This window comes from Miniopterus natalensis, chromosome 1 (genome assembly GCF_054644295.1).
Source record: "Miniopterus natalensis isolate mMinNat1 chromosome 1, mMinNat1.hap1, whole genome shotgun sequence".
NCBI classification, from domain to species: domain Eukaryota; kingdom Metazoa; phylum Chordata; class Mammalia; order Chiroptera; family Miniopteridae; genus Miniopterus; species Miniopterus natalensis.
In genome coordinates, this window is record NC_142081.1 from 163,507,651 (window position 1) to 163,579,452 (window position 71,802).

General features: G+C 37.0%; 2 protein-coding genes across 2 annotated transcripts in view; both read left to right on the plus strand.

Annotated features, from left to right (window-relative positions):
* Nucleotides 1-14,746: 14,746 nt before the first annotated feature.
* TMPRSS11E (transmembrane serine protease 11E) lies at nt 14,747-52,206 on the plus strand. Its single transcript, XM_016213202.2, has 10 exons — nt 14,747-14,799; nt 29,262-29,386; nt 33,178-33,299; nt 34,843-34,910; nt 37,351-37,514; nt 39,873-39,911; nt 41,320-41,497; nt 42,412-42,671; nt 43,260-43,402; nt 50,264-52,206. Exons 1-10 carry the CDS (start codon nt 14,792-14,794, stop codon nt 50,423-50,425), a joined length of 1,269 nt encoding a protein of 422 aa, XP_016068688.1. The 5' UTR covers nt 14,747-14,791; the 3' UTR covers nt 50,426-52,206.
* Nucleotides 52,207-64,918: 12,712 nt separating this feature from the next.
* The window catches only part of LOC107537218 (transmembrane protease serine 11B-like), a 13,021-nt gene continuing 6,137 nt past the window's right edge, over nt 64,919-71,802 (plus strand). The window contains exons 1-4 of the mRNA XM_087827379.1: nt 64,919-64,941; nt 68,712-68,830; nt 70,503-70,618; nt 70,709-70,776. Coding sequence (XP_087683505.1) covers nt 64,919-64,941; nt 68,712-68,830; nt 70,503-70,618; nt 70,709-70,776 — 326 coding nt within the window. The remainder of the gene's footprint in view (nt 64,942-68,711; nt 68,831-70,502; nt 70,619-70,708; nt 70,777-71,802) is intronic.

Genomic DNA, 71,802 nt, shown 5'->3' on the forward strand with positions numbered 1-71,802 from the left:
TTTTTTTAGAACATTACAGCTAGCCAAAGGATAACTGGTTAACATGACCTATCAAATGTAAAACCCCCTAAAATGGGGCCTTCTCAAAACCTGCATTTTTTGACTGTAGCCAGAGTTTCCTTGGGAGCCCTGACTTTCTGACCCATCTGAATAATAATGCACGAGTGTCTCCGGAAAACAGTCATAACAAAAATCTCTTGCCTGGAGCTTAGCGAGGAGGAATTTGCATAGCATCCTACATGACATCCCAAAATTCTTCTAGTATCAGGTTATAGCAAACTTCCCCCCCATTAAAGGTGGAAAAGAAGGCAATACCATGTAAAACGTTCAATGGATTGACAAGAAAGGGCTGCTATCTTGGTTGAATTTAGATAACATTGTTTTGCTCACATAGTTGGTATCTTACTATAGTGTTCATTCGATGGAGGCGTAGTTTTGCCTTCAGAAAGGATACTGATCTTGGGACCATGTCCTTAATGGATTCACTGTTAAAGAACTTCATGCATTTGATATCACAAGAATTGCACAATAAACTCTGGGGATGTTGGAAAGGTACAGGTACACAATGGGGCATTCAAAATGATGCTGTGGAACTGCAAGTATTGACATGGACAGGTGTTCATGATATAGCATTAAGTAGACAAAAAGACTAAACTGTACGGTGTAAGGATAGCTTTGGCAGTAAGTAACACAGCATCCAACTCAAAATGAATTAAAAAATAATAGAGTTATTTTTATAATTCTAATTGTTAGATTTATCCAATTAATCTAGTTCAGAGGTAGAGCAGGCTTCAGGATTGGTTGATTCAGTGACCCAATGATGCTATCAAGAAATCAGTTTGTTTCTCTGTTTTCTTACTCCAAGTATCTGCTTCATTCTACAGCTGGTTCCCAAAATAATTGTAAGGATAGATTCCAGGTGCAATTGGGTACAACTTCTTGCTTCTTCATTCACATTAAGATAGAGAAGGAGAGAATGACTATCACTAGCTGTCAAGATCGAAAAGGAACATTTTTGGAAGTCTCTAGCAACCATCTCTTCATTTATCATGGGCTAGAATTGCATCATGTGCCAATTAATAAACTCATTTGTCAAAGAAAATGTGATCCTTTTTAAAAAAATGAAATTTATTGGGGGACATTGGTTAATAAGATTACATAGGTTTTAGGCATAATTCCTGTGATACATGCCCTGTATATTGGATTGTGTGCCCACCATCTAAAGTCAAATCATCTTCTATCCTCATATATTTGGCATCCTTTGCTCTTTACTTCCCCCACCCCCCTTCCCTTTGGTAACTATCATTCTGTTGTCTGTGTCTATGAGTTTCAGTTTTTTATCCCACATATGAGTGAGATCATATGCTTCTTAGCTTTTTTTCTGACTTATTTCGCTTAGCATTATATTCTCAAGGTCCATACATGTTGTTTCAAATGGCAATATTTCATATTTTCTTAATGGCTGAGTAGTACTTCATTGAGTACATGCACCACATCTTTTTTATCCAATCATCTATCGAAGGAAATTTGGTTGTTTTCATGTCTCGGTGACCATTAATAATGCTGCTAGTCAATGAAGAGTAGAGTGGAATGCATTTGGAAAGTAAAACACTATTTAAAAAATATCTATCATCTATCTATCATCTATCTATCATCTATCATCTATCTATCATCTATCATCTATCTATCATCTATCTATCTATCATCATCATCATCTATATCTATCATCTATCTATCTATTATCTATCTATTATCTATCTATCATCTATCTATCTATCTATCTATCTATCTATCTATCTATCTATCTATCTATCTATCTATCATCTATCTATCTATCATCTATCTATCTATCTATCTATCTATCATCTATCTATCTATCTATCTATCTATCATCTATCTATCTATCTATCATCTATCTATCATCTATCTATCATCTATCTATCATCTATCACCTATCTATCATCATCTATCATCTATCTATCATCTATCTATCTATCTATCTATCTATCTATCTATCTATCTATCCATCTATCTATCATCTATCTAACATCTATCTATCTATGATCTATCATCAGTCATCATCATCTATCTATCATCTCTGTCATCTGTCTAATTTCTATCTCTGAGTAGACTAGAAAATTATCCTACAACATGATAGTAGCTGGGCACTGAAATTACATTTCTTATAGATTTTTAAAAATTATCAATCTATCTGTATCTATGAATAGTCTAGAAAAGTAATGCTATAAAAGGATGGTATCTAGACAATGAAATTACATTTCTTTTACATTTTCTTCTTTTTGCTCACCTTTATGTAATATTACTTTATAAATAAGCATGCATTGCTTCTGTCTCTTTAACCTTTCAGTTGTCATATTTCAAATAAAACCCCAAGTAAAGGGAATAGCATAATGAACCTGCAAGTACTCACCATCTAGCTTCAACAATTATCAACTTGGGACACATCTTGTTTTATGCATTGTTTCATATCAGAAAATTGATTTTAGTTAAAAAGAAGTGAAGAACCAGTCACCTACTTAACATTTTCTCTAATCCATACAACTCACCTTTATGCAAATTAGTGAAATTCAGTTAAGGACAGCCCAATATTGCTCTTGTCCATTGCCCAAGATACCTTTCAAATTATGCCCAATTATTTCTTTCAAAGTTTGGTTTGTTCATCTTCTTACCCTACCTATGTTTCTCAAAAATTTGTACTGCAGTATCCCTAGCACGGGGGGAAAACACAGGACTCTGGGAATTTGGGCATACAAAATGAAGTGGCTCACCAAAAGCAGTTATTTTGAAATCTCATTTTTATTATTAAAATCTGTGTAAATTTGCATTTACTCTCTCTATCTCTGTTTAATAGAAATAGAATGTTTAAATTACTCACCATTGAATAAATTCGATGCTGTGGGATGATGGTCCATGTTGGTCTTATGGCTTTCTGTCCTCTGAGGCAGCCTGACAAATACCCCTGTGAACACAAGGTCCCCAGTTTGAGAGGCACAGCCTAAGCTTTTCTCCCCATTTTTAAGACCCTGCTTCTGCCCCTTGACTTTGTTTCCTTGACTCTGAAATTCCAGTCTCTTTAAGGACTTTGGCTTCCATTAGATCTTTTGCATTTTCCACCGTGGACCAACTCAGTTAGTGTGCCCTACCCTAGGAACTATTCTTCAGTTGCCATTCCTACTGACTCTTGTCCAGGCCTGGCCCATTATTCTGCAGGAGGATCTTGGACCCACAAATCCACAAGTGTGAAGATACTTATTCATTTAATAGGCCTTTATTGAGAGCTAACTACGTGTCTGGCACTTAGGTCTTGGGAATACTGTGGGCGCAATCCCTGTCTCTAAGCAGTCTACATTGCCATGAGGGACACAAATGTACATACAATTACAAAATGGGCTAATAAGTGCCACATTAGGTGAAGTACTATGTTCTGTGAAGAACAGAGCAGGGCCCCTCAGTGGCTTAGGGACATCTTCCAAGAAAGTGATGCACTATAGAGGACAGAGAAGGATGGGCTCTCTTGGTGGTAATTTTGTATTTGAATAAAAGTTTACTTTTCTTTAGCCATGCAGAATAATTTCTTAGAAGTTAAAGGGATTATAAAAAATGGCATGCAGTATGGGAACTTTTTTCCAGGGTTTCTTATATGTTGATCTATCAAGAAGTGTCTAGCAAAAAGCGTTTGAATATTTAGAGTTGTGGATTAAAAAAACCCTGTATTTCTTTCAGATTGAACTTTTTGTGTGTGCACATCTTACAAATGTATTGTGTATTTTATTGAAGCCCAATACTTTTGCTCAGGCTTCTTCCTCTTCCTGGAATTAACTTTCTCTGTTATCCTGGTGCAGTCTTAGTCATTTGTGTGTCCATGGCATTATGTGAAGTCCCTGACAAGGGGAATCAATTGCTCCATTTTCTCTTCCCTTACCCTTTGTTACTTTACCACACATGGAGCATTCATAACAGCCTCCCCTGCTCTGCCTTCTTGCTCACAGAGAGCAATTAATCATTCCACTTTATAATCATGGAGTTCTGTATACAGGGGTGGGCAAAAGTAGGTTTATCATTGTGAATATGTATTATTTATTTATTCATTTATTATTTATTTATATTTTGTTTATTATATTCCACATATAAATGAGATCATGTGGTACTTGTCTTTCTCTGACTGGCTTATTTCACTTAGCATAATACTCTCCAGTTCCATCCATGTTGTGCCAAAGGGTATCCTTCTTTTTTATAGCTGCATAGTATTCCATGGTGTAAATGTACCACAGCTTTTATCTACTCATCTGTTGATAGGCACTTGGGCTGTTTCCAGATCTTAGCTATTGCAAATTGCACTGCTATGAACATAGGAGTGCATAAGTTCATTCTGATTGGTGTTTCTGGCTTCTTAGGATATACTCCTAGAAGTGGGTACACTGAGTCAAAAGGCAGCTCAAACAGGGTGCTCAGGGTCAGTCACAAACTGCATCTGACATTGGCCTGTACTAGAGACCCTACAAAAAGACTGAGAATCCTAGCAGATTTACCTAACACTTAGCCAAAATGAGGAGACCAAAAAACAAGCCTCAAATGAAAGAACAAGAGAAGTCTCCAGGAAAAGAGCCAAATGAAACAGATAAGCAATCTCTCAGATATAGAGTTCAGAATACTGATTGTAAGGATGCTCAACAGCATGAAAAAAGATGTGGAAAATATGAAAAATGACCAATCAGAAATGAAGAATGACAGCAGAAATAAAGAATACATTAAAAGGAAAAAACAACAGATTAGAGAAAGCTGAGGATCAGGTCAGCAAATTAGAAGACAGGGTAGAAAAAAATCACTCAGTCAGACACCCCAAAACAAAAAAAAATTAAAAAACAGGAGGACAGTTTAACGGAGCTGTGGGACAGCACAAAATGTAACAATATTCATATTATAGGAGTGCCAGAGGAGGTCGAAAGTAAGCAGGTGTTAGAGAAACTGTTTGAAGAAATAATGGCAGGAAACTTCCCTAACCTGGCCAAGGAAAAAGGCACACAAGTTGAGGAGGCACAGAGTCCCAAGCAAGAAGAATCCAAAGAGACACACACCCAGATACATCATAATTCAAATGCCAAGAATCTGAGACAAAGAGAGAATCTTAAAGGAAGCTAGAGAAAAGCAACCTGTTACCTACAAAGGAGCTCCCATAAGGTTGTCAGCTGACTTCTCATCAGAAACTCTACAGGCCAGAAGGGAATGGCATGGAGTATTCAAGGTAATGAAAAGCAAGAACCTGAAACCAAGACTACTCTATCTAGCAAGATTATCAATCAAGCTGGATGGTGAAATAAAGAGCTTCCCAGAGAAAAAAAGGTTAAAAGACTTTATCACAACAAAACCAGCATTACAGATGAATTTAATTGACATTTACAGAACATTCTGCCCCAAAGCTGCAGAATATACATTCTTCTGAAGTACACATGGGACATTCTTAAAGACAGACTACATGTTAGGACAAAAAACAAGGCTCTACAAGTTCAAGAAGGCTGAAATCCTATCAAGCATCTTCTCAGATCATGATGGCATGAAATTAGAAACCAACTACAATAAAAATACTAAAAGACATTTAAACACGTGGAGGCAGAAAAGCGTGTTTTTAAGTAATGAATGGGTTACCAAACAGATTAAGAAAGAAATAAAAATCTTCCTGGAAACAAATGAAAATGAACACACAACAATTTCAAACTATGGGACACAATGAAAGCTGTCCTGAGAGGGAAGTTCATAGCACTACAAGCCTACCTCAAAAAAGAAAAAAGAAAAACTTCCAATAGATTCTTTAACCCTACAACTTAAAAACTTAGAAAGAGAAAACAATAAAAGCCCAGAGTAAGTAGAAGGACAGAAATTAATGACATTAAAACTAAAAAAAAAAAAAAAAATACAAAAGATCAATGAAACCAAGAGCTGGTTCTTTGAAAAGATAAACAAGATTGATGAACCTTTAGCCAGACTCATCAAGAAACAGAGAGAGGACCCAAGTAAACAAAATCAGAGATGAAAGGGGTGAAATAACAACTGACCCAACAGAAATACAAAGGATTGTAAGAAAATACTATGAACAACTATATGCCACCACGCTGGATAACCTGGATGAAATGGATAAATTCCTAGAAAAATACTACCTGCCAAAACTCAATCAGGAGAGTCAGAAAGTCTAAACAGGCCGATAACTGCCAATGAAGTTGAAACCGTAATCAAAGGGCTCCCAGCACACAAAAGCCCTGGCCCGGATGGCTTCAGAGGGGAGTTTCACCAAACATTCAGAGGAGAACTAGCGCCTATTCTCCTCAAACTATTTCAAAAAATTCAAGAGGAAGAAAAACTTCCAAACTCTTTTTATGAGGCCTGCTTTAGGCTAATTCCAAAACCAGATAAAGACACTGCAAAGAAACAGAATTACAGGCCAATATCCCTGATGAACATAGATGCTAAAATCCTCAACAAAATATTAGCTAATTGGATCCAGCAATATATTAAAAGGATCGTACACCATGACCAAGTGGGATTCATTCCAGGGATACAAGGCTGGTACAATATTTGCAAATCAATAAATGTGATACATCACATAAACAAACTGAAAGACAAAAATCACATGATCATATCACACAAGGAGAAAACATAAAAGACATCCAAATTGGAAACGAGGAAACAAAATGGTCATTATTTGCAGATGACATAATATTGTTCATAGAGAATCCTAAAAACTCCACCAAAAAACTACTAGATTTAATAAATGAATTCAGCAAAGTGGCAGGATACAAAATTAACACCCAGAAATTGATGGCATTTTTATACACCAATAATGAACTCTCAGAAACAGAAACTAAAAAAATAATCCCATTTACCATCACAACTAAAAAAATAAGATACCTAGGAATAAACTTAACAAAAGATGTAAAAGACTTTTACTTGGAAAACTATAGGACACTGAAAAAAGAAATAGAGGAAGATGTAAACAAATGGAAAAATATACCATGTACATGGATTGGAAGAATGAACATCATTAAAATGTCCATATTACCCAAAGCAACCTATAAATTCAATGCAATCCCCATTAAAATACCAACAGCATATTTCACAGATCTAGAAAAAACACTTTTATATGGAACCAAAAAACACCTTGAATATCCACGCAAACCTGAGAAAGAAGAACAAAGTTGGAGGGATCACAATACCAGATATCAAGTTATACTGCAAAGCCACTGTAATCAAAACAGCCTGGTACTGGCATAAGAACAGGCATATAGATCAGTGGAACAGAACAGAGAACCCAGAAATTGACCCACGCCATTATGGTCAATTAATATTTGACAAAGGAGGCAAGAACATACAATGGAGTAAAGATAGTCTCTTCAATAAGTGGTGTTGGGAAACTTGGACAAATACATGCAAAAAAATGAAACTGGACCACCAACTTACACCATACACAAAAATAAACTCAAAATGGATAGAAGACTTAAATGTAAGACATGAAACCATAAAAATTCTAGAAGTAAACGTAGGCAGCAACATCTCAGACATCTCTCATAGCAATATATTTGCCAATACATCTCCTAGGGCAAGAGAAACAAAAGAGAAAATAAACAAAGGGGACTTTATCAAAATAAAAATCTTCTGCAAAGCAAAAGAAACCATCAACAAAATGAAAAGGGAGCCCACTGTATGGGAGAACATATTTGCCAATGACACATCTGATAAAGGGTTAATATCCAAAATATATAAGGAACTCATACAACTTAACAAAAGGAAGAAAATCCAATTAAAAGTGGGCAAAGGACCTAAATAGACACTTCTCCAAAGAAGACATGCAAATGGCCAAGAGACATATGAAAAAATGCTCAATGTCGCTCATCATCAGAGATGGAAATTAAACCACAATGAAGTATCACTTCACACCTGTCAGAATGGCTCCATCAACAAGTTAACAAACTACAAGTGCTAGCGAGGGTGTGGAGAAAAGGGTACGCTAGAACACTGCAGGTGGGAATGCAGACTGGGGCAGCCACTGTGGAAAGCAGTATGGGGGTTCCTCAAAAGATTAAAAATTAAGCTGCCATTTGACCCAGTGATTCCACTTCTTGGAATATATCCTAAGGAACCCGAAACACCAATCACAAAGAATTTATGCACCTTTATGTTCATAGCAGTGCAATTTACAATAGCTAATATCTGGAAACAGCCCAAGTGCCCATCAGTAGATGAGTGGATAAAAAAGCTGTGGGACATTCACACCATGGAATTCTATGCAGCTGTAAAGAGGAAGGACCTTCTAGCCTTTGGCACAGCATGGAGGGAACTAGAGAGTATTATGCTAAGTGAAATAAGCCAGTCAGAGAAAAACAAGTACCACATGACCTCACTTACATGTGAAATATAATAAACAAAATAAACTGATGAACAAGTGGATCCAGAGACATAGAAGCATAGGACAAACTGAGGGATCTCAGAGGGAAGGCAGGGAGGGGGGTGTGGATGGGAAGAGATTAATTGAAGAACATATACATTTATAAGTGTAACCCATGGACACAGACATTAGTATGGGGAAAGCCTGGGGGTGGGGCAGATAGTGCTCCCTACCAAGAACACTGTGAGGTGAAATAACTTGCTCTCCTAATAGCAACCATCACCTAGCTCCCAGAATACATAAAGAGAAAACTAGGGAAAGGAGTGATGAAAATAAGTCAGCAAACTCCTGGAGAGAATAGTTTTCATAGGATAAGGTTACTCCTCTTCCCAAGGAAAACAGAGAGATTATTATTTTCTCCTCCTGAAGCCAAATGATGAAAGCCTATTGGAAAGATCATGTATAGAGTATGTGTGTGTGTGTGTCTGCAAGAAGGAAGACTGGTCTCTCCTTCCTTAGCTGGATGGATGGAAGCTACTTAACACACAGGTCCATTTGGAGCTGCTTTGGGAGAGCAGTGTGATGTGAGTCTTCTTGGAGAAGTTAAGCTTTTGCCACCTGAAGTTTGGGAGCCACTTGTAAACCAAAGATAGCTGCTCACTTCTAGTCTTTGGGTTTTTGGAGAAGAGGAGCTCACTGGAGTAGCTCAGACTAACAGGTTAAGAAAGGGCTGTAGAGTTTGTTCTGGAGAGGAAATATCCCCCTCTACCCCATTCTGGTGTTTTGAGCTCTTGGAGGGTTCAGAAGATGCTTGCAGTGGTTACCATGTCTATACACAGAGTAGCATGGTGCAAAGGAAAGGGGCAGGATGGCTGCCAAGTGAGGGAAAACTCCAGCTGAAGAAGGAGTGAGAGGAGCAACTGGTGTCACAACCCAAAGTGGACATGGTTGCTTTCCCTGAGGGATTCCTCAGTGATTGCCGGGCTAGCGTAAAGCTGAACACTATCCAAAGAAAACCAAGCACTTCACCAGCATAGAGCTCTCACTAGCAGAATCTATTAGCAGTAGACAAAAATTGAATCAAACCAGGGAAAGATCTGTGACACTTTCTAACACCTACACATGGCTGATTACGTAAGATTTCTACTACCCTAACCTCCCGTCTCTGATTCCAAAAGTAGAGGTGCTAAGCAGTGAGGAAGGAGGAGCCTCCCAACTTCTCTATTCCAAGCAGCCAGTTTAAGCTTGCATTGAGGGGAAAAGATCTTATTTATATCAGATGCACAGTTGAAGTTTTAAACTAGACCAAAGTTCTAATAACTGAAATTAGTAGAAAATGATGCCCTGTGCCAAGGTTTCATTAAGGAATATGAAAAGGAGATTCAATACATCATGGTTGGAAGCCTTGATTGGAACCTAAATAAAACTATTTTGCATTTGTGTTCCTGATGTGATATATTACACAAGAAACCAGGCAATGAAAACATAATACAAACCACACTGGATCTACTCAGTCAAAGTGCACTAATCTAAAATCATAATTGCATGGGATTTTATTTTATTTAAGTGTAAAATTCATCCAGCTCCTCAGTTCTGATAAAGTTTTGATTCTTGCAACTGCCCCTTTGGTTTTAGAAAGTAAATTGATCTTCCCTCAATCAGTAACATATATATAGGGTGTCCCCCCAAAATGTATACACATTTTGAATACCATTATTAATTCCAATGGGTTAAATCGGAAAAGAAAGAAATATCAACTAAGCTATCAGCTGTTAAAGTGTATATAGATTTTTGGGGGATACCCTGTATAATACTAACTCTCCAGGTCTTTGTCAGGGATATGAACTCAGACTATCTCCTGTTCTGTTCTTATAAAGGTCTTCTGAGAAAAGAGTATTTAAGAAAGTTCATCTAAAGAACAGGGTACCTCTAGTTTAGGTACTTTGAGTTCAGTTTTTAGATCAAGCTAGATCAGTGGAAGTATACATGAATGACCACATAAATACACCTTCTATAAACATCTGTCACCAATTTCAAAGTTATATTCCTAGGCTTCTTTAAACTTGTTATAAGAAAGTTATATAAAACTCTCTTTTAATTTTTGATAAAAATATTGCTGATATTATTCAATGCATTGCTCAATGTAACCTTATATGAAAAATTTCTTCAACAATTTAGTGTCAGAAATATTTTTCTCTTGATGTGTTTCTTTCCTTTCAATAATAAAAAATTTTCTTAATTTCCTTTATTATCCTTGCTGCCAGAAAGTACAAAGCCAAATTTGCAGCTCTATCAGAGCTAGTGTAAGCAATATGTAGAACATATTTGCATTTATACCTTTTCTTGAATTTGATTCCTATTTTATCAATTTATTGTATATTTTTGGGGAATCTACTTGTAGAGATAGTATAGATAAATAAATTTACTTCATATCCCAGGAAGAGTCTGTTCAGAAGACTGTAAGTTGATCCCCCAACATGAAATTGATTAATCTTAAAAATGATTTCGAAAGACTAATTGCAAAAACTGTTTTAAAATAAAATGGGCTCAAAAATGTTATCACTTACTCGTTTAACAATATGAACCAGTCTGTATTGTATATCCCAAAAAATTATACAATAAAAATAGTGTTTTAACATAGTTATTATCTGTTAGTTGTAAAAACTTTATCTCTGGTTTTTAGTATATATATCATTATGTGTTATAAAGCTTAACAGAACCTGCCATAGAAGCCCAGAAAAATTATCTCCAGCATTCTGAACAGTTATAGAAGATGCAGAACATCTTATAGAGGAGTAGAGAAAAGATCATATTTTGGCCAATAAAATGAGACAGAATGAAAGTTAGGGACAAAAGAGTAACAGCTTGTTCTTCAGCAGTACTTTTTGCTGAGGTAGAAGGAAAGATTAATTAGATTGATGTTCTTTGTTTTCTCAGCTTAACCAAACAAAAAAATGTGCATGGGGCCCTTCAAAACAATACATGACAGGAAATGGGTCCACAAATGCCAATAGCTGTGTTTATCTAACTAGTTCATTTACTAGTTTAATGACATTGGGCAGCCCATCATGTATGACTCAGTTGACCAATAAAAGAATTGTTCTAGCAATACAAAGATAACCTAGGTATAACTTTGAGTGCCTCCATAAATTAATCAAATTACCATGCATGTGCACCCATGTATAATATCAGGCATAAAGAACTTGGTTCAAGCTAGGGGATATTTAAACAATGATAAAAATCATCCATGACTAGCCATACTGGCACTGTACTTCTTTAGCACATTCATGCTTACAGCCATCACACGCCTCATCGTATGACACTGACACGTATAGGAAGGACTGCGGTCATGTTGCTGTTTTACTAGCTCTGCAATGTAACGTATCTGCTGTGGGTCTCAAGCCCACAAATATATTCCTTCTGACTTTGTTTTCACATTGCACAGGACACGGAAGACAGACTGTACTGATCTCAGACACAAAGATGGGGACAAATCTGAATACATTTCCTTCACACCATAATTTAGGCCAAAAGGATTGCAGAATAAAATTTATGATTCCAGAAAAACAGTAACAGAAAATAAATATTTGAATGAAAGACAAACTTTTGCTGTAAGAGCCTTTTTTTCTCTTAGAGATCAATTAACTTAAAAACGACTGTGCCTTTGTACCCTACAACTCTAAGAAAAGCCTACAGAGAAAAGCCTAAGTACATGAAATGCTCCATTTGACAGATAATTTAGAGTCTAATGTTTCATTCCTCCTTCTTTCCCTGTTATTCGTCAAATATCTACCAAGGTGCAAGCAATACAATGAAATTTGATGACACACAGTTTATGCTCGAGTAGCCCGATTGAAGAACATTAACATAGGAAGAATGTTCTTATGGTTATCTTCTGATACCTTTAGGCTGATATACACTTATCTTCTATTTATATAGCCTTGATGTCTGGTTTTCTGATTTTCTATAAATTCTATATATTCATAGGGTTTTAAAAAAATTCATCTTTAGGTATACATAATCCTAAGTATATAGGAAGGACAATAGGACCATATAAAGAGATTTATTTGAGTTTGGAATCTGGATTTTGGCTTAAAAAAAGTCATAAGATTCTGTTAAAATGGCTCTGACAAGTCTTGGTCAACAGTTACCCTGAGGAAAAATTTTTTTTTTTGAAAGAAAGAGTATAACCAATATTCTCATAAAATATGAGTATAAAGTAGAATATAGTATTATTAAACCAGTTTTAACATTTCATTAGTGAGGATTTCACTTTTTAAAGGCTGTATAATAAGAACAGTTTAATCTCATAACAAAGTTTTTACTTCATTATTGTTGCCTTTTTATTTTTGGCTAAATTGTTCTTTAAAGTGAGTAAACAAAAAACTGATACTATGTATTAAATAACTTCAAGTTCACATAATGTTATTTTACAGCATTAAGTGAACTATTGTACAGAAACAAAGGGTAGATGCAATGCTCTCTAATCCAGAGTACATTGTGTCCCAATTATAGAGGTGTTTTTGGGGTTACCGCTAGAGAGTGATTCAATTCTTGGCAGCCTGAGCCCACACTTCACTGTGGATCCCAACTCCTGTATCTGTTCAGATGAGCCATTGGCCAAATGAGTGTGTAGGAACATTAAACAGTATCTATTTGCTTTCTTTATGGTGATTTTTAAGACTGGTCACACATACCTCCTTACACCTTCCTCCCCTCCTTCCTTTTCACAGATATTTTTGAGAGCTATCTGTGTTAGGAACAGGATTACTGTCATTTAAGAATTCATAGTCTAGTGGAGTTGAGATACAAGTAAATCAAAAATTCTAATATAATACAGTAAGTGTTATGATACTGATACCATTGTACTTAACCTAGTTATTAATAACAGGAAAGGAATAAAGGAAAGGCCAGGTATTATAGGCATGGCATTGGGGCAGCTTTGCCAGGAAGCCACAGCTTTACACTCCCCAGGGAGCCATCAGTCCATTCCCGCAGGTCTCGGGGGAAGGGGCTGGACAGGAGGGAGGGCGGACATGCCCAGCAGAGGCGGGAGCGCTGGTGAAGGTGCCTGCTGTCAGCCACACTGAGCAAAGGGGGCATGGGCCAGAATGGGCACGGCCACCGCAGGGGCAGGAAGCTTTGGGATACTTAGTCTCCTAAATAAAGGAATTCTTTCTCTTGGTTCTCTTGGGACTCTTGGGACTCTTGTTGCAGGGGGTACATTCTCTTGACTTCCCTGCATCTGCCACGTTGTCCGCAGCCCCGCGGACGCCACACAGTTTGGACTAATGAACTTCAAGCAGCCGGACGCTGAGCTGGCCGCGGCTGCACCATGGAGCGGAAGCTGGACACTGGCTTTGCTTTAGCTCTACTGAATCCCCGTCTACACTTCTTCCAGGGTTAAGGGAAATGGGACTTTGGAAACCCAGACATGGAATTCCACACAGATAAAAATCACTCATCCTCCCGTGCGAGTCTCAGAAAATTCTTTTTCTTGAGAGATTGTAAGGACTCCACCCCCCCACTCAGTGGGGAAAGGGAAACCCTAAATCCCCTGATAATAATGCCATGAAAGCTCAGAAGAGAAACACCTAATCTAGTTTATGGGGATTAGGGAAGGCAATTTAAAGATTATACCAGACGCAAATACGGAGTTTTGCATGCACGTGTGAACACATTTTTAGAATGCATTATTCACTTTTCAGACTAAGACAGTGTGATTCAGCGTTGGCTGATATGCCTGTCTCCAGCATAATGAAAGAAACATACTGTCTCAGTTGGAAGTTAATATTTCTAAACAACTTGACTTTTCTAGAAGAATGATGCTACATAATTTTAAGATATTAATGCTTTTTAAGTCTCTACTATATTTTCAACAGCTGATTATAGTCAATACCAAAGGGAAACTTTCATTATATGCATGGTAGAGTGGAAGGCATATCACATTAGCTAAAAAAAAAAGCGAGCATTCGTCCTGGTTTGGCGGTTCATAAACCGTGTGATTTTGACCAAGTCAATTAAACCTCAGCTCCTTCATTGGAAACATGAAGAGGCTGAGCAAGATGATTTTAGAGTTTCGTTTTAGATTTACACATCTGACTTTTCTAAATATTACAATTGACATGAACACTTTTAAGTAAGTCTCAAGACAATAGTTTTTAAGCTTCCACTCTTAGAAAGGACTTAGAAATTATTTATGTTTTCCAGCTCCCTGTAAAATTTGACTTTGTCCTACTGGTTACACAAGCAGCTGCCATCACACCAGCCAAGACCCGTCAGACTGGTTCTGCTTAGATCACCGGCGGTCCCTTTCTTCGCCGTCCACCGGGAAGCTGCTGAGGGAGCCTGGATGCGCCGACTGCAGATCCGCGGACTCCTCCTTGCTCCTCAGCAATGCATCCGTGAGTTCCCTTTTTTCTTTTTGGTCTTAAGTTAACTTGTAGTTTAAAATGAGACATAAGGAACACCAAGGCATGTATAGATGTCTGATTTATTATGTGTTTAGCATAGAAAAATCCTTTTGATATTTAACATGAAATTACATCAAGAAATAGATTTCTATTCTTTCTGTATTAGTGTTTCCTGTTCTCTTATGTCCCACCCAAAAATGTTTTTCTATGTACTTTTAGAAGGGTTCAACAAAAGATAAATGTATATACTGTTTGCAAGCTGTCTTCTAGGGATTTTTGTTTGTTTTTTAAGAAGAACAGAACATGTTTTTAGCTTGGGCTTTGTCTTATCAGGAAAATACTCTTATTTTCAAAGGTATACATGATGAAAAATCTGAAATCATGCAGATCCAAATTACATTTATTTGTGTAAGTAAATAGTTTAACTTTTAAAAATTGAAGATGTTTCGAAAGAGTGAGAAATAATTTAAGAAGACAATATGACTAAAACTATTATAGCTGGATTTAAAAAATAAATCTAATGATGTACCTGGCCACAACCAGCTTCTCTAATAGATGAGTCAAAATTATTTTGAGGCTGTTTTCTTTCAAAGTCAGAAACTAAATGGTATTCAGGTTTCAGTGTAATAAGTTTATAGGGAAGAGAAGAATCTATTACATACAGGGGCAGGCAAAAGGAGGTTTACAGTTGTGAGTACACAGTTTATTCTTGAACAGTACTATTTATTAAAATTATTGTATTATTTTCCAGACAAACAACTATAAACCTACTTTTGCCCACCCCTATATATATATTGATGATGGGGAGGTATGCTAACTGTATTCATTAGCAACCACTGATAAGAATTAAAGGTTAGCAGACCAAATTTATAAACATTAATATTTATACACATTTAAATAGATGAAGGTCAAATGAGCAATATTCAAATTATACATCATGGACAACTTTAATTTTTACTTAGTAAGGTATGACTATCTCTCATGTGTGGTCCATGGACCTAGTGCATTAGATTCACTAGATGCTTATTAAAAATAGAAAAGTCCAGTTCTCGTGCCAGAAATTCTAATAAATCTCTGGTTAAGGCATGAAAAATTAATTTTTAGAAGATACACAAAGAAAGCTTCATCAAGAGTAAGTTTATAGGGAAGAGATTTGAGTAGAGAAGAATCTAAAGTTTGAGAAGAATTGATAAAATGTAAAGCCATAAAAAAGAAAGGAACTGGTAAGATATAAAGAAATTAAAGCAGAAATCAAATCAGTTATCTATTAAAGAGGTAGCCCTTTATTTTATTTAAATTGGTATAATTATATGTTAATGAGAGGTGCTCTCTCCCTAGTCACCTTTTCCTCCGGAGGAAAAGAGGACCCTTTTATGCAGCGTAGTGATGATTAAGGAGGCGAAGATAATTTAAGGAGGAATGTGAACTGAAGGGAGGATACTGACATTGGGTAGTTCGTGTTAAACAGGGAGCATGGTCATTTTCAGATTAAAAATATGTTTGTTTACAGGGAAAACCTTGATATAAAACTAATGCAGTAATATCTCCCCTGAAATTAGTCAATAGATAGCGATGCTGAAGGGCACTCTATTGAGAGGTTGGATGCAGGATTGCTATATGATCGTGCTCCTGAGCCTCACTTCTTCAGCTAAGGTCACTCCTGGTCCATATAACAACCTGTAGCAAGTTCTCATGGAGTATTCAGTTCTGAGCGGAAGAAAACTATCTGTTGAGCACCTATTATGTATTGTACACTTTGTAAAATGGTTTCTCATTTAATTTAGACAATACCTTGAAAAGTAGTTATTGTGATCACTGTTTTAAAAGATGAAATAACAGCAGCTCAGATTGTCCAGGGTCAGTTAAGTGTTGAGTCTAGAATCTGACTTTGGCCTTTCTGGCTCTCAAGTCTACACTTTTCTATTGTAACACATTGTCTACTAGGTGTGGGGACCTAAAAAAAAGTCTTTGGAAAGTTTGAAGTCTAACAGAGAAATGGAAAACATACACACATGCATATCCACACAGGGAGAAAAGGTATATGTATGTATACCCACACATGCCTATGTGATATATAGGCAAAGAAACAGATCATATACAGATTAATGTGAAATAATGTACATATATGATTAAGAAGGAAGGATGATGATATAATTTTACTTTTATTGACCTGTTTTTAAAAACATTTTATATTTTTATTATTTTTTAAAATTTTATTTTTGTTTAAAATATTACAGATGTCCCTTTTTCTCCCCAATGACCCATTCCACCCCATCCCATCCCTCCCCCCAGTGCCTCTCCCCACCATTGTCCATGTCCTTGGGTTGTGCATATAAATTCTTTGGTTACTCTCTCCCCCTCCCCCACCCGCCCTCCTCCATCCCTCTGACATTCATCAGTCTCATTTTAAAGAATTCATGGACTGCCCTTATTTAATTTTCTTAAAACTGTCTTTGTATTTAAACAAGATAAGAATATGACCTAACTTTCCCACCCTATCTCAAAGGTGATCAGTGACTGAGAGTATAGCACTTGAATTACAACATCACTATTTCATAAAAAGGATTGCAACATTTGCTATTGTGTAAAAATCAAGTTCATCTTAGTGCAGCATTTCATGGAAGGAATTCATTAGTCTGTAGTAACTGTAACTGTGTGATAGGCCTTTGTTGTTTTTTCATTGCTGGTCTGCTTTCCTCCAAAAATATGTCATTGCTACACTATAAAAGGGGAATAAACAGAGAAGCTCAAGAAGCAACAGCAACATCATGTGCATCAATATCAGCACCGAAGTTTATAAGGTGTGTGTATGATCCTGATGTTTTAGTGCTTGGGAATGAGGTGAGTTGGGCAGTTGTGAAGCAGGTCTTATAAGACGGTAGGTGCTGAAATGGGTACTCTGGCTGCATTTCTTAGCTTTGTCAGGGTTAGGATCTGGAAGAGCTGTACTAAAAACTTCTTGAAGCTCAGTTGTTTGAACACATTCTGATTGAAGATGGTGAGTAAAAATTGTGAAGAATGCTCTCATAGTTTTGAGCATAATTTAATAGGTTAAAAATGAGTGCATGAGAGATTAGGAAAGTTTTAAGAGATTGAGAAAGAAAAACGGGCTTCAGAGACACCAAGTCACGCCAAAACCTGCAAGTTCAATCTCCCAGGCACATGCATCACCTGTATGGTTGAGCAATTTCTGAAATATTTAGAATAGTAACTCTGAGGTGGTAGAACCAAGCTTCGGGGAATTCAAAGTACCGTGCAGTATCATTAAATGCTATCTTGCACCCTTTCATCTGGAGTTGTCAGATTATATCTTTTTTTTTGAAGCCACAAAAGCAGATATGGAAGAATTTAGCACTTTGTTTAAAGTCAAACTATGAGTCAGTGCAGAAGAAAATAATTGTTATCATTTGTTTCACATGCACTACTTTTCTAAAACATCAGGCACATTTAAACTTTATGAAAACATATGGTTATGTTATTATACTCATTTTACATATGAGAAAACTGAGGCTCACAGGTAACATTATTTGTCCAGAGGCAATAAATGGCAGAACTGGGAATTAAGCCAGGTCTATCTGACTCCAAACCTATGCTCTTATTACAGTGCTATACAATCTTTATAGTGTCTCCTTTATCTACTCAGGTGGTTCTACTACTATGCTGATTTAACTGTTGAGTGTTTAAAGACATAAAAGTTAAATTTGCAAGGAACAACTTTATTATTCAATGAATAATCTTCTAAATAGACCTCTGAGGCTGGTAGACAGGAAGACTTGCTGTCTGTGTTCTATAAAGTAAGGGATAAAACATTCAAAAATTAGGTAATTTTCATGTGGCCACAGGAACAAGTGAGTCAATCAATATTAGAGATAAAATCTGCCCTCCCAGTTCACCTGTGTACTGAGTACAATATTGTCAAGTGGAAAAGTTAAATTAACACAGGTTCTACATGACCCAAGAAATATTGTTATTGTTATTGCTATTCCCGCTTGGATTTGTATAGAAATATGTGGCCTTTTAAACACTAGGTATTGCAAATTAAAGCTTGTCAGGTCACACTTAGTAAAATTCAGAGAGGGTACATATAGCAGGAATACATATATTCATATATATATGTATATATAATACATATATGCTCTTTATACATAAGTCATATATACATATAAAATTTGGTACCTATCAACAAACCTGTGAGGCAGGCAATGTTAACCTTACCATAATTTTACAGGTAGAGAAATCAAAGATTAGGAAGGCTGAGACTTCCGCAACTTTGAGTAAGTGGTTGATGGAGCTGGAGTTGGCACATTCATGATCTAACTCCAGGCCTGTACTTTTAACGCTTCCTGCTGCCTCCTCCATACCATGATGGCTGGAATCACAAGGGCTCCTTTCATTAAGCAGAGCTAACTTTCTTCGTTCTTAAAACAATTAGCTTAATCTCAGTGTCTCAATTTTCCTAATCAAGAGAATACCAAAGATTACAAGTAATACATCCAAAACAAACAATCTTTCAATCTATATAATACATCCAAGCCTTAATGAAGCACTTGGGCATATATTACTGAATCTGAAGCAAATATAGATTTGGGCTTCATAAGTAGAGTTCGAAATCCTTGCACTAAACTCTACTTCATGGCTGACCATTGGCCTAACTGACAGGTTCCTAGAGACAGGCAGGTGCAAAGATGAGTGGTTTTCCACATTTTCTTTACCGGTTGAATCCCTTTTACACATCAGGCCTAATGCAAAGCCCTGCCGTATGGAGCAGAGTTGCTAAGGGTGGAGTGGGACTAAAGCTTCGAGCCTCACCTGCTCTGTCTTCTCCTTAACTCCTCAGGGACACATAAAGCAACTTGAGGGAGTTTTCAACCCACTTTAAAACAAATTTGTTTCTCGTTATGAAGGAGGAATGATGACGAAGCCAACATTTGTTGAGCGTTTTTCATTTAACCCTTAGAAGAACCCTATCGTTAGGTCCTCTCGATAGGGTTAACTGTAGATCCCCCTATAGCTACCCCCATTGGCAGGTGGGGAAGCGTAGACTTGTGAAGGGGAGCTGGCTCAGAGCCACCCAGTTAGCGAGAGGCAGGGCCGGGACTAGACCCGAGCTGCTGGTGCTGAAGCCCAGGCCTCCCGTCACTGAGTGAGGAAATGGAAGGCATTTGTTTAGAGCTGTGGAACTTGTTATGATGAGCTCCTCAATGGAACCATGCTATCCTGATTTATTCGTATTAGATGTAGTACTTGTATTTCAAATATGCTGAAGTAAAAATATTTTTTGTTATCTTTTGTACAGACAGAAATTGCAAGAGAATTAGTAAATATTTTTCTTATTGTCCTCTTTTCCCAAAGATAATGGCATAAAGATAGCTATTTACCTGGTTGCAACTAGCCTTTTTTGCATATTGCGAATGTATTAAATTTAGCTAGGAGTAGCAGGTAAGGCGGCTTTAGTGTATGAAATGTAATTTTATTTCAGTTTCATGTAAAGCATGTCTGAAGGCAGGTGGGTGGGGCTGATAGCGAGGTTCACGAAGTCATCAGGATTCGAGGCTCCTACTGGCATAAACACATATCCTCCAAGTCATGTTCATGTTGCCTGAGCTCCAACTAGCACTTATACATTTTAGCTATGACATGTGCATCAAGATTCTAGCCATTGGAATACAGATTTCATTGGTCAGAACTTACTCAAATGGAGACTCCTATGGACAAGGGACATTATTCTATTTTCCAGGTGGACAGGTGCCCAACCAAAAATAAAACATTCTGTTATTAAGAAAAAAGAATGAATATTTGGGATAGGCACCTGTGAATCTCTAACACAGACATGTTAAGTTTGAATTATATGAAGCATATCATCATTCAAAACTTGTGATGAACAGTAGGCAGGTGGCTATGTGGGTCTGAAGTTTAGACAAGTTATTGACTTGGTAACCATCAGTATATACATATGGATATAAGGCCATGGACATTGATAACTAAAAATATTTGTGTGGGTTTTTTTTATAAAATAATATCTTATAATATTATGGTGTTTACTTGCACAGCAAATCCTACCTTATTCTAACATGAATCTGAGCATATATCACTATATTCATTAAAATGCCAGTAGAGTATAATTAAGCTAAGGTGAGCATATAATGATCAATTTCACAAATCTTGTGTTCTATCCAAAGCTAAGACTCAGTACTTCCTTATACACAGGTCAGTAATTGGGCAGGAAATCCATTATTCAAGAAATCTCACTTTTGGAAAAATAATATAAACATTAAAATAGTTCATACAGTTTCCAGTTGTCTCTCCTTACAAAGTTAATTAGATAGAATTATATGTAAACATTTCTAGATTATCTGGGGGATTCTTAGTATATGGCTTACAGTGTGTTTGTCAGGAAAACAGCAACCTGGAGGACATCACAGGGTCTTAGCATGTGTTCCAACTGGCGCATTCCAATTTTAAGGCCTTTCAGTGGCTTACATAAAATAGAATTTCATGTGTCTACAGATTTTAAAACTGGTTTAGGATTCAAGTAATAAAGATATTTTATCTCTTCCTCATATGTATGATTCTTGGATTATGTCAAATGACTTGCAGTCCCTTATTTTTATTATTATTCCTATTTATCTGGCATATACCCAATAGAAAAATAATGCATTTGATATTTATGTTAAAGTTTATTGTTTAACATAAGCTGAATTTTAATTATAATAATGTTTTTCTAGGTTATTAGGCATGGAACACTAACTTTGATAAAATTAGAGAGCACCTAGATCAACTAAAATCCTCATTATTTTTTAAAAATGAAGGCAATGAGAGCGCATTCAACATCATAGAAGCTGAGGAGTAGGAGATGCTGGAATTTGTGATGTTGAATGTGATCTCAGATTTCTCACCTGAGAAACTTAGGACTTAGATGAAAGGACTTAGTCCTTAAATGAAAACCCTTAGGACTAAGACACAGGCAACTGGTCTTCCAGTTCAGAGTCATTTCTACTATATTATGCCAACCCTTATAGGAGGTATCTAGACAAAGTAATGAGAGAGACTTGGTAGAAAGACATCTACCTTTGCAAAAAGTTAACGAAAGCCTGTGTTACATATTAGCAACCTAAAGTGTCTGTAGTTCAGGTTTCTCAATCATTTTCCTTCTGATAGGCCTGCCATAACATATGCACACATTCCCTATCAATTCTTATTTTTATTTCATATTTTTAAGTGTGCATAATTCCCTATGATGAGCTGTGATGGCATTCCTTTTCAACATTTCTGTGGGAAACTGCTGCTTTTAAAGTTGTTTACTCAGATCACGCAAATTTATTATCTTGAACTGGAAAGAGTTTGAGGAAAAGAAAACAAATATATTAGTGGAACCAAGGGTCAAATAGCTCAATTTATGTCTATAAACACATAGCTAATTACTTAAGAATACCTTTAAATTTTTTGTACCTCATCTATCTGTGATTGTAAATTTCTAGAGTTCAAAGTGTCAACTTAAATTTCCTATGCTGCACTATACCTGGCTGGGAACTTAATAAAGACCTTGATGATAACACAGTGGAGATCAGAGACATTCCTTACTGTTGAGTTGCCACTAATGCTTATAGTACACCTGTCTAACAAAGTCTGATGATATCAGATGCTATCTTCACAACTTCCTGTTAAAGTAGGTGGGAGGAAAGATTATCACTGCAGTTTTATGGTTGGTTAAATATAGAAATAGTTAAGCTACGGGTTTTGCCTAAGTTAAAAGTTAATGAGTGGTAGGGTTTTCTGTCATTCACAATATTTATTAAAAACTTCCTACTATACAAAGTAATACTATGTTTATTAAAAACATGCTGTAATTAACAATACTGTTTTAATGTCTATGATTTCAATCATCTTTTTTAAAAAAAAATATATATATATATATTATTGATTAGAGAGAGAGGAAGGGCGAGGGAGAGAGAGATAGAAACATCAATGATGAGAGGCCTCCTGCATGACCCGTGCTGGAGATCAAGGCTGCAACCCAGGAATGTGCCCTGACCAGGAATTGAACTGTGATTTCCTGGTTCATAGGTCGATGCTTAACTGCTGAGCCACACTGGCCAGGCCAATCATCTTTAGATACTTTGTAATGTGAAAATGCCATGTGGAGCCATTTCAATAATAATTAAGGAAGTGCTGTCAGATAAAAATTATAGAACTTGGTATCTGAATGATTTCATACTGTTCTGCTCCATATCATATTACTTTTACTGAATAGTAATTGATGCCATTTGTTACTATTGAGGGGCATTCTAAGAGTATTATAAAACAAATTTTGTTTCTATGCTAAGAATATCTTAGAGAATATAGCTCATTACATTTTATACTATTCTTTTTATGGGGAACTAAAAGAATCGTATTACTTCTGAACAATTGCTCAGTTTTTATCTTATGGGTGACGTGAACACTGTACCTGACCAAGGTTTGCTTGTTGGCTCTTTTTGTTCAGTTGTGTTTTCAGATGGCTCCTAGAAAGCTATAAATTTTGTGGCCCAACTTAAGGAAATGTCTATATGGGAATTATGAAATATAGTTTTAATTCTAGTCCCATCTTATCTTCTCACTTATGTTTTGCTTTTTTCTTGCATCTCTAAACTTAATTTAATACCATATGTAATATATAATCTATCTATATAATCTATCTATATAAAAATCTCCTTATAAGCCATCTTAATCCAGCGTAGAACAAGATGGAATAGAAATAAAAACATTTATAATAAAAACAGTGAGTTTCTCACCATTTATCTTGGTGTTTATAAAAGAAAAATAGACACAGTTGTTTAGCAATCAGACTCCCACCTTGTTATAATTATAACTTCTCTATGAGAACTATTCAAAGTTATTATTGTAGGGAATACACATATAATTCAGTCCATGTGCCTGGTCTCTGCTATTAGACACTTTATAGATGTGTTTGTGTAACTGTAGACAGGGCAGAATATATTATTTACAATTTTATTAAGGAGTAATTTGTTTGTATTGTTTAAAAAAACAACAGTGAAAACATATGATCCATGCACACATATACAATATTTTAGTTTTATCCTGGATATTTTCATAGTCTTATTGTAGAAAGTATAAACAAGATCAAAGATCTCACCAATGCCTGCTGGTAAGAAAAAGCATTTGAAGGATTTGTATGGATAAGACAAGGAGGCACAATCCTATGAGCTAAAGAAATAAACTAGAGCCAAACACAAAATAAAATATGAATACAATTTATTAATTTATATTTTAAATCTTAAGCACTGACATAGGGAATCAGCAAGTCATATGGTACTATATTGTTACTTCATTGTGGTATTTTTCATTATGCTTTTGTTTAGATATTGTAACATACAGACATTCAGTGGCCCCAAATAATATCTCCTGAAATTACTGCTCTTTTATTTTGCAATTTGTCACTTTTTGTACTATGGTAGTACTTTACAGGAGGTAGATAAAACCACATTTGGAAAATCATGTATTTTAAACACAGGTGAAATAGAAATATTAACCAAAGCTTGATTATTATATAAAGTGCCTTACAGAAATCAGGCTTTTCTTAAATAGTAATAATTCTTTACAACACTTGACCTGCCTTTCTTTGTGTGTAATATTCCAAGTTCTTTTCTAAGACTATGGCAGACCAGAAGTGCTTTAAGAGAGATCAAAACCCATAATGCAGTACTGACAAATGGCCAGTTCGATTTGGTTTAGGTGACTTCAATTCCATTCCCTCTGGGGACATTTCTTGAGCATGTGTTCAGAGAATACAGAAATAAGTAAGGCTCAGACCCTATCCTCAAGGAGCTCAAAATGCATATTTCGCCGTGATATTCGGGGATGAACAGACCTAACTGAAGTGAAGGGCACTTTTTGAACTTGTTCTTAAATACACGCAGGCTTTTATGATGCAAGCAAAGAATAGACTCTACCTAAGAACGTTATTCAGAAACTCAGAGGTAAATGCACAACAACTGCTAAAGACACAAGTGGCAAGTAGTGGCATTTCACTTTTTAGACAATATGCATATATTACTTTGATGAAGATAAAAGTAACTTTTAAAAAGTTCACTCAGTTAAACTAACACACACACACACACACAACCAAAAAGCCTACAGCTCTTTCCAGCACTGGTGCACTGATCAAGATGGGCCGTCCTTGGGGAGAGTGAGCTAAGGAGAGGGACTCAGATGTGAATGGGCCACCTTGGTAACCTGTTTTACATAAGTTATACATATGTGCATTTAAAAAAAAAAGATTCTAAGTTACTCCACATAGGAGGCAATAGGAGCAAAGACAAAGAGCTTGAAGGCTCATGGGACAGAGAGGGGATGCCAGGCTAACTGAGGCCGACTTGGGTTTCGAGCAGCCTCAGCCACTGACTATACCACTTCCAGAAAGAGCCTACTATACTGGAGAATCTCAGGGACTGGGTAGGCAGGAGAGAAACCTGCTGTCAAGCGACAGGACACGTTTTAGCGAGGATTGCTAAAACAAGTTCAGTAACAATGGGATTAGCCATACACTGCATTAGATTAGCTACGAAAGTGAGACTAGAAAATGAAAAGACCATTACAGCTTCCCAGCACAATTAGCATTGACCTGTCGGCTCTTGCCTAAACCAGCCACCAGCAAATTATGACCCTTAGGCCAAATTCAGCTTACCACCTGTGTTTGTCCAGTGCTTGAGCTAAGGATGACTTTTATACTTTTAAATGGTTGAAAACAAACCAGACGAAGAAAAATATTGCATGGCAAGCAAAAAAGTTTATGAAATTCAAATTTCAGTGTACAGAATTAAAGTTTTATTGGAACGGACATGCTCATTTGTTTCTGTGTTGTCTGTGGCTGCTTTTGTGCTACAAAGGCAGAGCTGAGTAGCTGCAACAGAGATTGTGTGGCCCAGAAAGCCTTAGCTACTATTTGGACCTTCACAGAAAAGCTTGCTGATTTCTGGGCTAAGTGGTTGATGATAGTGCTTTGGCACCAACAGCTTTATAGACGCTGTGCACATGTTCATCCAAAACAGCCTAGCTGGGCTGACCTGGTGAAACATGCGAACTAAGAACTTCAGGGCCGGTTCCCATTACAGGGAATGAGCAGAGTTCAAGGCTCCCTCTCCGTCAGCCCATGGTGGTGGGCAGGGGCTTTTCTGGGGAACTTTTCTTTGACACACTGCGAGTCTCGACTCTCGTTTCCCAGTGCCTGCCATGAAGTTGATTTGTGTTAGGACCTCCCCCCCACTTGCTTTTTTGCTGTTGTATTGCTTTTCTCTTTTAGTACTCATCTAAAAACGACACATTAAAAAGTGACAATGACAATGCAACTCTGAGCATATTACTTGTCTCCTGGCAATTTTGGACTTATAAAAATGTACCTATATTTTAACTGCTTTATTCACTGTCACCACATGGAAAAGACAATAATAGAAAGAAAGAAATTTGATGCCACTGAAGCTATTAGAAGCTATTCAACCAGTCTGTCTGAAGATAATTTTATGGGAGGAGGTTCAGATAAGCTTACACAGGCCGCAATAATGATTGGACAAGGGTTTATGTGCAGAAGGGGGTTAATTACATGTTTCTGTTGATATATAAAATGGCTTTATTCCTCCATTTTAATGATTTTTTTGAGCACACTTCTACCGCATCTAATATGGTGCAATTCAGTATTAAGTCACTTGCTGAGGGAGCAACAAAAAAAGTAATTAAGAAACAGAGTGAATCAGTTTGAAAAGCAGTGCCGTGCAGACTGGGAAGGGAAGGGGTAATGTTTCAAATGAAAACATCTCAGCAATACAGTCATTACCATTATTATTAATAATTAAAATAATGATGATAATAATGGTCCTGGCTATTTGTACAATAATTTCTACTTGGGAGCTCAAATAATAGAATATTTTATCATTTTTTATCTCCAAATAGCTCATCCGGGTGGGAGGGGTCTGGGATTATCAACTCCGCCTTTCATAAGGAGAAAATAAGAGAATTGGATCTGCTGGTACAGGAATGTGCAATAAGTCAGTTGGTGGTGGGACTCAGCAACACACTGTCTTAATTGTTTATTCAAGTGTTTTTGATGGTTTCTCTTTTCTCTTTGTCCCATGCTGTCTCTCTTATCTCGTTCAAAGCCACCAAAGACCATCACTGAAATAGCTGTAAAGGGTGGGGGTCAGGAAAAGAGAACGTGCTGGTAATTTTGGGGCACAATAGTGACAGAAATTTAATGAAAAGTCATATAATCGTCCTTGTTATCTTTTTGTCTTTTGAAATTCAACCTCTTTCTCTTTTGTTTAATTCAAAAGCTATGATACTTCTTGTTAGAAAAAAATCCACAACACAAAAAAGTACATTAAAATTAAAATTTCTCTCTTATTTCTGATATTCCACTTCTTACTGTTCATAATTTTGTGTCTTTTTCTATATATTTTGCTATGCATGCACATATATAGTTTCATTATTTACAGAAACTAGACACAGAATGCATATTCTCCTGCAACATTCTTTCAATAAAATATATCATTGACCTTTTGCATGTTAATACATGTAGCTCTACACCCATCTATTTAATGGCTGCATTATTTTACTTTTCTATCTTGATTAAAAGTTATTGTAGACTAGAACTTCTGTCATATTTCACAATTCTACATAGTGATCATATACTTTTGATAATTACATCATGTTCCCTACTATTATAACTTCATATACTTTATCTGGCATGTTTTGATATTAGTTGAGAAGCCCTGCCCTCCCCATGTCCCCCCCCCCCAAAGTTTTGCTTACGTCTGTTATATGCATCTCCCTTCTTCTGCAACAGGTGAACAGCAAGCATTCACAGATAAAGGAGTAGGAGTCAGTTTGTAGTCTTCTTAGGCACATAAAAAATAACCTCCTGTGGAGAAGTCTTTTTATATTGCGGTAATTGCCATTCTGGGAACAGGTGTTTGGGATCCCACTCAAGGGAGAACTAGTGATGGGAGAGATTGGGGAGAGGAAGATGAAGTTTCCTTGACTACAGCCTCATGGGGAAATCACAGGAACAGTAGGAGAGACCAAGTACAGGCCTGGCAGCCTCCCACCACATCCCAGTGCCTTCAGCGGAGGCAGAGTCACGTAGCGATGATAACATTATTGACTTTTGCAACAGTGTTCACACAGGACAAAAAGTGGAGGCAGAGACAGGATGTGATGATGGTGTGGCAGGGATAAAAATGATAATATCACTTGTTGGTCATATGTCACTAGGAAACAGAGTTTCCTTGATTTCTGCAAGCAAAAAAAAAAAAAAAATTATTGCAAAATGCTCTGCAGTTTGTGAGAACTTTTCACATTCATGATTTCATTCTGGGTCCCACAGTCAACCACATGCTTTAGAAAGAATGGGTATTCTGTCCCTTATTGACAGATGGAGAAACTAAGCTCAGAGTCTGAATGATTAGACCAAGCTGATAAGGAAAGAGCTGGACTTGAAATTCTCTTTATTCTGATTCAACCCCTGGCGCCCCTCCAAAATAACACTACACTTACCCCGATCGCTCATGTACAAGACAGTTCTCTGGTGGCATGAATACACGCCATTGCTTCTACCAGCATGATAAATACCTCAAGAAATTTAAAACAGCACCATATTCAAACTCTTTAGCCAACTGACTTAGTATTTCATTTTCTCTAGTTTTTCAGTTTGCTTAGCAAATATTGTAACACAAGGAAACAGCAACTTTACTAATCAAACACAAAGCAGGTTGACAAACATTTTTCAGCAACATGTTTTTGACCTCAGAACAAATGGGAGAGGTTGAGGGAGTCTCATGAAGAAGGGATTCCCTGCAGCATCACTGAAGTTTAGAGATAAATATAGCTCCAGCATTCAGCTTTTTTAGAACAGACCTCTGGTTATCCCTTATGTGTATCCTCAAAGCTTGTTTGGAAATAGATCAGAAAAAGAGAAAGAGGTTGAATTAGAAAATCTATCTGGAACCTGGTATGGTTCAAGCTGTAGCACACTTCATAGGCTGTTGAAGATTCTAGAGTGGTAGAAACAGGCTTTAAACATTTCTCTAGCTTCCACAGTGCCCAACTCAGAATCTTGCACATGGACGGCTCCATAAATCATAGCATTTTCTACACGCTAGGCACTGTTGTAGGCATTTTATACACAGTAATAAATTTAACCCTTACAACAGTCCTATGAGATAGGTACTATCATTATCATCTTCATTTTATGGACAAGAAAAACTGAGGCACGGAGAAATCAAATTTACTTGCCAAAAGTCAGGCAGCCAGAGCCAAACTGGTTTCAGCAGCCTGGGGCCAGGGTGTATTCTAAACAAAACATCTAACTGAGTGTCCTGAATTCCCCAGAAATATCTGTTTTGCCTAAGGAGTGGGCACAGTGTGCACTGTGATGTAATTCACCTATTTGCTTGCTTTCTCAGGCATTTTGTGGTGAGGGCCACGAAGAGAGCTTGTGTGAAGCCATGGGTTATTGGTCTCATCACCTTTTTATCCCTGATTGTTCTGGCAGTGTGCATTGGACTCACTGTTCATTACGTGAGATACAGTAAGTATGGGCTGCCCTGGCATCATGTGATTTACCCAATATTTCCTCCTGTGCATTCCTGTTGGGTTAGCCTCGGGCTTATTCATCCATGACTACAATTCATTTGCAGAGCTGCTACAAAGAACTCTTTACCTGCCTTGCTTCACATTTAATCCTCACAGGCCAAGGAGATCCTTTCTTCTACCTTTGATGAAGCAATGCTTCCTGCTGGGAATAGCATGCTAGTTTTCATTTTTATTAATAAGTAATAATCAAGTTTTAATTAGAGCAAGACCATAGGAGAGCTAGAGTCCAGTGTCTTGAGTTGTTTGAGGTTATAGGGCAAACACCTTGATTTAAAATAATCCTAACTCATTGAAACCCTGACAGCCCAATAAATTAATTACATGATCAGGGATTATAGAGATAAGTAGGCTCTATTCTGTGCTGGTAAGTTGGAAAAATGCTGATAGTGATATATTACTGAATAAGTGCCTATTTCTGTTCTTTTAAATCTCATCTTGGGATATATTACAAGTGATTAAAAAGGATAGGATATGCTGAGAAGGTTAATTGTAAAGAGGTTCACTCCGTGTTAATTGGGTACCTCACTGCTAGATGAAACATGAACACTGTTGTGTTATTAGAAAGGTCCCCAGAGTACTTGGGAACTGTTCTTCGAGGGTATGACAACCCTTCTGAAGTTTCCTTCTACTCGGCCTCAGGTTTTAATTAGTTGACTTCGCAATGACCTATTGGTTTAACTCCCTTACTGAGTAGATAATGCTTTGATGTTCAAGACTCTGTAGCTAAAGAGGCTAATCACTTGATTCTAGGTTAATTGGGAGTTTGCAGAAGTTTCCTATAAGGAGAAATGGTGATCTTTAAATTGGTGATCTTCTGCTAGCAGACACAGTCCAGTCTTAATTTTCCAAGCAAGGTGGATCATTTTTGAGCAGTTTAAAGAAAAAATATTTAATGTAAAGATTTTTTTGGGTAGAATTTGCCCACATACAGGTCTTCGAATTTGGAGTATCTGCATTTTGATAATTTTATGGAGCATGTTTTTAATTAAAAAACAATAAATAACTTTATAATTAGATAATCCTGTTGTGAATATACTGGGTCTCATGATGTAATCGTCATTATTCTTCTCCATGGATGCCTAGGACTGTGTTTTATCCACTTTTGTTTTCCAGAACTTAAGAGGATCCTGGCACATATTAGAAACTTAATTAATGTCTATTAAATACTGAGTAATAAACGAGTGATATTTTCTAGGGGCATTCTTTGGCTTGTCCTACTTCATAAGGAGTTCCTAGTAATGCTAGGGGCCTCTACACCTGCGTGAGAGAAAATATTTCTTATTTTTTCTCCTTTGCCTCTTCCCAAGTCAAGTGTTTATAAGACTTAAAATCTTAGTCACATGCATACAATGCAAACCTGGCAAGATTTTACCAGTAACCTGCTCCTGGATCCTACTGTTTGGATGCTCAGTTGACTAATATAGAGCACAGTTTCTGCCACCCACACAGCGCACCTGGATAAACAATCGTGATGTGCGCTGCCGTCATAATTGTGACCTGCCCTCTGCGAGTGGACATAGCACACACGCATTTAGGAGATGGTACGCCTAGATAACCAAACCAAACCAAACAAATCTATTACAGAAACAGTCAGATCAAGATGGAAGTGATCAGATTTGAAGAAACATTGTTTTGGCATACAGCCCAGGGCGGCCTAGAACTGCGTGTGCCGTTCGTGTCCAGGGGCCTTTGAAGCTGCCTCTGAGATCTGAATGACAGGAGGTGAATCCATCATTAGTAACATCATTGCAGGTTATAGAATCACAAACATGTTAGAAAACTTCTGCTCATCCTTATTTTTCTTACTTTTCTGTTAACGTTCCCAATGATGTTCTTCAACAACTACACACGCCATATAGTTTTGACAGCTGGGAGTATGTTTTGACACTTAGTGGTCTGTTTGAGCCATTTGAGCAAAGTAAAATATTGACTATAGATAAGCTGTTCATTTGGTTGAAGTATATGAAATTGCTGATATTTGACTGCTTTTGACCTATACGAACTGCGATTTCAAATGATTCAATCTAATAATTAAAAAACCCCCACACCAAACAGGTCTAAAGATATAGGAATCTGTTCTCTTCCTCTTTACAACCTTACTTTTCAGCATGTGGTTAGGTGCCAGCAGCAGCAGCCTGGTGCTTGGTGGAGGAAATGCAACTTTAGAGCTAAGGTAAACTATTGGTCGATATTTAAATAAATTAAAAGCCTGACTTAAAATTGTATATATTGCCAGGGACCTGCGTTTCAGCCTACACTGGCCATTCAGGGAAGGGAGTGAGAAAGGAGGGGGGAAAGTAAAGCCTCCCCAGGGCCTCACATAGGTGGCTAATGCTCAGTAGACCCTGACCTTTCAGTGTCTCCAGCCTGCCATCCCTCTCCTTTATGTGCCACTTCAGACCTTGTCAGAGTCTGACTGGTGGCTTCCCTCTTTGGATGAGCAGGATGTTCTTTTGAAATTTACCAGTAGGTTTATTTTTATTTTTGCATAACTTTTATATAAAGAGAGATTTTTCTTATAGCTTCAATGAGTGGGTTTGTGTTTTTTTTTTAACCACCCCCAGGAAGCAGTACGTAAAGAAAATTTGTGCTTTGGGAGTTAGACCTTGGCTTGAAGCCCAGTTCTGTTTTTTCTGGCTATGTCATGTTGGGGTTAGGCAATTTATTTACATTTATGAGGCTGTATTCCTTTGATCAATGTGGATAATACTGCCTTCCCATGAGGGTTATTATAAATTAAATGAGATATGTGAGTATGTCTGGGACACCGGTGTCCAGTGTTAGTTGTTTTCTGTTTCCTTGGAGTTTAAGTGAAAAGGGAACAAATGAGAAGCAACAGAGAAGAGGAGAGAGATTGAGATTGGGTGAGGCAAGCTCTATTTTCCTGTAATAACCATACACAATAGCCTTGATCACCACTGTATTCCTAGTGCTCAGCACAGAGTCTCTCGCAGAAAAGGTAGTCAGTATTAATGTTTGTTTAATGAACCTTCTGAGGGCTCTGTGCTTCTGCATGTGTAGGAGGGCAGACGAAAAGCTCTGCTGCATTAATTCCTCAGCAGGCCGAAAACATGGCCTGCTTAAACTTGATGCAGAAAGTGGAAACAATGGCTAAGGAAGCAGGCAAGCCAATCCCCGTGGCTCCTGGGAGAAAATAAATGAGTGACAAGGGAGTCAGGTGAAACTAAACAGTGTCTCTGGAAGCTTATGTCATATGGCAGCTCTAGTTTCCTAAACTTCTGTATTCTGAACTGCTAGCATTTTAAGCCCTACCTTCATCTTATTCTTTAGTCATAATAAATATTCTTACACTAGAGTCCTGTGGCCAGAAATGATGTGTAGTTTACTGAATTGGAAGAACCTACTTTTGGAAAACAAAACACATTTACTCTTGGGAAGCTTCTGAACCCATCCCTGTGCGCCTGCTCGGATGGCGTGACTTGCTGCCTCCTGTGGTTTACTCAGGAAGGGAGAAACACGTGACTAATCAGCCCGCAGCAACACCAAGCGCTTCTCATGGCTTTTCCGCTCCAAGTCTCATGAGGAATGTTGCTGTCTTTTCCTCTGAGATGATCATGAAGCTCGGGGCAGGATGATGGGGATGATGACCTGGGTAGGGGCAAGTTTTCTGGTCTCAGCCTTCCCAGCAACCACCAAATGGGAACATGATGATGCTTTAAACACATCTGATACAAAGCATGATGGGTTTTATCTCTTTCCTTGTAGATCAAAGGAAGACCTACAATTACTACAGTACATTGTCATTTACAAGTGAAAAACTCTATGATGACTTTCAAAGGGAGGCTTCTAAAAATTTCACAGAAATGAGCCAGAGAATTGAATCAATGGTAAGCATTTTTTTTTTCTCCATTTCTAGGGCCATTACTTTTTTATTATAATTTTTAATACCCTAACTTCTAAAGCATCTATTCAGCTGATCTTGTTTAACTCTGCGAAATGAGAAGAGGCCCCTACCTAAGAGATATAAAACAAAAATAATACATGACTTCAGAGAGTATGACATGATGTGAAGAGCTGAACCAAGTGACCTTAGCCATTTCTTTACGTTTCTCCTACTCACCCTTCCTTAGCTTGGGCTACACTCTTAATCAGCAGAATCCAGAAATTCCGAGAATGTGAGGGCTGATGTATCCTAGACTTCTTAAAGAGGAGACTTTGAGCAAAAGACCACAAGATTAAAACTATTCAGACACATACTTGAAGAGTATTTTTGTATTTAAAAATATCTAACTGTGGACCAGCTTTTGGTACATCAGCCTATAGGAAATCCATGAATACTCATTCTATCATTAAGGCATTAATATTATCCTGAGGGGTAAATGAAATATTTAAAAACAAACAAACAGTACTGGCCAAAAGAGCAAGGGCCTGGGTGATGACTTCTCATTGTCAGATTATTTAGAGAATAATTTAGACTTTTCCTGATATTTTGTGAAGTAATTCATGGAATGATGTGATGGAAGGCACACTGCACTAGGATTTGGAAAATCTATTTTCATTACCACGTACTAGCTAGTGATGTGTTATTTCACACAGCACTTACCATTCTGGTCAAATTTCTTTATGTGAATATTAGGGACTTAAGACTAGATAATTTCCAAATTGTCTCCCAGTTCCACCACCCTGATTAAAAACAGAATGGTAGTGAACCGCCTGGAAACTGCTTGGTAGACTAGAAGCCTGAGAATTTGGACACCTTGCTGAGGAGGGGGTCAAATCTTGGTTGTATTTGTATTTGTAAACACCAAGTCAGGGAATATCTGAATAAGCTCTTCTTTAAAGCAGTGTATGTATATATATATATCTTTTCCACCAGGTTTGGAAACCATGTGACACTCATGCATGCACTAATTTCTATAACCCAACTACTACTTGGCAGAATTAATTCATTTCCCTTGTCTACTTTTGTCTATATCTCAGGATGTTAACATTTACTGTTACTTTGCAAAAAAATAGTCTGTTTATTCTCTTTTATCTCTTTCTGAGTGTAGCACAGCAGATGTCCCCCCAGGCCCTCCTACTATGGTTCCCCAGCTCCTATAATTCTCAAAGCAGAGTTCAGTGGAAATCACTGAGTAGTATACTAAAAAAGAGTCCTCAAGTTTAGTACATGGTGAAATGTTGGTCAATGTGTTAACCAAAGAATTTATATGTATATATGCACAACCCAAGGACATGGACAATGGTGGGGAGAGGGACTGGGGAGGGGGAAGGGATTGGGAGGAATGGGTCATTGGGGAGAAAAAAGGACATCTGTAGTATTTTAAACAAAAAAAAAAATTAAAAAAAAAATTTTTAAGCTGCAAATTAGCTTGCAGAATTTTGCAGAAAATTGTTCTTGCTGACATAATCTGAATATATTTGGAACAGGTGAAAAATGCATTTAATAAATCTTCACTGAGGGAAGAATTTGTCACGTCTCACATTATCAGATTCAGGTATGTAGGCCTAAAATTATTACTTCTGAATGCAACTTAAAGCTAAAGTTGTTAACGCAATTAGTTATAAATACTGTTTAAAGTGTTATGATGGAATTTAATTGAACAAATATTCATTTAGCACCTGTTCTGTGTAATTCATGGGTTACAATGTTCCTTGCAGATTTTTTTTTTTTTTAATACATCTTTATTGATTTCAGAGAGGGGAAAGGAGGGGGAGAGAGAGAGATTGATCGGCTGCCTAGCCTGTGCAGCCGGGGCATGTGCCCTGACCGGGAATCAAACCCTGATCGCCTGGATCCTAGGTCGACACTCAACCTCTGAGCCGTGCCTGGCCGGGCCCTTGCTGATTTTTTAAATGCAAAGGAAAGCATTTGCAAGATGATTGCAAAGGATAGAGGTGTTATTGGTGACTATAGGTGTTATTGGTGACTAGTGGGGACAGAGGTGTTTTGGGGCCAGGGATCAAGCCTGCAACCGAGGTATGTGCCCTTGACCAGAATCGAACCCGAGACCCTTCAGTCCGTGGGCTGGTGCTCTAACCACTGAGCCAAACTGACCAGGGCTTAGTTTATTCCTTTGCTGACATCTTTGAGGTGTTACTTTGACTACTTTCCCCTGAAAATTGTGCACTCTCTAGGATCTGAAATATTATTCCTCCTTGAATCTCCAATTCTTAAATTTTTACTCTCTGAATGGGACTTTGTCCACCCATGTGGCATCATATGCTATTGAAATCCAAGTTTATATTTTCACTCTAACCTGTTTTCCTGACTTCTAGAACTATATGCCTGCCCATGTGCATCTCCACATGGAATTTCCACAGAAATTTCATGAACTCAAGGAAAGCCTGTTCACTCTACTGAGAAACCTAGAAGTCATCACACACTCCTTCCTTTTCTGGGCACCCTCGCCTGTTGTGAATAACTAAATTCTACCAATTCTATCTTCCAAACCACTTTCCAGTCTATTTCTCCATTCTACAAGTCTTGCTGCTCATTATTTTTTCTCCTGTTACTGCAGTAGGAAGAAGTAAATTGTGTTGGAATGAGGAAGCCAGTCTTAGAGATGTTGAATTCAGACACTAAGGGACCATATGAACCTGAAATATGAGTCTAACTTGGGGGAAGAAAAGGGGACTGAGGAGAAGGTATACATTTTGTCATCATCAACTCAAAGTATCAGAAAGTGTGGGCATAAATGGAATTTCTCAGAAGAAGGGTAATGAAAGACCAAAAAAAAGTTGATGAAAAAAGCTTGAAGAACAACAGTATTTAAGGAGATGTAAGAAAAATAGGAACCTGGGAAACAGGGAACGAGCATAAAAAAAGAAAATTCATGACAGATGCACAAAGTTTAAGAAGAGACTGGAAAGAATCGACTGGATGTATGTGTCAGTGAGGAAGTCATTTAGTGCAGAGAAAGGACTCAGTGGACTGGGAGGGGAGGAAGCAGAGTGCAAGGAAGTAAATATGAGGCAGGATGGGATTTCTCCTTTCAAGGTTTGTGGTGATAAGAAGGTGAGAGAGAAATTAAATAGCTGTGGTGGAGAGAGGGTTTTATTTGTTTTTGTTTCTATAAGCCAGGCAGTATAGGAATAGTTTAAGGGAAAGAAGAAGAAATGATTGATGTACCAGGTTGCTGAAGGGCAATGAGATACATAACAATAACCTCTTTAAAGCCCTGTTTCTTCAGATTATAAAGCAATACAAAAACATAAAATTCAACAACACAGAATACATAAAATAGAAAATGAAAGCTCCCTCTCCAATAATTCACTCACAGAAAGAACTCATCTTCTTAGCAATTTATTTGGCACATCTTTTCAATGAGTGAATGTACATCTATTTGATTCTTTAGTCGGCTGAATAGTATTTCACTACAAGTATGCTTCGGGGTTGACTTAGCCAGTGCCCTTTTGATGGAAACTTGGGTTGTTACATATCTTGCAGATTTAAAAACAAGGTTATGATGAGCATATGCATAGATAGCTCCTTGTATACACAAGAGGGTATTTGAAGATTAAATTTCTAAAAGTAGAAATACTGCATCAGAGAGGATAGATAATAAAACTTATAATAAACAAAACTGACCTTTAAAAATAAGACTCTAATTTATATTTCTATTTACAGTTTATGTAAGGGTCAATGCCTTGTAGAGGGAGGAGCAAGATTTTGTGGGAAATGATTGTATGTGAAAAAGGAGGTGGAGCAGCTGACAGAATGGAGGCTAAGTTGGGAGTTCTATATGTGGTAAACAATAGAAATATAAAAGAAAATAAATTAGATCTTTAAAATTACAAATATGGATTTGTTTTTGTGTGTGTTTCAAATGAATGATAAAGAAAAATATATTGTGATATTACTATACATTTTATTTGGAACTATATCTTTTAAAACCACATTTTTTGTTTGTTTTTGTTTTTCATTTTGGTTCACAGTAAAGAGGAAAAGGGAGTGTTGGCTCATATGCTGCTCATTTTTAGATTTCGCTCTACCGAGGATCCTGAAACCATAAATAAAATTATTCAACGTGTTCTACATAAAAAGCTGCAAGATGCTGTAGGGCCCCCTGAATTAGATCCTGAATCAGTTGAAATAAAAAGTAAGTTTATTTTTCTTACTTAGTTTAATTCTCTTATGTAAAATAGCTCCATGTTAAGTTTGGTCTTGGGCAATGATTTTTAAAAATTTTTTGGATGCCTTTCAATTATGGGGTCTTACCACTAGTAGAATATTTCTTTGGGACCAAACTGGCCCTCATAAAGTAATTTTTAAATACTACCCAAAACTTACACCTTGCATGCAAGCCTGTCATTAACTCCTGAGCTTGGATCTTTTTTCTATATTGGGCCTCACATTTTGGTTATAGAACCCAAAGAGAAAAAGAGAAAGGGGCTATGCATACGATTCCTCTTCTTTTTAATTGCTTGTAATTACTTGTATATTAATTACTTGTAATTTACATATTTTATGTTCTGAGAGTGTGATGTGTGAAAAGGTTCATGCCATTCACATATTTGCTTCAAATGTTATTGATATACCTTGTTACAGTTTCTTTCCTTAGAACACTTACCAATGAAAAATTTATAATTTATTTTTATATATTTTTGGTATATTTTACAACTAAGATAAAAAGTCTGGAGGGTTTTTTTGTTTGTTTATTTATTTGTTTGTTTTTGCCGGGGCAGGGGGACAAAACAAGCAGTGACAAGTCCTCATTACTAGAAAGTAAGAAACATAAGAGAGCCTCAGTAGAAATAAGTCTGGCTAAGAGCTAAGTCATGTTCTAGGAACAATGCTAGTCTATTGAAATACTTTGCAGGCCAAATGGATGATCTTAAACTTTCTAGTAGCTGCTCAAAAAGTAAAAGTAATTGTGAAATTCATTTAAATTGTATGTTTACTCTGATGTATCTAAAGTAGTATTATTTCAACAAGTAGTCAATGTAAAAATTATTTATTTCTAAGGCTTTTGAAATCGAGTGTATATTTTATATTTATAGTACATTTCAATTTAGACAAATCACATTTTAAGAGCTAACTAGGCACATGTGGCTAGTGGTACAATATGAGAATTGGCAGTACTAGAAATGAGGCCATAGGGAACAAGTAGAAAGAATGAATACAAATTGCTAATATAAAAGCTTGTAGACTTACCTAGAGGCTTAACCTGATGGTCAGCTACCTTACTTGCTTACAAAGGGACGTTTCACTAGTCAGGGCTAGATACATAATTTGTGGGGCCCAGTGAAAATAAAAATGTTGCACTCTTCAAAAAGCAATAAAAAAGGGCTCTTAAAGGTAATAAAATATAAGACTTTTTTTTCTTTTGGGTATCTCTTGATTTGTCATGATATTTTTATTTGTTAATGTCATTCAAAGTGAAAAAGTTAAAATTACTAGCATGAGTTTTACTGTTCACCTTCATACTGTGAAATGTCAATTTTAAATGCAAATAGAAGAGCATTTAATTTATATGTGGAATCACAAAATTATACAACTGTATTTCATAGATCTTACATATACATGTTTCAGTTTTTACCAGATCCATGAAAACACTGAACGAGGCTAGCATAACCTTTTTTATTTCCCTTGTTGACACATGCACATCTTAAGAACTTTCTCTACCTTCAGGTTCAGTGAGGATGGACCAAAAAGTTCTTCTATGTCATTATTTCCAGCAGAAACTGTTGGCTAGTACCAAGAAATAATGAGAGCAATAGAGAATATGATAGGGTCCCTTGGTTGTTCCCTTCTTTCTTCATTTTAAGCAAGCTCTGGTTCAGACAGAAAACTTGGCCTCTTGGGGCTATCACTGCCCTCTGCCTGATTGTTGAGAAGTCAACATGCTAAGGAGCCATTGGTTAGAGTGTAATGACAATATGAAGGCAAACTGTCTTGCGAAAACTTTGGCAGAGGAAGACTTATAAAGAGATAACATTGGTTTTAAATGGGAGTGAGAACTAACTTATGGAGATACCACTTGGTTGTTCTTCAAATGGAACTATGCCTATGACTTTAGCAAAATAATCTGAAATAATGGTCAATAAAAATATCTTTACATTTGGCCGATCAATACTGTGGCTCAGACCATTATTTCTCTCAAAGAGACTGTGGTCCATGTGCATTTTATTTCCTGGTATAAAACTCACATTCCTGGGCTTCAACCCAAGACTACTGAATCAGAAGTCCTGGGAAGAGAAACAGGAATTTACATTATGAAGGTGCTCCCTATGTGACTCTTATCCACACGAAAGTTTAACAAACACTGTTCAGATCTCTCTTTTCCCCAAGGCAATGAACATACTATGTCTATGATAAAATAACTGTGTTACTTTCTTTACAACCTAGAGCTATCCTATCTTAAAATGGAATTAATCAGCCTTTAGTATTGGAAGTAGTCAGAGGCATTATGCAATTCGGATGAGCTGACCCTGTTCACCCTTTCTGTGTGTTTCAGAAATCAACAAGACAGAAACAGACAACTTTCTGAACAACTGTAAGTTTAATATACTTATTAAGATTGCATGGTTTGAATGTAAAATATTAATACTAGATTATTTAGGTTTACTTCATTTGGTGTTAAGGGTCAGAATAAAGCTTGAATGTCTGTGCACAGCTCATGGTGCTTTATCTTACCTCTGAGGCACATTTTATTCCTAAAGAATAACACAGGTGGGAGAGGTTTGGAGTTGATGCATGGGTGCCCAAGGCACATGTGTAGTTGAAGCGAGCCATGTAGTTATTAAAGGAGAGGCAAAAAAACAGTTCTTAATGTTCCGATCGAAGATTGCTGCAATATACTCGCACAAAAGTTTTCTAAAGGTTATAGAAAAGTGATCTTTATGTTGGTATTTTTCAGCTGGAGGAAGAAATTTATTACTCTACATTAAATAAAATCTTCTCGATGTTATTAATCCCATATTGTGGAAAGCATAGGCAGTTATGGGGTTGGAGTATATATTGATGAAATTACCGAAGGCCCAGATAATATCTTTACCCGTATTTTAAAAATACTGTCTCTAGACCTAGTATTTCCCTTCCTCTATAGCAGAGATTCCACCAGGATTTAGAGAGTACATTTGGTAGAATTAGTACAGAATATATTTATCTTAAAAGATGGAAGGAAATATGCTACTTACCAGCTCAGAATGTTGGTTGATTCATAAATTTAACTGGCATGAGACCAAAGGATAATCCCATTACCAAAATGAGATATATTCTTGTCACCAATATTTATTGGGAAACTACTATGTGCTAGTGCTGTGTTAGGCAATAGGGATATAAAAGATGAAATATTATACCTGCCTAAAGAAGTTCATAGTCTAATGGGACTATATGTACAGGGACTAGTGCATGAACACATAAGTCTAAAGCAATAATTCTCAAACAAGGGTAATTTTGACCTCTAAAGAATATGCCCCATTGTGGCATTTTTGGTTATCATGACTGTGTGTGTGGAGGTGCTACTGGTATCTAGTATGTAGGCCAGGGATCCTTCTAAACATCCTATGATATAGGACAACACCCCCCAACTAAGAACTATTCATCCTAAAATGCCAAGACTTCCAAGGTTGAGAAACCCTGTAATAAAGCATGTAAAAAACACACACATACATATATGAGAGAGATTTTTTTTTTTAATGGAAGCATTAAAGGAAGTCATAACTAATCAGCCTGAGGGTGGGGAATTGTTAGAGAAGGCATCCTAAAGGAGGTAATGACTAATTTAAATCTTACAACATGAATAGGAGTTAAACAATGAAACACAACAGTTTAAGGAAAGGTAAAAACAAGAAAAAAATGTTTAATGCTGCTGGAGCAAAAAGTATGAGAAATTTGGAACATAATAACACAATTTGAAATTAAAAACAACTCCTAACTAATGCACCATCTCTCTTTGGCAGGTTGTGGGACTCGAAGGAATAAAGTTACAAAGCAGAGTCTCAGGATTGTTGGTGGGACACAAGTAGAAGAGGGTGAATGGCCATGGCAAGCTAGCCTGCAATGGGATGGGGTCCATCGCTGTGGAGCAACTTTAATTAACAGCACATGGCTTGTGAGTGCCGCTCACTGCTTTAGAATGTAAGTCCTGAACTTCGTGAGTGACTGGGGGTAAGCAGAGTGCATTGGGGCTTGGCAAGAAGAAAATACCTTATGAAGTTTAAGAGAGATGAGTTTGGTATATATTAAAAAACATGTACATCACAAAAAGAGTGGGAAACTCATAAACTTTAATAAAAGGTTTTATAGTCTGGAAATGGGAATGGCATCAAAGTACATGTAGGTAAATTATCCACTGAAAATTACACAATAATATGTCAGAGAAAGCAGGAATTTTAAAGTCACCTTTAGACTTTGAGCTTGATATCAAAGAGAAGAGCCATATCTCTCTGCTACATATATATCTGTGAGAGATAGAGGCTAGGTGGATTGTAGGTTTGACCCAGTGGGGAAATTCCCCATGGTGAGAATGACATATGAAGAAATCTGGTAGTAACAAATTATACCACTGAATAGGTTGGCTAGTTATATTTCAAGAAATAAAACCCTTTTAACCCGGTGTAAAATGCTTGACATGTACAGGATAATAATGCTTTGTTAAAATTATTGCGCAGCCTTTTTGGTTTTCAGAGATACGTGTATGCTTGTGGGGTAGGTGACATGGTGCACATAGAATTCGTTTAGCTCTCTCATTCTGTGCAGGATATGCTTTCCATATGTCGCTCTGGTGCCCAGAAATGTCAAAAGGCCTTAAGACCTGGAGTGGTGACTCAGCATGCAAAGCAGCATGTGTATCCCAAGGAACACGCCACTGTGTTATTTCCACCTGCTCTGACCCATGAACCAGATTCTCAGATTGCAAAGAGTTTGTTTCTATACATAGAAACTGTAATTTAAAAAAAACACCTTATATGGACAGATTAAATTGTTTCATGGAAATCATTATATTGGTAGCACGGTAAAGTAGAATTTATTCTTCACATCTTCCCCCCCAGGTATAGCGACCCAGCCAGGTGGACTGCCTCCTTTGGAGTGACAGTATTTCCTTCTAAAATGAAACAAGGCATCCGGAGGATAATTGTCCATGAAAAATACAAATATCCATCACATGACTATGATATTTCAGTTGCAGAGCTTTCTAGCCCAGTTCCCTACACAAATGCGGTACATAGAGTTTGTCTCCCCGATGCATCCCATGAGTTCCACCCGGGTGATGAGATGTTTGTGACTGGATTTGGAGCACTACAAAATGACGGTGAGAATCTGAAGAGAAACAAATCATAGTAACCTAATTTCATATGCTAAGGCATTTAAAGAACGGAATGTCATTATGCGAACATATGTTAGTGGGTTGGACCTGGGCCAGGCCAGGCTCTGCTTATGAACGAAGTCATTTAGAAGATACATAAATTCCTTCATGCCTTAGGTTACTATCAAGTGCGTCACAATGACCACAGTGATGGTGCTGGAGGAGATACCTGAAAGAGTAAACATGTCTGAGCTTTTTCCTAGGGAATTAATGACATAAGAGTTGAGGGATCATTAATATATTCAATTGTGTAGATCAGAGAATACTAAAGCCCCATGCCCTCCTACTGAAATTACCTTCTAAGCTTAACAATGGGGTGGAAATTACTTACACAACTTGAGGTTCTTTCCTAGGTGCCTAACTTTTTATTTAAAATAGAAATGCATTCTCTCCTCCAATATTACTGTTATCTGAAAAATATACATATCCTAAGATTCTATATTAGCATCTTGTCCAGTAATTATGAAAGACTTTCTTCAGGTCTATAAAATGTATGTATATCAACAAATATAAAGACTATTTTTTTCTCTTTAGGTAGCAGTCAAAATCATCTTTGGCAAGTGCAGGTGAATCTCATAGACAGTAAAACCTGTAATAAACCTCAAGTTTACAATAATTCTATAACTCCTAGGATGTTATGTGCTGGCTCCTTAGAAGGAAAAAGAGATGCATGCCAGGTAAGAAGTTTGGCCTATTAATATGCTGCATAACTTTTTGATCACCTTATATTTTGAAAAAATCATAGGTTTATAGAAAGTTGCAAAGACTGTACAGAGGGCTCTCCTGTACCCCTCACCCAAAGTCCCCCAAAGGTCACACCTCACACAACTATAGTATAGTATAAAAGCTAGGAAACTGACATTGGTACAGTGTGTACCTCTAGTTCTATGGCACTTTGTCACATGTGTAGATTTGTGTAACCACCACTGCAGGTGAGAACTATTTCAACACCACAAAGATCTCCCTTTACAGTAACACCCACTTTCCTCTCTCATCACTAAGGCCTGTCAATCACTAATCTGTTCTCCATCTCAATAATTTTGTAATTTTGAGAATGCTATATAAATAGAATTACACAGTAACTTTTCTTTATTTTAGAATTCCATTTTGATTGATCTATTAGTGTTTTTGACTAGACCATCTCTTTGTAGAGAAAACACTTTGTGGTTCCTCTAAGTTATACTCACATAATTTATGTCAGTCTACTGGTGTTCAGATTTTACTAGTTTCAGTGTAGTGTACAACAGAAAACTTATGTCCCCTCAAATTTCTTTACCTTTCCCCATGTATCATATTAAATATTAATAAATATAAATATTAAATATTTCCTCTGCATATACTGAGAACCACATCAAACAATTTTATTTTATTTTTTACTTCAAGTACCAAACATAACTTAGAAAACTCAAGAAAAGGAAAGTGTATCTACCCAGTTTCATTCTTTCTTCCTGGATTTCCTAGATTCTTTTTTATCATTTCTTTTCTGTTTCAGAAAGTTCCTTCAGCCATTTTTTTTAGTGTAGATCTGCTAGTGACAAATTCCTTAGATTTTTCTTTGTCTGGCAAAATACTTTATTTCCTATTAATTTCGGAAGCATAATTTTGCCAGATATAGAATCTGGGATTGACAGTTCTTTTTTCTTTCAGCACTTAAATCAGGGCCTCCTTGATTTCTAATGAGGCATCTGCTGTTATTAGAATTGCTTTTCCCTTATAGGTGAGGTTGTCATTTCTCTCTTGCTGTGTTCAAGATTTTTTTTCTTTGTCTTTAGTTTTCAGAAGTTTGATTATGTGCTTGGCATAGATTTCTCTGGGTAAGCCAGTTTGGGATTTGTTCAGCTTTTTAATCTGCAGGTTTCTGTCCTTTAACAAATTTGGAAAAATTTCAGCCATTATTTCTTAGACTACTTTTTAGCCCCACCCCCCTTCTCTTCTGTCCCTTTCAGGGACTCCAATGGCAGAAACTTTAGTTCTTTTGTTATTGTCTCAGAGGTCCCTGAGCTTCTGTTGTTCATTTTCTTTTTTTCACTCTTTTTCTCTCTGTTGTCCAGGTTGGGTAACTTCTATGATTCCATCTTCAAGTTCACTCATGTTTTATTTTGCCAACTCCATTCTTTTGTTAAGTCCATCCAGTGAGTTTTTAAAATTTTTATTTTGGTCATTATATTTTTCAGTTCTGAAATTTCCACTTGATTCTCCTTTATATCTGCTATTTCTCTGCTGAAACTTCTTATTTTTGTGTGTGTGTTTCAAGCACGGTGGTAATTTCTCATGAAGACATTTTTGCGATGGCTGCTTTATCAGATAATTCTAACATCTGTGCTATCTCAGTGTCGGTGTCCGTTGGCTGCTTTCTCTCATTCGAGATTTTCTTGGCTGTTGGTATGAGAATAATTTTCAGATGCATCCTTGACATTTTGAGTACTGTAATGAGACTCGGGATCTTATTTAAATCTTCTCCTGTAACAGGCTTCCCCTGATGTGACACAGGAAGGGGAAGGGAGGTGCTGCCTTCTTCCCCACTCGCCCTCCCTGGACACCGCGTGGGGGAGCAGTGCCTCATTGCTGCTGGGCGGCGGTGGAATTTCAGGCCCCCTTAGGCCTCCTCTGATACCATGCTGGCTTGAGCACCTTGTTACTGCTCTCCCCCGGTCGTGGGCTAGTGGCCTCAGTACTGCTTGGTAGTTGTGAAAGTCCTGACTCTCCACCAGGTCTCCCCTGACGTTACACTGGGAGAGACAATTATGCCTCACTACCCCTGGGCTGTATAGTCCATGCTCCCCAGCTGGTCACCACAGGGGAGATAGAGGAGGCCTTTGTTGTTACTTGGCATGGATAATAGTCTGGCTCCCCACTGAGCCTTCTCTAATACCAGTCTGGTAAGGGACTGGACCTTAAGACTGCCTGGTAAGGGTGGAATCCAAGCTCCCCACTTAGCCTGTGCTGATGCGGGATGGAATGGGGCCACAGTATTTTTCTGTGTTTGGCTGGAGTAGAGAGAATATTGTCTAAAATTTTCTGTCTTCCTAGGTTGCCCCTTTTATGTTTTTTTTATTAGAGAAAGGCTGCTTTTCTTGAAGGTTCTTTTTCATTTGTACCTGTTGCCAGGTTGCTGGCTCCCTGCCCAGGATAAGTGAAGGGGGGGAAATCCAGGGCCCAGGGAGCTCACTGCTGTGTCATTCCTTGTCTTGAGGTTCTTAGCTCATCTGCCTTCTTCACTCTACCTTTCAGGATCTTAAAAAAATTTTTTTTAAATCCTCACTCGAGAATATGTTTATTGATTTTAGAGAGAGGAAGAGAGAGAGAGAAACATTGATGTGAGAGAGAAACATTGTTTGGTTGCCTGTCATACGCACCTCAATTGCATACTGAATCTGCAACCCGGGCATGTGCCCTGACTGGGAATTGAACCTGTGACCTTTTGGTGTACTGGGTGATGCTCCAACTAACTGAGTCATACTAGCCAGGGCTCAGAAGCTTTTTATATTTGCTTTATTTCTAGTGTCCAGGGTTTTATGTTTTTATAGATGTATTTATTTTGGGTAAAATGAATAAGTATATTCCATCTTGATCCACAGCATAGACATCTCTTTGAACTCAGAATTTGCTTTTCAGTACATGGGCTATCACTGTCGACTTTGTACCTTTGCCAGACATGATAACCATGAACTCTATGTCTTCATGCTCATTGCTGATAAAATCTTGGAGGGGATCAATAAGTAATTCCTTGGGTATGTCCCTAAATACCCCTGTAATTTTTATTTTATGACTTGACAGATCTTATGTTTAATATGCTCTCTGAGCCTCACATTCGCCTTTGAAATTCCATGCTATTCTGTATGGTTTCCAGTGTGGATTCACAGAGTGGATGTAATTAATTAAAATATATATATATATTTTTGCCTGGCCGGGCGTGGCTCAGCGGTTAAGCTTCGACCTAGGATCCAGGCGATCAGGGTTCGATTCCCAGTCAGGGCACGTGCCTGGGTTGCGGGCTGCAGCCGATCAATTACTCTCCCATCATTGATGTTTCTATCTCTCTCCCTCTCCTTTCCTCTCTCTGTAATCAATAAAGATATATTTAAAGTATATATATATTTTTTGAACTTGCCATTTTTCTCTCTCTCTCACATACATACTGCACCTGTTTTTTCCCTTCATTGGCTTCACTTCCCTTAATGCACAGTTGACTTCACCATAGTCCTTTCCCAACATTTACCTCTGGGTCAGTCACTTTGGTATTGATCAGTTGGTTACATTAAACTCTTTCACCCAAATGACCTTTCTGCACACTTTTGGCATATACTCAAGATTGAACTCATTTCATTGTGTTTTTTATTTTTATTTTCAAAATGTACTTTAAAAAAAATATATACCTTTATTGATTTCAGAGAGAGAAAAGGAGAGGGAAAGAGAGAGATGGAAACATCAATGATGAGACAGTCATTGATCAAGCCCACAACCTGGGCGTGTGCCCTGACCGGGAATCAAACCCCAATTGCCTAGATCCTAGGCCGGTGCTCAATCACTGAGCCACGCCCGGCTGGGCTCATTGTGTTTATTTTTTTCTGCTCTGAGGCTCTGTTTGTTCATGAAGGAAGACATGAAGCAATGTAGATTGGTTCCACTAGAAGATTCTACAGAAAATTCAAATTGATTCTGTAAATAAACCTTCTAAAATAAAACCAACCTAATAAGCCTCACTGGAAATTACACTTGATCCTCATTATTTGCAGATTCTGTACATGGGAATTCATCTACTTGCTAATATTTGTTTGAAAATTCAAAGTCAGTACTCAAGGCCCTTACGTGATCATTCACGAACATGGGCAGAATGGGAAAAATTTGAGTCACCCAGTGAGCATGCTCTCACCACAGGTTGAAAAAGGTGATGATGCTGCCTTCTTGTTTAGCTTTAACACCATAAACTTGTGTTGTTTTTGTGGTCTACTTAATGCTACATTTTCTACATGTTTGTGCATTTTGTTGGTGATTTTGTGATTTAAAATAGTCCCTAAGTGTATAGTTCTGAAGCGAAGCGCAAGAAGGCTGTGATGTGCTTTATGGAGAAAATATTCTGTTGGCTGTGGGTTCAACGTTAATGAATCAATAGTGTGTGTTAAATAAGATGATTTTAAGCAGAAACACACGTAAGATGTGGTTATGTTTTGATCAATTGACAAAAGTCTGACCAAAGGCCCATGGCATTCTAACCCTGTATTTCCCCTAGCAGTGATGATGATGAATTAATCACTAATTCAGTGTATGCAGCATCTTTATAGAACATAACAACCATGAATGAGACTCCAGTCTATTTTATTAGACTTTTCCATAGACATACAAAACAGATCTACAGTCATTGTTTAGATATGATTGTAGATCTTCTCTCGTCTTAATCCCCTTCAGCCTAATTACCTCCAACTTTACTAAAATTATTGAAAACATCTTGTGCTTTCACATTTGTGATCATCATTTATGATCTTCATTCAAATACCTCAGCCTCTATTAATAGTAACTTTCTTATTAAAAGTTTCAGAGGAACAACTATGTGCTTTTTTAGTCTTTTATTTTTAAATTTTTATTACAGAAATTTCAAATATATGCAAAAGTAGAGAGAACAGTATAATGAACCCCTATGTACTCATCACCCAGCTTCAACTATTTTTAACACTTTATTTTATTTTACTTTATTTTATTTTATATTTTATTTTATCCCTATATATTCTAACACAATCCCTTCAACCCTTCCCTCCACCACAAAATTCCAGATCTATTTTGAAAAAAATCACAGAAGTCATATAATTTCATCTGAAAATATATCCCCTATTCAACAATGCCATTTCGATGATGGTATTACAGGAGAATGTTCTTTACAAATTTGGGACGTTAAAGATGAGAAACCAAATTTACCCCTGTGATTATAATACCCTATCTTTCTATCTTTGGAGGGACCTAGCACCCACAGTTTTGCCACTTGACCTATTCCCTCTATTTTAATATCTCAAAAATCATCAATAACCTCACATGCAAAGGTCTTTACTTGGGTGTTTGGTTGTTAGACTATGATCCTTCATTGGGATGGTCCTGAGAGATGCTGACCCCCATGCCCCCCAGCCCCCGGCTGCAGCCCTCCGTTCTGCTTTCTTCTTTTCATTCTGGTCTCTCATCCTCACTATAAGCCAGGCTATTCCTAAAGACTCAGATCTCGGATGAAATTTTTCTCTGCTGTCTATGTCATCGCTCAAAGAAGCTATCTTTTTTTTTTTTTTTTTTTTTAAAGTCAGTGTCACTTTAATGACTTCCAAGTCTACATGTCCAGAATTAACCTCTTGCCCAAATTTCATCTCACATTTCCACCTACTCCCAAACAATTTTCATTTATATGTTTTAAGTTGTTAATATGACTAACATTTGTATTTGTGCCGTCACAAACAACGAACATCATGAAATGTTAACCAGACTTCCCATTATCAAATTTCTCATTTGTATTATCGGGTTTCATTATGCTCAGGGTCTTTTACTCTTCTATCTCCCTCATGTGGAGTCAACCACGTCTTAGAATATTTCCCTCTTTATCATAGCTCCCATATTTATCTCTTTTGTCTGCATTCCTTTTGTTAATACTCCAATTATTCCTTCATTACGTCATATTTTGATGACTAATGTTGCTTCCTGGTTTGGCCTCATGCTTCTAATTTTAGAAGTTTCTCTTATGTGCATACCTGCACAAACTTTCGGTTTCATTTCCCACTAAATCCCTCACTTAAAATAATAGGATTTTTGGAAAAAATAGGATTAGAGACAGACCAGCAGACCCCACACAGGCTAAGCAACTTGGTAATCAGAGAGTTAGCAACAACAAATAATTGTACCTTAAAAAATAACTGGGTAAGCAGGATACCCAGGGTGGCTGGTGGCTGATTTAGGGGGTGTTAAAAATGCACAGAAACAATGAGTGGAAATACCTGGCTTGCTTGGGGTGAAACAATGGGAGTGTAGCCCAGAGCAGAGGAGGAAGTGCTAGGCCCTTTATACACATTTGTAAAAATATATATATTATCTTCAAAATAATCACCAGAGGTAGGTATTACCATCATTTAAAATAAGTAAATTAAAGGTCTTAGCCACCTTGGAAGGGCCAGACTTGAAATTAAGCCCAGATATTTGACTCTAATGTCCATTCTCAATATCAGCAATAGACTCATCCCACTTCTTTTGGGAGCTATGTGACACTGATAAAAAGGCAACCAATATGGGGAACTTCTTTGTCAGTTGAACCAGGCAGGTGAAGAACCCTGTTCTCCAAAGAGATTGAGCTTTTAATCTCAGTCTACTGAACCCTGAGGCTAAGCCAGTTCTCCAGGTGGTGAAGCTCCTCCTCTATGTGAATTATGATTAGATAAAGGGAATCACTGTGCATTTGAACACACCAAAGACTTGAAAACCCACCCTTTCATTGAAGTCAAGTTAGGAGAGAAATAGCAAATTCCTCTGTCATGAATGAATTATTAACGACTAACCTCTTCCTTCCCTCTCAGGGTGACTCTGGAGGACCACTGGTTAGTGCAGATGCTAGAGACATCTGGTATCTTGCTGGAATAGTGAGCTGGGGAGATGAATGCGGGCAACCCAATAAGCCTGGCGTTTATACTAGAGTGACTGCCCTGCGGGACTGGATCGCTTCCCAAACCGGTATCTGAGAGAAAAGCTGAGGAGGATGGAACGCATTTGTGTTTACAGGCCAGTTTGAGAGATACGGAATTGCAGAAGAAGCCTTGTAGGTCACCTCGATCTGACCAAAAATGAAACCGTCTGCTTGATGAATAATTTGCTTCCTAGCTCTGCTCTACATGTGAGCATCCTGCTTCTTCCAGATGGATTCTGTCTTCACTTGCAATCATTTATTTTCTACAAATTTTCTGTCATTTGTGCCTTGTTGACATAAAGTTTCTCATGCATGTGTACAATTTGAAGTGGTTCCTTCCTTCATTCCCCCAGGTTCTGTCTTATCAATAAATCTCCACTTACAAGGTACAGGACAAAAAATAAAACACTAAAAGGAAAAACTGCAATTTTATGCACAGAAAAATATTGTGGGTTTTTTTTTTTTGGAACAGAATAAAGAAAATGATCACATTCACCGTGAAAGTTCAAGCAAAGACAGATACCATGATGGAAATACCATGATGGAAAAGGAATGGGAACTCAGACAAGGCGATACAGAGAGAAACAAGATACCGCTTTTTTCCCCATTTCCAGTCAAACAACTACAGGAATAAATGTGGGCAAGATTATGCTTTCCTGGAACCTACAATCATTTTACAAAATCTATATAAAGCAAATAATATTTATTTAACATGCACTGCTGAGAATGTGGATACATAATAATAAAAATAATAAACCTTCCATTTGCTTGACATTATAATATGCTAATACGTGAAAGAGGAAAAGATGGGGAAATGTCACTAATGAATTCATTGAAAATTCTTTTTGAATCTGAGGCTAAAATGAAAATTTATTTAAGAACAACCAGCACAGCATATGCGGTAAGATTTTTGAGTGGTTGAATGAGAGGGGATGAAGAGAGAAGCAGCTCAGACCACTGCATGAAAGGGCATTGTCACCAAGTGCTTGTGTGTTTGTATCTGAAGCTCTCCCAAACTGCAAAGCCTTGCATGGGAATCAAGTCCAGATGTTGGTATGTGGTTATGGTCACGCAAAGGAACCTAGAGCTCTTCCCCACATTTATTTCTGTAGCTTGATTTCCACCATTTTGAAATAATTGCAGACCTTCCCCACGGCTGTGCGTCCACCCCATGCTCGCAGTGCAGGCCTCTCTGGGTTCAGATGGGAGGACGGCATGGGGAAGGCCTTCTGGAAGCCGACTCCCCGCATCCAGAATGGCACTGGATTGCTAACTGCTTGGATACAAAATGGAAGAATAAAAACTTAATCATCAGCCGCCTGCATCATTTCAGTTTTGGTAAATTTCTGCTGAGCTGTTAGGGACACAACATCCAAGTGGTCAAGGCCACTATGGAGTGAGCACCGGCGCCTTGGCAGGCGCCGTGTTAATGGTGAGGTCTCACCGAATCTTTCATTAACGCTTCCCTCACTGTGCACAGCTACTTAACGCAAGTTTGTATTGTACCACAACCACTTTGAAAACTAACGTCAGTAGGAACATTTGACTTTAATTGACTCAAATAATACTGGCATGTGAGCTGATAAGATTTAGGCACTTGGTTAAAATAAGATATGAAAACTGACCTGAATTGATAGTGTTAAATATTTTGCAGAAATTATTTTTGTTCCATTTAATGAATATTTTGAGAAAAAAATTGAGGGAAGTGATAGTTTTTAAACAAAGATTTAAGTACATTTTAAATCTGAATTTTTTGGTGTGACCTTGGTTCACAAACCATACAGGTTTCAAGTGTACAGCTCAATAAAACATGGCCTGCACACTGCATCGTGCGCCCGTCGCCCCAAGCAAAGTCCCTTTCCACCCTCATTCTCCCCCTCTGTGCCCACCTCCCTTAGCCCCCACCCCCCTCCCTCTGGCTATCACCACACTATTGCCTGTGTCTATGTGTTATGTATGTATAGTTTCTGGCTCAGCCCTTCCCCTTACTCTGTTCCAATAAAAATCTATTTCCCTTGTTTCAGTATATTCCGCAGTCAGGCCTCTAGGTGGCACCCGCCCGCTGCAGGAAGATACAGGGAAGAGAGACGTCTGTCTTCAAGTAATAAGAAAAATTGCAGTAGAAGTTCTGTATTAGGGTCTTGTAAAACTAAAAAAATACACTCATGAAAAGGCATTTAAAAGTAAATCCATGTAAACTTGCATCATGGTTAGTGTTTTCCAGATTTCTGGAGGCTAGTTTCCAAACTAAAATAAAATGAACACGTGACATAAAGAGTTTCCTCTGAAAACTAAGTGGAAGAGAGTTAAACTGACTGATTTTTGGAGTTTAATTTTATAATGGCATTATACTCCTCAAAGAAATATTTTTGATATTTTCAAAAGATGTGAGAAAGAGAGGTTGAGTCACTGTGAAATATGAGCAATAATTCAAGCTTTATGTGTACAGAGAAACAGGTAATGTAGTGTCAAATTTTTTTAAATGACAACTTCCTTTGAAAGATAACATAGAAAGTGTTTAAGCATTATTGGAAATGTCTGTTTTAACCATTTAATTGGAGAAAGTTAAGTCATGACCAAAATAATATTTATTAATTGTAAAAAAGGGTAGGTGATTCCTCTTCTGTATCTTTTATCTCTCTTACCACAACACCTAGTAAAGTGCTCTGTATCTAATAGTCTTTGAATAAATGTTGCCAAACTGCTCTTTTATTTTTGTATTATTCAGAAAGCAGAGTTTATTATTTTTCACACATTGATTTTAAGGAGTAATGTCAGATTTTTACACTAACTATGTGACTTAAACCAGTAATTTAAACACTGAATAACATTTACATCAAATGAATGTTCTTGGAACATAGTAGGTGCTGAAAAATGGTGCTATTGCAATGGTTGTAATGAAACTACACTCTTCTTTTGAATGATTGGTAATTGATCATAACAGGTTGAATAAAGACTTTTGAAATGAAGAAATAATTAGACTGTGAGAATGGGCTGTTTTCTTAATTCTGATTCTACAAAATAAATTTTATTGGGATAATTCCAAAACATATTGTCAATTTTTTATCTGACTGCTATTCTAATTTTTTGTTTCAACCTTTAAAAATGATAAACCTTATTAACCAAAGAGTGACTGGATTATATGAATATCTATAGTCTAGTTCAAATGATGCCTTCTCCATTAAGCTTTCCTTGACTCCCTCAAGTGGACGTAACATCCTCTTTTCTGAAATTCCTAACCATTAAAAAAACTTATTTTACTTTCAAATAATTGTGGACTCACATACAGTTGTAAAATATAATACAGAGAGATCCTGAGTATCCTTTTTGCAGCTTCCCCCAGTGGAAGCATCTTGCTTAGCAATAGTAAAATGTCACAGCCAGAAAGCTGATACTGAGATAAGCCATGAAATTTATTCAGAGTTCACCAGTTTAAAAACATGCAATTATTTCTGTAGGTGTGTATTTAGTTTCATGTAATTTTATCACATATGTGACCACCACCACAGTCAAGGTACAAAATAGTATTTTTAAAAATATATCTTTATTGATTTTAGAGAGAGGAAAGGAGAGGGAGAGAGAGAAACATCCATGATGAGAGAGTCATTGATCAGCTGCCTCCTGCACAGCCCCCGACTGGGGATGGAGCCGGCAACCCAGGCATGTGCCCTGACCGGGAATCGAACCCCGATCACCTGGATCCTAGGTCGATGCTCAACTGCTGAACCACGCCCGGCCGGGCCAAAATAGTTTTATCACAACAATTCCTCCTGCTACCCACAGCCACCTACCTTCCTCCCTACCTCTATCCTGAGTCTCTAACCCTGGTAACCACTAATCTGTTCTATATCTTTCTAATTTTGCCAATTCAAGAATGATATATAAAGGGAATCATATAGTGTATAACCTTTGTAGGCTGGCTTTTTCACTCAGCATAATTCCCTTGAGATCAGTCCAAGGTGTGTGTATCAATAGTTCCTTCTTTTTTGTTGCTGTGTAGTATTCTATGGTATGCATATACCACAGTTTGTTTATGCATTCACCCACTGAAGGGCATTCAAGTTGTTCACAGTGTTCGGCTATTATGAAAACAGCTACTATAACATCTGTGTGTAGGTTTTTTGTGTGTGAACATAGGTGTTCCTTTCTCTGAGATTAATGGCATTGAGTACATTAATGGTTGTATGGTAAGCACATGCTTGTTTTTAAAAAAACTGCCATAGTCTTTTCAGATGGCTTCTTACCATTTTTTAACCTCTCTGTATCTGTAATCTGTACTTATGTGTTTTGGACATGTGTAAATAGATCTGATTTCAGCATTGGCCTGTAAGCTCTGTAGGGGTAGGGACCATGACTGATTCATTTTTATAACTTTCATAGTTCATAGAAAAGTATATTGCTTATGGCCCATAAAGGTTTATTAAATAAAGAATAAGATAGTAATAAAGCAAGCAAATATATGTAAAATGGAAAAGAAGAAATTCTTTGGGTAGAAAATAACGTACTGCCTCATGAGTGTATTATGCCCTAATTTCTATAATTCTGGACTTTGCCACAGTACCTTCAAGTATCTAATATTGGTTGACGTAAAATCTTGGTCTCCACTTTCCCATATGGCACACAATCAAGCACACACTTAAGCCGTGGTTTATATCATGATCCAGTCCTCATGCTTGAGCGTATTTCCTGATACATTTATATTTAATATATTTAATGGTTTTCTGATACATTTATATATAAACATGTTTAACAGTCATCTGATACATCTTTATCAGCCTCTGTGTTGCACTTGCGGGATGAATTCCAGAACAGGAATATGCTTCATAAAGCTTTGTTGGTCTCTTCCTGTCTGGTGTGGTTCGGTTGTTTCGGCATCCGCCTTTGCACCAAAAGGCTGCCACTTTGATTCCCAGTCTGGGCACATGTCCAGGCTGCTGGCTCCATCCCCAGGGGGGGCTGTGCAGGAAGCAGCCAACTGACGATGTTCTCTCTCCCTCTCACTTCCTCTCTTTCTAAAAATATCAGTAAAATATTATTAAAATAACCTCTTTTGGTCTTAATTTTTATAACCATGACTCTATAATTTGTTTGTCCTAATGTAATTTTTTCTGTACAATTCTCAAGGTGGAGGCCTATGAAATGCAATTAGATCTCCATTAGTTGACACTGATCCATTCATTAATCAGTACTTCTTTGGCATAGCTATGTTCAGAGTAAATAAACACAGTAGTCAATCACTATAACTGCCTTGCATATTCCTACATTGCTTCTTTTTTGTTTCACCACTCTGTCACACTTGCTTTTTACCATAATCTTGATAAAATGCAAATCTCCACCTTTTCTTTTTCTATACCATGCAGTTGAATTTGGAGAAAAATACACAACCACACTGACTGATCTAAATTCAAATTCATGATCACAAACCTCCAGCATAACCTTGATGCTTCCCCACTATCATGCTATGCTCCACCATTTACTCTCCCACTCTCCTAGACATCTATTTCACATCTTTCCCTCTCCTCAGCTCTCCTAACATCTTCTTATCCGTTCCCAACTCTACTGCAGACCTTGCTTCTGACCTCCTTCACTGAAAGTTGAAGCATTCTGAGGACACCCTTCACTGCCTCCACTTACCAGCAGCTGCGCCCTCCCTCACGGCTGGCTCTTCTACCTGTTGCTGAGGCACTCTGAATGAAAGCCAATTTCTCCACCTGCACACTAGACCCTACCTTCTCTCACCTACTTAAGGAATTTGCTCCAGTAACTCTTCCCTCCCTCTCCTACGGGGTCAACTTTTCCTTTTGTTGTTTCTTCCATCTGAAAATAAACAAACAAATAAAAACAAAACACCAAAACATTATTTTGATCCCACTTTCTCTACCAGTTGCTGCTTCAAGACTTTGCAGGAAGGGTTCTTAAAAAATTGATCTATATTTACTATCTCCTACACGTCTCCTTCCATTATTCCTTAAGCATATTTCAAAATTTGGCTCCATATCTCCCTAAAACTGTTCTCTTCAAGGACGTTTATTCTCTCCATGTTGCTAAATCTAATGGTGAATTCTCACCTTACATGTCTTATCAATAGCACAAGGCACAGTTGATTTTCCCTTCGCCTTTGTTAATCTTCTTCTCTGTCTTCCAGGGCACAACACCCTCCTGATTTCCTGCTACTCTCAGACTTTATAATCACAGGCTATTCTTATACTCTGGTCGCTATCCTTGTCCTTGATCTCTTAATGCTGGCTTACTCCAGGGCTAAGACTTTGTTACTCTTCCATATTGATCTCATTCAATCTTAGTTTTAAATACTATATACATGATATTTCAGATTTTTATTTTCAGTCCAAACCTCTCTCCCCAAATCCAAACTCATATGTCCAGTTTCCTGTGGGTTATCTCCATTCAGATGTGCAAGAACCATCTCAAACACAACATGTCTTTTCCTAAAATGTGTTATACCCACTGTCTTCCTCATCTCAGTCAATGCCGTTCTTCCAGTTGTGGAGGCTTCAAAACTTGCTATCCTCTTGCCTCCTCTTTTTTTCTCTCACTTCCCACATCTAAAACTTTTCTAGTATATTAATATTCTCTAGAATTTTGCCTAAACTCAAGCTCACTTGTCAATTGTTTATAAATTAATATTTTGCTCCCTTCTGAAAAGAATATCATTCCTTTCATTCTCTGAATTCCCATAATTCCAGAGACATGAACTTCAGTAGTCAAGTTATCATTTTCAACTATTTTTCTTACCATGGAATAGAGTTCATTCTGGGAAAAGAAACAACAAAAAAGCATTTATAATAGCAAAGTAGCTACCTAAAGATTTTCTTTCCTCTTGAGCTTCTGCTATCTACATTTCAGCCTCCTGTTCATGGTTGTCAAGGCACCTTATTTAGTCTACAGCTTACTCTCTGTAGACATCAGTTGGAATAATCAATGTGTCTGGGCATTTCATCACAGGAATTAGTCTCCAGTTTCCTCAACTTCCAAAATTTATATTTTCAACTACAATCTTTTCAGTGAACTACAGCCTCTTATAAGCAATTACCTATTCAACAGCTCCCCATAGATTTCTAAAAGCCCTCTCTAATGGAAGATGTCTAAAAACAAGGTCTTGATTTCCAATTTCTACTCACTATTTTTCTGAGTGGTACCATCTCAGTTAATGGCATTACTGTGAACCCAATTGCTCAGGCTCCAAACTTTCTACCATGTTCAATTCATCAGCAGATTCTGCCAGCTCAGCCTTCAAAATATACCAGACTTCAACAATTTCTTGCTATCTCTGCAGCCCATTTTTCTCACCTTTACAAACTACAGCAGCCTATTAACTCCCTTACTCCTGCTCCTTCTCAGCCCTGACACCTGGTTTCTTGCTTCATACAGTCACTAGGAATATAAGTTTGATCAAATAATTTTCTGTTTTAAAATTTACAATGGTTTTCCACCAAATTTAGAATAAAATTCAAAATTCTTGTTATATTTCATAATGTCCAATAAAAACTGTTTCTCTTTGGCCATTGCCTTTAAAACTTCTTATCTTTCTACAATTTTTCTAACTCTCTGCTTTGGCCACTTTGCAGTTCCTCAAGCATCTCATGAATTCTCTTGGCCCTATATTTTTGCCTTTTCTACTTGAAAAGATATTTCCTTAGATAGCCATGCAACTTTCCCCTTCTCCTCATTTTATTCAAGTCTCTGCTCAGATGTCAATCTCTCAGAAAGGCTTACCTTGACCACCTTATCTCCCTTAGTAGCCTCTGTTACGCATATTCCTTTCACCCTCTTTATATCTCTTTATAGAAATAATTTCTGCCTGACACTACACACACACACACACACAAATAAATAAGTAAATAAATAAATAAATAAATACTTGTTTATTGTCTGTCTTCTACACTAAGATGTAAACTCCAAGTGGCAGGGAGTTTTGCTTCTGTTTACTGTATTTCCAGTGTATCTGGCACATGGCAAATATTCAAATATTATTTATCAGATGAATAAATGAATGAAACACTGCCTTTATACCTTGACATCACCTAAGAAGGAACCTAGCCCGGCCGGGCATGGTTTAGTGGTTGAGCATCGACCTAGGATCCTAGGCGATTGGGGTTCGATTCCTGGTCAGGGCACATGCCCGGGTTGTGGGCTCGATCAATGACTCTCTCATCATTGATGTTTCTATCTCTCTCTCTCCCTCTCCTTTCCTCTCTCTGAAATCAATAAAGATATATTTAAAAAAAAAAAAAAAGAAGAAGCAACCTAAACGAAGTTAACCAGGGCTCAGGATGCTTGGCTAAGATGAGTGCTATTGTTTCCCTTTGTCTTAAAATACATGGTTTATTATTACTCAAGCACTCTTCTAATTGATTGATTTTCTTAACATCCTTGAGACCAGAAGATAGTACTTGGATAGGTAGACATAATGCAAATGTTTTACTTTTGGTTCAGTGTTTTTCTGTGTGTTTGAACACACAGTCACATGTGTTCCCTCACCTGCCCCAGGTATGAAAACGACTTGCTGTCAGATAGAGTTCTAGCATTAGCCTCCCAACTAAGACTAGAGAGAGACACTGCTGTCTTCTTTTACACCAGCCACCAATAGTTCTTGTCTTTCATGTAGAGCATTAAATTAGTTATCTCTTGCTTGACAAACAAATTATCCCAAAGCTTAGCAACTTAAAACACCAAACACCTAATATATGGTAGTTTCTGAGGGTCAGGAATCTACTACAACTTCGCTGGATATCTCTGGCTCAGGACTCTTATAAAGCTTCAATCAAAGTGTCAGCCAGGGCTATAGTCAATTCAAGGCTGGACTGGAGGATTTGCTCACTCATGCGGCCGTTCGGTTCTTGCTGGCTGTTGGCTAGAGTCATCATTAGCCCTTATGTAGGGCAACTAACAACATGGCAGCTGGTTCCTTCAGAGAAAGCAGCAACAGAATGAGAGGAAGAACCTGTTATTAGTTTCCTAGGGCTGCCATAATGAAGTACTTCAAACTTGATGGCTTAAAACAACAGAAATCTCTTAACTCAGAGTTATGGAGGCTAGAGTCTATAATAAAAGTGCCGTCAGGGCTATGGTGTCTTAGAAGGCCCCAGGGAAGACTCCTTCCTTGTCTATTCCTGCCCTCTGGATGTTGCCTGCAATCCTTGGCATTCCTTAGCTTGTAGCCTTATCGCCCCAGCCTCTGTCTCTGTGTAGGAGAAGATGGTTATTTTGTTTCCTTACGTAGGCTCTCTCATTCTCCACATTGGTTGTTTCAAATCATTTATTATCTCATTAAACCTACAGTTTTGTCACCTATTTAATTTTTAGTAGAAGAACTTGCCTTCTATTTTACTTGGAAAAATTAACTAGTACCTACATTTTTTCCACCACTAAACTTACTAACATACATGCTCTGTTCCCATTCTTTCCTCCTTTCACACTGTTGCAAAATTGAGATGTGTTTTGGGTTCCATCTCCAGGGGGGAATCCATCTCCTGCTTCTTCTAGCTTCTTGTAACTACCATATTCCTTGGCTATGAGCCCATCACTCCAATCTCTGTTTCCATCTTACATGCCCCTTTCCTCTTCTATGTGCCTAATTTCCCTCTGCCTCTCTCTCTTTTAAAAAATAATTTAATTTTTTCCATCACCTTTTATCCCCTCTATGCCCTCTACCACCTCCATCCAACCCCCTCCAGCCCCTCACTCCCCACACTGTTGTTCACTGTTGTTCATGTCATGAGTTCTCTCTCTTTACTTTTTTCTTTTTTGTTCAATCCTTCCACCTCCCTCCCAGCTCTACTCTCACCTCGAGCTGTCTGCCTGCTCTCTGTTAGTCTGTCTCTACTTTGCTTGGTAGTTCAGTTTGTTCATTAAACTCCACCTATGATTGAAATCATATGGTACTTGCTTTTCTCTGACTGGCTTATTTCACTTAGCGTAATGTTCTCCAGGTCCATCCATGCTGTCACAAAGGGTAAAATTTTCTTCCTTTTTACCCTTTATCTCTCTCTTATAAGGACACTTGTTGGATTTAGAGCCACTCGAATAATCAAGAATAATCTCCCTATGTCTAGATCCTTAACTTAATCACATCAGCAAAGACCCTTTTTCTTATAAGGTAACATTTCCAAGTTCCAAGGATTAGGACCTGATATCTATAGGTGGCAATTATTCAGCCTACTATACCCTCCAATGAATTCACAATATACCCTACATGGAATCATAGTGGAATACAGATAAATGTATTAAAAATCTCTTTTCCACTCTGAAACTTGCCTTGGGAGAAACATAAACCCAGAAAGAGGAAGTGTTGTCATGGGGTGGATAATTCCAGTAGCTACAGAGGATTTGATTAATTCTTCTCCGAGTTGGCATTAAGACTTCCTGGCTGAACTGAAACTGGAATATGCAGTCTGTGGGAGTGTCCTTTGAATAGTGTACATTCTGTAACTCACTCATTTAAAGCATGATGATTCAACAAGACCATAAAAATAACATGATATATGTGTTTTTGTGGTTATGGAGCCAAGAGAAGAAAGATGACATAAATACTGAAATTTGAGGCTTTGCTCAAATGGAAGAAAGGCTGATCTTGGGTAACAAGGAAAGTTGAACTACACCAGCCCGTAGTTGCTGTTTGTGATATTAGAAAAAAATCAAAGAAACAATGAAAACTTCAGAAACAGACCCACACTTGATACCTACTTGACTTATAACAGAGGTAGCATTGCAATACGGCGAATAAAGGATAGTGTTTGTACATTTTCAATAAGGTGTACAGAGTAAACATGAAAAAAAATGAAAAAATATGAAAAAAATGAAAAAAAATGTATCTTTATTCCTACTTTATAATGCACACAAAAATTAATTCCATAATTCCATAAAACTGCTGATCTAAGTGCAAATGGTTACACAAAGTTTATACAGAAAACATGGGAGAATATCTTTATGGAAAGCAAAGAATTATTAAACACACTCCACACATGTAGATCCAAAATACTAAACTTAAAAGGAAATATTGATAAATTTTAAACTAAAATTAAGAAATTTTGGTGTTTTTTTTTTAAAAAAATGAAATCAATGTCCATACCAAAAAAATATTGTTCTTTAAAAGTCAACAATGAGTTCTGCTTCCAGCAATGGTCAAGTATCTTATATTGAACACTCTTAGAGTTATAAACTTTAGAAAAATATAAAAACTGACTATATGAAGAGGTAAAGAGTAACCCCCAAACTGGCAAAAACTGAAGAGTCAATTAAAGGAGAGTAAAAAGAAGGAAGTATAATGGGTCAGATTTACATACATATGGTTTCTTGCCAGAGAGTATTGCCCAGTCCAGGTGGCAGAGGGGAGCTAAAAAGTCTAGCAGACAAATACCATATGATTTCACTTATATGTGGAAGCTAAAGAATAAAATAAATTAACAAACAAAATAGAAAGAGACTTATAGAGAACAGAATGATGGATGCCAAAGGGAAGGAGGTTTGGGAGGCTGAGTGAAAAGGTGAAGGGATTAAGAAATACTAATTGTTAGTTACAAAGTAGTCCTGGGGAATGTAATGCACAGTATAGGAAACAGAGTAAAAAATATTGTAATGACTATAGACAGTGCCAGGTGGGTACTGGAAATATCAAAGGGAACACTTTATGAAGTATTTGATTATCTAACCACAATGCTGTACACCTGAAACTAATACAAAATAATATTGAATGTAAATTGTAATTGAAAAATAAGCCCGGCCGGGCATGGCTCAGTGGTTGAGCGTCGACCTAGGATCCAGGCGATCGGGGTTCGATTCCCGGTCAGGGCACAGGCCCGGGTTGTGGGCTGCAGCCGATCAATGACTCTCATCATTGATGTTTCTATCTCCCTCTCTCCCCCTCCTTTCCTCTCTCTGAAATCAATAGATATGTTTAAAAAAATAATAAAAAAATAGTTATAAAAAAAGTCTCTAAGAAAGGCAGTCTTACTGGCTTTAGGCACCAGAAAACAAGGATTAGCGCTGCAACATGGCTGAAAAGTGATGTCGCAGATTGGTACATAAGCAGAACATGATAAGGATGCATATTTTTAGTTCCTGAGATAATCATTTAAAAGTAATGCAAAAAAGAAGGTAAAGATATTTATTGTTAAATTCTCCAGTTAAAATTTATTTAAAATAATAAGATAAAATATAGAATTATGAAAACAGACAATATAATTTTTTAAAAAGTAATGATTTATAAAGAAGTCAGGAGAGGAGAAAAACATACAACTTCTCTCCCCCAAAATGTTCTACCTTAACAGGGAAGAAGGAGTATGGTAAAAGGCCAGGAGTGTTTGGAAAATTAGAAACTATGAAAATCAATTAAATTTTATTAAAATTTTTGCAAAAGCAAACTAATTAGAGCAGCTCTTTCAAAAACAAAAGGAGTTCTGAATTTGTACAGATTCTTGGGAAAAATTTATAAAAAGAAACAAAAAATTGATGAAAACTAACAGATATGTATGGTATGAAGTAGTATTTCTTATTTAACTGTGTCTGTTTGTATGTGGGTTCTAATTGTTTCAGTCTGAAATGATCTCAAAAGAGATAGGTTTTGATATTAGTATAAGCTTAGGAATTAAAGATTATAAATTCAGATTCCTAATCGCAGCTTAAAACAAAAAGATAATTTTACATTTAAAGCAGGTGTAAAACAATACATGAAATGTGCAGCTTATGACAGAGGAGATTCATGTTAAATTCATCTCAACTTATTATTTGATAGGCAGGTTCTCTATTTATTTACTTGTGTTAACAAAAATTCTGTATCTTTAACTTATCTTGACACAAAGATAAATGGTTTATAACCAGACATAAATAATAGCAGCAAAACCTAAATGTAAAAAAATTAAAATTAAAATTTTAGATAAAAATACAGAAACATACTTTGAAGAAATCAAGGTGGGAAATATTTGTTAATATTTTGTGGTTTTTAGTGTGAGAAATTAGACTATTAAATATTTTTAAAATGTTCTATGCATGAAAAGGCCTCCTTAAATGACAAAACATCAAGTTACACACTGAGGATAAATAATTATTAAATCTGAACAGAATTGGTTAATATCCAGTATGTTTATTGAAGTGATGGTGAAATGATGATGCAATTTTTCTTTTTTAGTCTGTTAACATGATGATTTGGATTAACTGATTTGAATGTTGAACCAGCTTTGCATACCCTGGATGAATCCCACTTGGTCGTGGTCTGCATATTTTGAAAACTCAATTTGCTAATATTTTGTTGAGAATTTTTGCATCTATATTCATGAGAGACGTTGGCCTATAATTTCGTTTTCTAATGCTGGCCTTATAGAATGAGTTAGAAGTATTTCCTCTGCTTCTATCCTCTGAAGGGGATTGGAGAGAATTGTTATGATTTCTTCCTTAAATGTTTGGTAGAATCCACCAGTTTTTAATTATTGGGAGGTTTTTCATTATTGATTCACATAAATATAAGCTTATTTATACTATTTCTTTTTGTGTAAACTTTTGTAGATTGTGCCTTTCAAGGAATTGGTCCATTTCATCAAGTTTATCAAATTTCTGGGAATAGGGTTGTTCATAGTTTTCCTTTGTTATTCTTTTAATGTCCATGGGACTTGTAGTAATGTTCCCTCTTTCATTTCTGATGTCAATAATATGTATCCTCTCTTTTTTCTTAGCCTGGCTAGAGGCTTATTGATTTTTTTTGCTCTTTTCAAAAAACCATCTTTTGGTTTAATTGCTTTTCTCTATTTATTTTCTGTTTTTATTTTCATTGAATTCTGCTCTACTTCTTATTATTCCTTTTCTTTGGCTTACTTTGGATTTAACTTGTTCTTCTTTTTCTAGATTCCTAAAATGGAAAGTTGGGTTACTGATTTGAGATTTTTCTTCTTTTCTAATATATGCATTTATGCTCTAAACTTCCCTCTAAGCACTGCTTTCACTACATTCAACAAATTTTGATAAATTGTGTTCTAGTTTTTATTTAGTTCAATATTTAAAAATTTCCCTTGAGACTCCTCTTTCAATAGGCCTTTAGCAACACTGCCCAGGATGTGTTCTATAGCCCTATGATTAGGTCCAGTCTTTTAGTGAGCCTGTGCCTCTGGACTGTAAACTTCACAAGTGTTTCTCAGTTTTTCTTCTTGCTCTCAGGTGGAATAGGGTGGCTGGAATGGTCTGAAGTTGGGTATTTCCCTTCTCCAGGGCAAAAAGGCTCTGATAATACCTCTGAAGGTTAGACTCCTGGTAACTAGTTACCCCCGATGGCAAGCCTTGTTAAGAAGAATAGAGTGCTCTGTAATATTTCAGAATGGCTCCTTTTACCTCCCTCAGTGAGAAGCCCAAAGGAATTTTACTTCAGTATTTATTGTGGGAATGGGGTTGATTGAACTTTCTACTTGTTAGGATGGAGGGGTGACTTCCAAGCAATTATATGCAGAACCACAATATTTATTATATCACATTGTTTGCGGGTAGTTTTTATTGCGCGCTCTACTATCAGTCAACGTAAAACATATAAATACGTTTCCTGTATACAATGCGATATTATAGAAAACTCAGGTATGTCCAGAAGAAAACAGATAAACAACCAATAGAAAAAATAAGATAAATTTATGAACAGGTGTCTCAGAAGAGAAAACCCAGCCCTCCAGCACCCCCCCAAAAGTATGTGAAATGATGATCATTTTCACTAGTAATTAGGGAAAAGCAAATGCAAACCACAATGAAATAGAATTTTATTTACATGAGAATGATGGCAATATTAGTTATACTGAAATTCATGCCTTGTGGAAAGTCATTGGTCAGAAACTTCTCCATAGTTATAATTAGTTTCAGTTGAGGAGGAAGAAGTCACTAGAATGGAATTGGTCAAGCAGATACAGATTATCCCAATTTACCACTCAGCTGTACCTTGGGTGTAACTTTTAGGTGACTAACCCAAGACAAAGCTGTAATTTTTTTTTTTTCCTAAATGGCCAAGTCAAGGAAGTTTGTCATTCCCTGGATGACTCTTATCTTGAAACTATAGAAATATGACAGTCTTTAACCCTGGTCAGACAAGTTTCATCTGATTTATTCTTTACATTTCACCCAACCCATAAAAACCAACCAACCCACACTGAATGTGGCACATAAACCTGTGAAACATCGGTCAATTTAAGAGCTACACAAGAAGATCCTCACTTTTATTACCATTATCATCGTTGTCATCTTCGTCACCATCATTGTCCCTGACACCACTACAACAATCAGAAAATTATGTACAGGTAAAGGGGACTTTATTTGGGAAATTAAGTCTGTAAAAACCTAACAAGCTACTATAGGGTATCTTCTAGCTTTTTACTAATTATTTTTTCTGGACTGTCAAAAACATGCTCTTGTTTCTGAGATTTAAAGGCCTTGCAAAGTCTCTAGGAAAGTTTCAGAAAGTTGGAAAAGAGAATCAGATTTCAGCAAAATTTTGCTTACTTTTTTTTTTTATAACCACCCATAAGAACACTACCATTTTTATTCTCTAGTAATAAAATTGAAATCCTATTTTATAATAGAAAATGTTTCTATAGAAATAATTTAAAACTCTTAATGTCTTTATAGAGTTTTAGAATAATGCACTTTACAACACACATTCTGAATTAGCAGCTGGCAAACTTCTGGGGGTCCTCAAAACTTCATAAATATTTAAATGAGATCCCTTTCTAGGGTACTGTTTCTTTAGGGTTCCAGGAGAAAGTTGGAACAGGAGGCCATTCAGCTCATTTGATCATTAATTTCTCTCTTTGTTCTTCAAAACTTTCTCCTTAGTGATTTAAAGTCTTCTATGAAAAAAAAGGGTTATCTTTATAAAATTTGGGGAATTTTGCACAGGAATCTTACAATAACTCTCTTCACTATATAACAATTTAGGCGCATCTAATTCAAATGGTCTGTAACTGAAGGTCTAATAAATGAAGAGTAGTTTGTTATGCAGCCTAACTGCAAATGCAATATCAGAATATGGTTAGAAGGACATCTGATCTACGAAACTACACCTGGTATGGACTGTGGGATAAATTATAGTGAGACTGATGTTTTAAAATTGGGAATAATGTAGTTACTATTATTTGTATGAATATTATTATTGTAATTTGATTAAGGTGAACGGTGGATTATGTCAGAACAGCAATGAGCCTTTACTTGAAGTAGAGTCAATTCAAAAGTGAGGCAATTATAGTTAAGTATTTGAAGTTGGTTAAATTCATTGAAGATTAATTTTTAACCTATTCTCTTTTTCATGAGGGGGTTCATCCTGGAATGCAAATCATTACATTTAAAAAAAAAAACTATGGCCAAAAGTTAATTTGGTAAATAAAAGAGTAAAGTGTTTCATGAATGGACATTTTTTAGTATTTAGAACATAATTTTAATGGTTTCAGTAATTCAAAATAATAATCAATTCCTAAAGTCCATGCATCACATTTACTAAAGGAAAAGTTGAATAAATCATAAACTACTATGATATTTTAGATATAAAAAAATCTAATCTCAATTGTTTATGACAGGAAGAGATCCATAATGGGAGGGGCTGGGGAACCATATCGGTGCTATACTCAACAATATGTTTTCTTTAGAACATCTAAAAGGGCTTTCATAGAAAAACATTTTATAAGCTGTTATGTAGTGATTGTTTGTATAGAAAACATCTCAGTGACTTTAGAATCACCATTTAGGCTACATAATTTGAGTCCCTCAAACTGATATGCGTGTCTCAGAAAGACTAAACTACCAGTCTTAAATTACTACTGGCTAATCCAAAACAGATTTGAGACCTCACTATCACAGTGAACTTCTAGTCATTACAGGAAACATATTCTCAGATATTAGTAAGATTAAAAATATTGTTATTAGTTGCTTTAATTGTATATTTCTTTTAGGGTGTGATTCATTTTGTATTAGAGACATGGCTAGAATATCCTTTTGCTCTGAGCATGAGAATAAACAATAGAATTCCAATATGAAAGCATACATGAAATAGGGAGTTTCTTGAAAGAGATTATGGTTCTTGAAAACATGAATTAACAAGTCATCAAAAGAGATATAAGGAAGAGGTAGGATTATGAATAGAGAACAGAGCAGAGAGGAAATAAGACTGGTGGAGTTGCACTGTTGTGACATAAGGTAATGTTTTAAAAAAATGTAAAAAACAACCAAAACAAAACCCCCAAATTTTCCTCTACCTAAAAATCAATTGGCTCTTTAGGCATTAGAACAAAAAGAAAGATACTCATATTCATAGAGACTATTTAACCTGCCAAATATATCTGCTGATCACAAGCTCCTGTTTTGTACATTTTGTTTAGGAGGGTGCAGAATACAGAGTTTGAGGAAACAGCTGAAGCTGCTTTGAACTTGAAATCAGAGATGTTTTTTAATGTTACAGCTCTTCCTTCAAATGAGCAATTTTGTGACATCACGTCTTTCAAGATAGGAAGAATAACTAGTATCCAAACCTTATGTAGATCAGACTGAGAGTGACCATAAGGCCCAACTGTAGCCCTAGATCACTCTATGATGCCAAATCACTGTATTTTCTGATTACTTTTTATTTAATTGATTTGTTTTGATGATGAAACTTACCTATTTGTTAATTTACATTGTACAAATAATCCACATTTACTGTAGAAACATTAGAAAATACAGTTAAAGAAAAAGTAGACAAAAAAGAAAAAAAATCTATTCATGATCTCATAACAGGAATAAGTGCAATTGATACGATATTTCCTTCCACATTTAAGTAAAACTTATAAATGGCTATGTTATATATTTGTTTATGAATCTGTATATACCCTTGTGCGTGATGTGGCTATAGTTTAGAGAAATACAACCAGACCACACCTAATGCTATGCAACGTGCTTTAGGTAAATAAAAAGAGCAAACCAGTTTCTCATCCCTAACATGAGGACAAAAGCCATGTCTACTTTGCTCACAGTTGTATCCCCATAGTACTTAAGCTAACATAGCACTTAAGTATGATTGACTCAAAGAATGAGCACCAGGGCCTGTCCATCTTTTTAAATTGACTTTGAGAGAGAAACGTGCCTTGGCTGCCCCCTGAACGCCGCCTCCCAGGGATGGAGCCCGCGGCCGCGTGCCCTGCCCGGGTCCGACCGGGGCCTCCTGGGGCTGGGCTGCCGCTGGGCGTGTATCCAGTTTGGGCATTTGAGGCTCCTGCGCTTTAGCTAATGTAAAGGCCTGATGCATGTATTATAAGCCATGTTGTAGGCGCTGGAGGAGAGGTAGGTACATTTAGAGTGTCTGTCGCCTGATCTGAATCACTTTCCCCCTGTCACAGGTTTGGAGTGCCCTCCCAGAGGAGATCTTGGCCAGTATGTACGGTGATCCCTATTCTTCTTGGAGTGGTGGCAATCTTGGGAGTAACTATTGGTCTCCTTGTTCATTTCCTGGCAGTTGGTCAGTATTAACTATTTTCAATTTCCACCCTTACTACTAAATCTCCTTTACTTATGAATTGTCAAGAAACGACATAAATATTAAACTTCTTTGTGTAAAATTTATTATTTACTTAGTGGTTTGTTTCAACACAATACTTTTCTACTACTTGACACTGAAGTTTATAAAAGTTTTTGAATTAGATGCCTCCTTGATCCACTCTATAAGTTGTATCATCAACTATGGGGATATGACAAAAATGAAACAGTCAATACTTCGATGCTAATATTCATTGTCAATAAAGGAGCTTGTAGTAAGCTTGTAGTTGAGTTGGTATATCTTTTAGTAAATATACCTCAAATTGTAGAGATTCCTACTATTCTCGGCTCAATTCTAGTATTGACAGATTAATCTGCTCTCCTGCACATACCCAAGTTCAGCATACTGAATGTAACAGTGCTAAAGAGTCTGTTTATTTGCTCTTCTGTTTGGTGAAAAACTTTACAGATTAAAATTATAAAACGGTAGGAAAAAGAGAGTCTTGGAGTTTATTTAATGTAATTTAGTCTTTGTTATTAGTGAAAATAATCCCAGAGGGCTAAAGTAATATGCTGAGGTGACAGCCAATTTGTTTCACCTTGTATTTAACAAATTGAACTAGTTTATCTAACTTTATATACTTTACTCTTTTCAGAGTGACCTTAGGTAACTTCTTAGACAGAACCTGGCATTTCCTTTCACATGCACTGGTTGCCAGAAGGAAAAATACAGGAAACTGTAAGGATAGAAGAAAACTGATTTTTATTTTAGGTTGAAATGATGTTTCTGACTTCTAGTACAATGAAGTATTACAGCTCAGGTGATCATATTTTTCAAAGTCTATTATTAGCACCCCTTACAGACTATGTGGTGCTTTTCAAGGTGGCTCAAAAGCACACAACTGTTCTCAAAATATGTGAATGGCTAATCCTTAACCAAAACAGGATACCATTTCCTACTAGTTCCTATTTTTAAAAGTACATAGGTGACGTGAAAGAGCTACCTGTAGGTTGTCATGTTTTAAATTAGGGTGGCCTAGTACATCAGGTGAAGCAGTTTACATTTGGAGAGAGGAAAGAATAGGGAATGTGAGGCCTGTGACACCGCCAGGCACCAGGCACCAGATGCCACAGGGAAGTGCCAGGGCAACATCAGGACATAAAGGAATGACTTCAAGGCGCGGAAAGCAGGCCAACAGGCAATGGGGCATAAGAAAGGGTGCAAGTGAGTATAGGTCATCCAGAAAGTGCAAGGAGACGTTTGTAATACTTCCTGTATCAGAACTGCTTAAAAAAGTTAATTGGGTAATCACTAGGCTAAGAATTCAGGTTACACATGAAAAACACATTTCACCTCTAGTGCATTCTCGGGTAAGTTGCCATCAGCTGCCTGGATTAGTGCTTTGAGGAGGATACTGAAGAACGGTGATGTCTATTACCTTACGAATAAAGGAGGGGTCACTTCGTGTATGCTGGGTAGTTGCCATTTCTAGAATAAGCGAATATTAGTTTTCCTTCATTTCCCTCTTCTCCCTTTTTCAGTCCTTCTGGTTATTTCTAAAGCTGGGTTGAATGTTAGTTTTGTGATAAAGATACGGAGGGACTTGAAGCCAATTTCTGTTTTAAAATTCTTTGCACATTTCTCTATTTCACAGGAAAGATTTACCATTACCAAGGAGATTTTCTTATTTCTGGAGTCACATACAATGATAGCTGTGAAAATGCACCTTCACAAATTAGTACAGATCTGAGCAAAGATATTGAGACTAAGGTAAGTTGGTGATTTATTTTGTTAATTTCATTATAAATTTGATTAAAATAGACATGGTAGCTCTTTTGTGTTTTTTTTTTCTCCTGACAGATGTTGGACCGATTTCAAAATTCTAGTATATACAAAGAATATATCAACTCTCAGGTCATCAAACTTCTGTGAGTACAAATTTATTCAGGATGCTATGGAAAGGGAAGTAGGCGATATGTCACATTAGCCCTGGTTTTACATAATAACAACATGAAAAGAGAGAGAGAGAAGAAGGAAGGAAGGAAGGAAGGAAGGAAGGAAGGAAGGAAGGAAGGAAGGAAGGAAGGAAGGAAGGAAGGAAGGAAGGAAGGAAGGAAGGAAGGAAGGAAGGAAGGAAGGAAGGAAGGGAGAAAAGTTGTCCATAAATTAAAGTATCATTGTATTTAACCAATTTCTGTTCAAGGCAGAAACTGCTCTGTCCGAATCTGTAATCTTATACATGAAGGGGAATTGCAAGGTTGCTCATGTCAGGCAGGTCTAACTGACTTCTAGGATAAAAGGTAACTGTAACTCTATGGAAAACAAGGAATCCAACCTGGTTGTTTTGCTACCCATATACCAGCCACCTCTTCTTCCGCCCATATCCACCTGGCATGCCTTTCCTAAAATAGCCTTCTTTTGGTCTCTCTAGCATTACCATTACTGTAATAACTGTGGACCAAAGTGAATCATTTAAGATAGCATTTGTCTTCCAAAATGAATTAATTTCCTTTCCTGATTAATAAAAAGAATGTACTGAATGTACAAATAATGGAGATTTTCTTCATGCTTTATAGTTGCGTTTCTGAGATTTCTCAGGAAGTAGACATGTATAAGAAATTATAAAAAGGATCTTAGCACTTGCCCTTGAATATATTTTAGAAGTTATCTTTTGAATGCTTCCTAGTTCTACATTTAAGTTCTCACTTATCTTTTAATCTAAAATTATTTGAAAATACCTGTATGAGAACATGTTTTTTACTGTGTTATAATAAAATCTCAAATTAATCATTTATTGGCCAGTATTCAGTGTCTCCTATGTGTTTAAAATACAGGGTGGGGCAAAAGTAGGTTTATAGTTGTGAGTATGAGAAACAAAGAATTTATTGTTGTATTATTATTTATTAATTATTGTGTTATTTTCCACATGAACAACTATAAACCTGCTTTTGTCC

Coding starts and splice junctions, on each gene's coding strand:
- TMPRSS11E (XM_016213202.2), top strand. Junction 34,911..37,350: donor TCTCACATTATCAGATTCAG/GTATGTAGGCCT, acceptor TTTGGTTCACAG/TAAAGAGGAAAAGGGAGTGT. Junction 42,672..43,259: donor TGGAGCACTACAAAATGACG/GTGAGAATCTGA, acceptor TTTTCTCTTTAG/GTAGCAGTCAAAATCATCTT.